This window comes from Mus caroli, unplaced genomic scaffold, assembly GCF_978045245.1.
Source record: "Mus caroli unplaced genomic scaffold, Mus_caroli_1 scaffold_7, whole genome shotgun sequence".
Taxonomy (NCBI): Eukaryota; Metazoa; Chordata; class Mammalia; order Rodentia; family Muridae; genus Mus; species Mus caroli.
In genome coordinates, this window is record NW_028227262.1 from 7100862 (window position 1) to 7169390 (window position 68529).

At 42.7% G+C, this 68529-nt stretch overlaps 2 protein-coding genes across 3 annotated transcripts; one reads left to right on the forward strand and one right to left on the reverse strand.

The window, feature by feature from the left end:
* Positions 1 to 7883: 7883 nt before the first annotated feature.
* On the forward strand, positions 7884 to 51285 carry Gys2 (glycogen synthase 2). 2 transcript variants are annotated; one of them, XM_021164570.3, is made up of 17 exons: positions 7884 to 8297; positions 17822 to 18003; positions 19905 to 20096; positions 21707 to 21889; positions 24880 to 25024; positions 26049 to 26166; positions 27521 to 27641; positions 30538 to 30644; positions 31659 to 31718; positions 32710 to 32788; positions 33712 to 33825; positions 38314 to 38440; positions 43556 to 43651; positions 45449 to 45612; positions 46686 to 46766; positions 50273 to 50512; positions 51076 to 51285. In XM_021164570.3, exons 1-16 carry the CDS (start codon positions 8177 to 8179, stop codon positions 50495 to 50497), a joined length of 2115 nt encoding a protein of 704 aa, XP_021020229.1. In that variant the 5' UTR covers positions 7884 to 8176; the 3' UTR covers positions 50498 to 50512; positions 51076 to 51285. The 2 variants fall into 2 exon arrangements, with proteins under 2 accessions (XP_021020229.1, XP_021020230.1); XM_021164571.3 differs by having other exon boundaries at positions 50273 to 50385.
* A 4071-nt stretch (positions 51286 to 55356) lies between these two features.
* On the reverse strand, positions 55357 to 60469 carry Spx (spexin hormone). The gene is made up of 6 exons (XM_021164203.1): positions 60464 to 60469; positions 60016 to 60096; positions 59849 to 59906; positions 59057 to 59119; positions 57421 to 57510; positions 55357 to 55415 (listed from the first exon to the last, which is right to left on the reverse strand). The coding sequence occupies exons 1-6, from the start codon at positions 60467 to 60469 to the stop codon at positions 55357 to 55359; spliced, it is 357 nt and encodes a 118-aa protein (XP_021019862.1).
* Positions 60470 to 68529: the final 8060 nt, after the last annotated feature.

Sequence of the window (68529 nt, forward strand, 5' to 3'; positions counted from 1 at the left end):
TGAAGCTGCTCCCAAGTGTGTTCTTGGCCTGCACACTCATCACCACACTGCACAAACTTGAAGCTGACCAAGCTTCTCGCCTTCCTGCCCTGCCTGGTGTACAATAGGCTCGCCTTCTTGTCTTGCCTAAATAGCTACTTAAGGTAAATACATTAATTGCTATAATTCGTGACTATGAATGAGATTCCTAATGCCCTGGCATCCCCAAGATGAATTGTGACCTGGAATGTGAATCAAATGAAGCTTTCTCTATTAAGTTGCTTAAAATTTTTCTTTTTACATCTTCCTCTGTGTGTGTATGTGTGCTGTTTCTCTCTCTCTCTCTCTCTCTCTCTCTCTCTCTCTCTCTCTCTCTCTCTCTCTCTCTCTCTCTCTTTTGTGTAGTGTGTGTGTGTGTTTATATTTATGTCTCTGTGTGTCTCTATGTGTCTGTCTCTCTTTCTCTCTGTGGTCTCTCTCTCTTTGTGTGTGTCTGTCTGTCTCTCTCTGTCTCACTCTCTTTCTGTCTGTCTCTCTGTCTGTGTGTATGTGTGTGTGTATGTGTGTGTGTGTGTGTGAGAGAGAGAGAGAGAGAGAGAGAGGAAAGAGAGATACAATGATATGTGGGTGAAGCTCAGAAGACCACTTGTAGGCATTGGTTCTTTCCTTTCACCAGAGGGTAGGTGATAGGATGTAGGATATATGTTATTAGAGCTGGCAGACAGTGCGTTTACATCTCTCTAGCCCTTCAACTGCTTTTTTCACAGGGTCTTTTATTACAGCAACAGGAAAGTTAACTAAAGCACAAAGTGATAAAGACAGGCAGGGTTTGTTGTTGTTGTTGGTGGTGGTGGTGGTGGGTTTTTTTTTTTCTGCTAAAGGACTAACACAGGAGAATTTTAAAATAAAAAGACAAAGAGAAATACAAGGTGTTTCTTTTATTTAAAAAACAAAACAAAACAAAAACAACTTAGCTGGGCAGTGGTGGCTCACACCTTTAATCCCAGCACTTGGGAGGCAGAGGCAGGCGAATTTCTGAGTTCGAGGCCAGCCTGGTCTACAGCGTGATTTCCAGGACAGCCAGGGCTACACAGAGAAACCCTGTCTCGAAAAACAAAACAAACAAACAAACAAGGGTAAAGAGGCAATCAGTTTGGAAGGGTACGGGGGCTACGGGAAGGGTTGGAGGGAGGAAGGGCAAAGGGTGAAGTTATGAATTAAATTTCAATTTAAATAGTCAGTACAATTTAAAAACAAGGGCAGAGGCACTCTTTTCCTCATGGTATTTATACACCAGAAAATCTGTAATTATGAATGCTTTACTTTTTATTTTAATATAATTTTTTTTAATTCTTGGAGAATTTCATACAATATAAAAATAAACACCTTTATTCTTAAAATTTAGACATTGTTTTTAAAAAGCAATAAAATTGACAAAGTAAATATATAAATGAGACCAAAATGGTAACAATACACACCTATGACCCCAGAACTCCAGACAGAGGCAAGAGAATCACAAGTTTGAGGCCACCTTAAACTGGAAGAGGAATGAGGGTAGGGAGGAGGACAGATATTTATGGCAGATAAGAATGTTCTCTTCCTACGATTCTACATACAAACTGGCTGTCCCTCCTTCCATCAAAGGGACAAACGCTTGTTGTCAATAGAGAGTTTCCATAATTTTAAGTAATTAAAATAAAAGTCTCTGTTTCTGTCACATCTCTCGCACGCCAAGGCACACGTCCTGCTATGGAAATAAACAGGCATTTGCAACCATGCTTTCCTGAAGCTCTGACACACTCCTATGTCACCTCTGACTGTAAGCAGGTTGAACTTTGAACTCTGAAGTTATTACACCCTTTTCATCTTTGTATATGACAGTCACTCTACCTAGAATTCTTCTGAGTCCTGTTTTTTTTTTTATCTTCAGCCTCAACTTAAACATGATTTTCTTAGAGAGGTAATTCTCAATATTCTATATTGGCTTCTATTGTTTCACTCCCTCGTGACCCTTGAATTCCACGCACTACCCTCAAAAACTGCTATGGTTTGAATAAAAAAAAAAATGTCCTCCATAGACTCACATACAAGGCATGGTAGTCTGCTGATGTGTTTTGAAGAAGTGATTGGGTCTTGAGGTCTCTGACATAACCAGTGGGTTAAATCCTTGATGGCCTCATGAAATTACGGAAATTGTTGTTTAAGATCCAAGTGCTAACTAATTTGCTTTCATTGCAGTTTTTATAACATGCAGATAATGCTACCCTCAGAAGAGACAATATTTTTTTTTATTTATTTATTATATGTAAGTACACTGTAGCTGTCTTCAGACACTCCAGAAGAGGGAGTCAGATCTCGTTACGGATGGTTGTGAGCCACCATGTGGTTGCTGGGATTTGAACTCTGGACCTTCGAAAGAGCAGTCGGGTGCTCTTACCCACTGAGCCATCTCACCAGCCCCGAGACAATATTTTTTTTTTTTTTTTTTTGGTTTTTTTCGAGACAGGGTTTCTCTGTGTAGCCTTGGCTGTCCTGGAACTCACTCTGTAGACCAGGCTGGCCTCGAACTCAGAAATCCTCCTGCCTCTGCCTCCCGAGTGCTGGGATTAAAGGCGTGTGCCACCACGCCCGGCGACAATATTTTATATACTAGAATTTGTCACTGAAATGTAGGCTTTGCATACTCTGACTCCAGACATCCCTTCATATTCTTATCAACATTACATTTTCTATAGAGCAAACTCTTCAGGAAAGCCTTCCAATGTCATCCTGTTATGACTTGGATAGAGCCCACACTCCCAGCTTCCTTTGATTATTTCTTCGATCTCTCTTCCTTAGGCTCATCTGTTCTTGATCTCCTCTCCCCTTGGCATTCATTATGGCTTGAGTTCCAGGAGTCCTGGTTTTCCTCTGTCACTGTGAGAATGGAAGCCCTTGCCACCACGTCTCTCAGCTCTTTAGTACGCAGCATATTCTTGTTCGGACATAATTTCCTGGCCTCCACGGATCCCTCTTTTCTATCTGGTGTTACTGCTCGCCATTTTATAGATTTCGTCGGGAACATAGTTGTACCTGACCCGCTATGACTTATCTACACTTCCCAAGATTAATGTCTCTATGTCCACATGAAAGCAGAGACTACTGTTGAGTGAAAAGATCCTGGGCCACTGGACATGGTGGCACAGGCAGGTGGATTTCTGAAGTTCAAGGCTAGTCTGGTCTTCATAGTAAGTTCAAAGACAGCCAAGACTAAGAGAGAGATCCTATGTCAAACAACCAAACAAACAAACAGAACCAGAAAGTATCCTGGACCACCAGAATAGTGCACATAATATACATCCTTCATTAAAATGTCCGGAACACCCGGGACATACAGGAGGATCGAGTCAAGCCTCAGAAGCCCTAAAGATGGACAAGAAGATTCCAACAGGTCTCAGCCAATGGTGCTTTCCTAAGTGTGTGTGGTGACCTCTGCTGGCCTGGCTAACACAGAATCAAATACAAGCTTTGTTATGCTCGAATCATCCTCTTGCCTCTTTTCCCAGACTGGCAAAATGCTAACACAGCTGTGAAACTGGGACTCAGCATCCTCCGAGCATCCTTCTTCCTCTGTCTTTGTCAGGACAGGTCTCATGCATCTGCCAGCTCTTTGCTTGGTATTTTTCATGTAAACTTCATAGTTTGTGAAGAAGAGAACTTTGCTTAATGCAATATTCCTTCCTTCCTTCCTTCCTTCCTTCCTTCCTTCCTTCCTTTCTTTCATTTCTTTCTCCCCTTTCTTTCTTGCCTTTCTTTCTTGCCTTCCTTCCTTCCTTCCTTCCTTCCTTCCTTCCTTCTTTCTTTCTTTCTTTCTTTCTTTCTTTCTTTCTTTTCTTTTGCTTTTAGAGACAGGGTTTCTCTGTATAGCCCTGGCTGTCCTGAAACTCACTTTGTAGACCAGGCTGGCCTCGAACTCAGAAATCCGCCTGCCTCTGCCTCCCGAGTGCTGGGATTAAAGACATGCACCACCATGCCCGACCCTTCTTTTTCTTTCATTCCATCCTTCCTTCCTTTCTTTTTCTCTTTCTTTCTTTCTTTCTTTCTTTCTTTCTTTCTTTCTTTCTTTCTTTCCTTCCTTCCTTCCTTCCTTCCTTCCTTCCTTCTCCTTTTTCTCTCCTCTCTCTCTCTCTCTCTCTCTCTCTCTCTCTCTCTCTCTCTCTCTCTCTCTCTCTCTCTCTCTTTTCTCTTTCCTGCTCAGATTACTGCCACTCTGAACATATATATATATATATATATATATATATATATATATATATAAAATGAGACCTCATGTCAATGATATGTATTGGTGAGGATATAATTGGCAGTAATACTTTATATAGTTCCATGGATTTCATGTCTCTTGCTTGACTTAAGTAACAATTTTGAAAATGGTATTCACCACTACAAAAGCAAAGGTTTGGCAAAATGCTCTCCTCACATCAAGAATAAGAGTAAAAAGGGGTTGTCTGTCTGTGCTTCAGAGGGCATCATTAGGAGATGTCCTTGAACATGTCAGAACTTGAGGTGAGAAAGTAAGAGGGGAACCAGGAACTAGAGAGATGGCTCAGCAGTCAAGAATGCTGGCCTCTCCCTGGGTTCCCGACTCCCACATTGGTTCACCACAACCTGTAACTCCAGTTCTAAGGGACCTGAAGCCCTCTTTTCAACTGTGTGGGCCCTCTTGCACACATGTACACACACATCAAGCCGCAAACAAAAATAAAACAAACGTTTTAAAAGTTCAAAATACCAAAGAGTGGAAATGTATAAAATAACCATGAGGTGCTGTGGTTACTCTTTTGAAAGCTATTTTATTTACTTTGTGTACAGTGTGTTTGCAGGCATAATTTGCTGAGCACAAGCTAAAAGGCCATGTATGTTAGGCATAACCACGGACACTTAGAGACAGTCATTGTTAGTTTTAGCACATCGCCTCCTAGCCTGTTGATTTGTCTTCTATTCATATGCGTGCATATGAATGGTTACAGACAAGTCAGTTTCTCTCTTTGCTCTACTTTATATGCTGATTATATTGTGTGATTTCAAATATGTTCATCCTTCTAAGGTCATCTCTTTAAGTATTATGTAATTAAATATTCATAGTACTATATTCAAAATAATTTTTAAAAAGAGAGTTTCCTCTCACTTCACATCACCCTTCAATGGTAAGCACTGCCCTGGGGGCAAGTTTGAGTAGATCTTTATAGACACTTTGTAACCAAGGCTGAGTATTCCATTAAGACTCTTCTACAAACCATCCCCTAACTTCTTTTGAAACCTTATTCCTATGTGGAGCACTTTGACATCTTTGGGAATTATTCTGTATCAGTTGGATAGGTTCGGGAACTTAGAAGACACTGCAGAAGTTCACATAACTGCCAAGTGGCTGATGGGACTGAACCCCACCAGAGACTGATTCACAACTGAGCACTTGGTCTTAGCAGGTAGCCATGTGAATTAACTCTCTGCAGCCCTTTCAGTGCTGGAAGAGCCAGTCTGCAGTTGCTGAGACCGCAGCAAACCTAAGGCCTGCCTCCTCTGACACTCCTAGCCAACACGACCTTCTGTTCAGTTTTACTGGGGTTTGCAGAACCTTCAGGGGTTAAGTCAATACACACAACTTCTTCAAAGAGACAGCCATGAACCTTCAGGGGTTAAGTCAATACTCACAGTTTCTTCAAAGAGACAGCCATGCTGAGCATTCTGCACGTAGGCACACGTTTATACTATCATAGTACTTGATTTTCTCAAAAAGTATTTTGTATTAATATTATTAATTATTATTATTATTGTGTTGTGTGTGCATGTGTGTGTGCGTGTGTGTAGCAGAATGTGGGTGTGCAGGTCACAGCATACATCTGAAGGTCAGAGGACACTTTGTGTGTTCAGTTCTCTCCTCCCTTCCCTTTCATAAATTCTACAGATCAAACTCAAGTCATCTGGCTTGCTGCAAGATCCATCACCCACTAACCAACTCACCAGCCCTTTGACTTGATTTTTTTTTTTTTTTTTTTTTTTTTGGGTTTCTCTGAATAGCCCTGGCTGTCCTGGAACTCACTTTGTAGACCAGGCTGGCCTCGAACTCAGAAATCCGCCTGCCTCTGCCTCCCGAGTGCTGGGATTAAAGGCGTGTGCCACCACGCCCGGCTGACTTGATTTTTAAAGTTCGCCATATAAGCTTTTCTGTCAAACTTCAAACAAGTAAATATACATTATGTAATTATGTACATGTTCATAGGTAAGGACAAGAATTTTTTAATGTTTGGGCTGGTGAGATGGCTCAATGGGTAAGAGTGCCCAACTGTTCTTCCGAATGTCTGGAGTTCAAATCCCAGCAACCACATGGTGGCTCACAACCATCCGAGATCTGATCCCTCTTCTGGAATGTCTAAAGACAGCTACAGTGTACTTACATATAATAAATAAATTAATCTTTAAAAAAAAAGAATTTTTTAATGTCACTGAGCCCTGGAAGACAAACATATTCTACTTCATTTCCATAGGCTTATACTACACGATAAAATATGACTCTACTCACCTTGAGTCATTAAGACAGGCTTAAGTTAATGCTGAATGATGTTGCTTAAAAAATCTAATAAAATTTTCTATACTGTATTAACAATTTAGTTTTGTGAGAATTTTAAAAATTCTATTTTTAAATTTTTCTATTGCATTTCTTTTTTTCTTTTTGTTTTGTTTGTTTGTTTGTTGTTGTTGTTTGTTTGTTTTTTGAGACAGGGTTTCTCTGTGTAGCCCTGGCTGTCCTGGAATTCACCTTGTAGACCAGGCTGGCCTCAAACTCAGAAATCCTCCTGCCACTGCCTCCCGAGTGCTGGGATTAAAGGTGTACACCACCACGCCCAGCTCCTCTATTGCATTTCTTTTGCGGGTGGTATGTGTGTGACTGCTTATGTGTACCACCACACACGTATGAAGGTCAGATGGCGACATGTAGGAGCTGGCTATCTATTTCTGTCATGTGGGTTCCAGGATCAAATCCAGGTCATCGGGCTTGGCTGCAAGCTTTTCACCTGCTGCACCCTCTGGCTGGCCCGAATTCTTAAAATTCAAACAAGAAGAGTATTTGGGACAATTATCAATTTTCTGAAGGAAGAAAAAAGGCCTATTAATGTAGGCATGTTGATAGCAAGCCAAACTTGTAAAGAACATGGTTAAAAATCAAGCATGCTTGTAATTGTCTTTTGGGAATATTAGTGTGTGGAAGGTGGTGTGTGTCTGTTCATATGCATGTGTGTTTGTATGTATGGGCAGACACACAAGCACATACATAGTTGTACACTGACAAATACAGAAAAAGTGGTACATGGCCTTTACTGATGATGTAATCCGGTGAAAGTTCAGAGCCTAACCTCTTCTGCAACTTTCCCCCATATTTTAATTCTTTCCTGAGCACAGAATTATGAAATACTATCAATCCCATAATACTTGACATTTAAAATCCATGAATGGGGCTAAAATTCATTTCTCTTTAGCCATTAAGATAGGGATTGACAATCAATCAATCAACCAAAATGACATTCTTTATGTGCTATGCAGAAAGATGCCGCCGTGGTTTATGCCTTTGTATACCAAAAAAGTACAGCATTTAAGGAGAATCGAGATCTGGCCTCTCACCACAATCCAGTTTGTACATTTAGAATAAAATAAGTGGGAATAAAACTCAAAGTTCTAAATAAGGAGAGGCAGAGGGAAGACCACAGCTAGGCACAGGCTGGGGTAGACTCGAGGCACCACCATGCAGTCTGTGGAAAACTGCTTGTGTCTGAGGGAAACTCCTGCTTGTGCTTCTGCCGATGACAAAATAAGCATCCAGAGAGTGTAGGAGTTTGATCTAAAGGCCAAAGGTCAAAGGACTGGACTCCTGTCATGCTCAGTCTGTCCTCTGGCTACCTGCCCCGCTGTGAATAGTCAGGTTTCAGTTACAATTTTTTGTTTTTTGTTTTTGGGTTTCTGTGTGGATTATAACTGTGAGGCACTGCCCTCTCCTAAAAGGCAGCAAGGAGCTGGGCACGATTCATCCAGCTGTGCTGAGTTCATGTGACCTCAGCTTGCGGGCTCACCCTGTAGAGGCGATCCCAAGGCTGCCGCTGCTTCTCAGTGCTGACTGCAGTCAGCTGAATCAGGTCCCCAACGGCACCACACAGCTGGAAGAAGAATGCTCAGAGGCCGCTCCTTGTCGGTGACATCCCTTGGTGGGCTCCCTGTGTGGGAGGCTGAAAGGCTCCCTGTGGAAGAGTTACTGCTTTTTGAAGTTTCTTGGGAGGTGACCAACAAAGGTTTGTACTACTCGCAACACTGGCCATGGTGGGCCAGAGACATAGGGGACCCCAGGGGTGATGGGGCAGCATTGGCTCTGAAGATGTCTGTAGGTCATAAAACTCTTTCCAACAGGCAATGAAAACATAAACCTATATGTGGGGTGAAGAGGGAGAGAATTCAAAAGGGTAGTGAGTGGCTCAATAGGCTTGTTAATGTTAGAAATGTAAATGAATGTCATGGCCAAGTAGGAATTTGTTTTTTAACTTTTTCCAATTTTGTATTAGGTATTTTCTTCATTTACATTTCAAATGCTATCCCGAAAGTCCCCTATACTCTCCCCCCCACCCTGCTCCCCTACCCACCCACTCCCACTTCTTGGCCCTGGTGTTCCCCTGTACTGGGGCCTATAAAGTTGGCAAGACCAAGGGGCAAGTTATCATTTTGTCTGAGCATTTTTCTTATAAATCAGAAGCAAATTAAGAAGTTCTTTTCTTAGAGGAAAAGCTATACGTGGCCAGGACTAATCAGAAATGTTACCTCTCCATGCTATTAGTGTTTAATGCTTCTAAGAATTCAAGATAAGATTGAAGTTAGAGTTTCATTTAAATTGTGTTCTACTGAGAAAGATTAAAATTAACCTTTTCTCCAATGCTATGCATATATAGAAAATGTGCTTTTAAAAATGAAGGATGAGGCAACCTAAGTGATTTTCCTAATAGAGGTATTTATAAGGCTATGTGAAAATCAACTCTTAGAGATTGATATCTTCCAGCTTTAGGGTGTTGACATATGAACTCACAGTTTAGTTATGGTTGGCCTGGAAAATCACAGATTCAAGTGCTGGGATTAAAAAGTGTGTGCCATTACGCCTGCTTTAAAACTCTCAAGGGAATATTAACAGGTGAATAGATTTCGAAGGCTGAATTCTCCATGATCATACAAAGCCTGTCAGAGAGATGAGGGGAGAAGGCAAATGATACAAGCTTTACAAATTGAAGATGGGAGCTGAGAATGAATGAGGATTCTCTTTCTTCCTTGCACATGTTGAGGGTCAGCATAATGTTAGAGTTGGAATTATAATTGCTGAGTCTGGGAAGATAATTCAGTCAGTAAAATGCTCCTCTGGCAGGCATAAGGACCCGAGTTCCACCCCTGAAACTCAAGTGAAGAAGCTGGGTGTGGCTAGAGATGCCTGTTATCCCAGGGCTGTGGAGGTGGAAGCAGGTGGGCCCCAGAGGCTGACTGGCCAGCCAGCCTAGCAGGATGGGTAAACTCCAAGCAAGTGAGACCCTGTCTCACAAAGCAAAGTCAACAGGACTTTGGTGACCTCTGGCCTATATGTGTGTGTGCACATGCTCTCACACGTGCACCCACGGGAACAAGTACCCGCACGTGTGCCACGTGCATCTTGTGTACGCACGCATACGCAGGATTGTATTTACACTCTGTCCTGGCTTCCTCCTTATGCTGACTGTTCAAAGTTCCCCCAGTACACATTTAGGAAATACATAAAAGGAAAGTCAGCAGAGGGCTCCTCTGTTTAGATGCCCTCAGACGCAGCTCAAAGGATGAACTCTTCATCCTCTGAACTGATGAGAGGAGCAGAGAGGACCGGACCTTAGCACAGAGGAGGGGAGTGTTGTGCACACAGTTCTTTCAAATGTCCCTTTACACTCACCAATTCTGTCTCTACAGTTTCTGAATAAGGCCAGGGTTCTTGCAAATAGGGCTACCACTACTACACACGAGTCCCAGAGTCTCCCTGGAGTGAAAGGTTTTCTCTGCAGAGTACACAGGAACCCCTGGACAGAGGTTTTGGAGGGGAAAGGCTGGGGTGGGGTTAGCACTGGGAGTCAGTCCTAAAGACCCGTGCACAAGCCCTTGACACCGGCATGACCCTTCTTCCTTCTCTTCTCTCCATTGAACAAACATAAATGGGGCATCAGAAGGCATCACTCATGAAAATTGGAGCCTTAGGGGGAAGGGGGTATCTTACGTGTTGGTGACATGTGTGATGACCTCAGCTCTAGAGAAGTCCCTGGCATATAGAACATGCTCATTTGGCTTTCTTATTTTAAAAAACATTTTGCTTTTGTTTGTATATATGAATGTTCTGGTTGCAGTATGTAGGTGCTCCTGTGCAGAAAAGATTAGACGAGGGTGTCCGGCCTCTTGGACCTGGAGTTACAGAGGGTTGGGAGCTGCCCTGTGAGAGCCAGAGTTGAACCCAAGTAGGGCAGCGAATGCTTTTCCCTGATGAGCCATGTCTCATCTCCTGTTGATTGGTTTTAAGAGTGCTCTCTATTCATGCTGACATCTTGAGCACAAACTTAATATTTTCAATGTAAGTTTTATTTAGGTAATGAATCTAGCTATCGTAGCTCCTTTCTAAAATCTAACTTGAGTCTGTAGTCCTGTCAGTTTGTGGGTATGACATGAGGCATCTTAGAGCTTACAAACCAGCCTCCCTTGTCTCATAGCTGAGAGGCCATATGGGGGAACCTGCTGACCCCATACATGGCAAAGATGGGAAGAACATTTAGTCTGGTGAGAATACATATAACAACTACATAACAACTAAATACATATAACAACCAAATAACATCTAAATACATGTAGCAACTAAATAACAACTAAATACATGTAACAACTAAATACTAAAATGTTCACTGTCTAAGAAACTGTTACACAGATGAATAACTTTGACCTATGGAAAAATATCAGAGATTTTTGAAGCTTTCAAGGAAAGCAAAACCAAAAAAATCCATCTATCTAAATATCACATGCTTCATGAGTAAAGAGAATACAGTGTCCTCTGGCCATCCTATGATGATCTGTGGCAAGCAAGGAAGTGTATTCATGTCCAAGAAAACAAACACATTTTAAAAACAGGTTTCATTTTTATTGTTAAACTTTATATGTATGAGTGCTTGCCTGCATGCACATCACTGTACCGTGTGCATGAAGTGTGCATGCAGGCCAGAAGAGGGCATCCGAACCTCTGTAAATGGAGTGACAGGCAGATGTGAGCACGTGGGTGCTGGGGAAGGATTTTGAGTCTTCTGCAAGAGCAAGGAGAGGTTTTAACCCCTGAGCCATCTCTCCAGTCCCACAAAAGACATCTGAGGGAGGCAAAACGATTTTCCAGTGTGAGAATTTTGAGTGAATGACAGAAATATGGCGAACACAACAGGGAAAGGAATAGTGGTTATTAGATATTATTCTTTTTTTAATTTAATGAGAGATGCCTTTTTTATTGGATATTTTCTTCATTTACATTTCAAATGTTTTTCCCTTTCCAGGTCTCCCCTTTGGAAGCCCTCTATCTCATTCTCCCTCCCACTACCTCTATGAGGGTGCTCCTCCACCCACCCACTCACTCCTGTCTTCCCGCCCTGGCATTCATCTACACTGGGGCATCAAACACCCTCAGACTCAAGGGCCTCTTCTCCCACGGATGTCCAACAAGGCCATCCTCTGCCACATATGTGGCCAGAGCCATGGGTCCCTCCACGTGTACTCTTTGGTTGGTGGTCCAGTCTCTGGGAGCTCTGGGGGGTCTGGTGTGTTGACACTGTTGCTCCCTCCATAAGGTTGCAAACCCCCTCAGCTCCTTCTGACCCTTCTCCAACTCCTTCATCAGGGACCCCCACACTCAGTCCAATGGTTGGTTGTGAGCATCTGCCTCTGTAGTTGTCAGGCTCTGGCAAAGCCGCTCAGGAGACAGCCATATAAGACTTTATTCTTAAAACAACCTGGCCTGCCTGTGCACAGCAACCTCAGGTGGGCACCAACCTCAGGTGCACACCAGCCTTAGGTGCACAGCAGCCTCAGGTGGTTGCTTTCTATTCATCCACCCATTTATTATTACAACTCTCCAGCCATTATTTAATAAAGAGCACCAAGTGTTTACTATAATGTCAGGCACTTTGAGGGAAGACAGACTGGAGGGTAGAGAAATGGCTTGAACAGTACAGAATTGATGCCAGTTCTCTGAAATGCACAGATGTGTGGGAAGATAGGTCACTGCCGTGCATTTTATCATGCAGGGTGATGAACATAAAGGCAGAACAAGGTTGTAAACTTACTGTGTGTTGTTGGTTAGGGCAGAATTCCCAGCCCAGTCTGGTGTCAAGGGAAAGCTGTCTAGAGCTTGTGCTGAGACCTATGGGCTGAATCATTGTGAGGCAAAGACAGTGAAGGAGGCAACCAGGCAGAGAGAGTGGTGTGTGCGTGTAACTGCACACCCAAGACTCATGGTGTGTAAACCATGATGCATAGCGTGCCCCACTTATAGACCTGAGGTAGAAAACAGAAATCTGTGCAGAGATCAGAGACCAGCCAGGACCAGATTGTGAAACTCCTGATGAATTATTACCTCTAAGGAGATAAATCTAATATCCACAAATGACAGAAAACACAGTGTTTGCCATGCTGGGTCCTGTTTGTTTTGCTTATGATAATTTCCAGCTGTATCTAACTTCCTGAAGGTTATGTCATTTTGTCCTTCACTTCTTTTTTTTTTTTAAATATTTTTTATTACATATTTTCCTCAATTACATTTTCAATGCTATCCCTGTCCTTCACTTCTAATGTGTGTTTTCTATTAATTAAATTTGTTCTCTGATCTTTCCATACATGTATTTTCTGTTTACTCCCCCCTCCACACACACACACACTCTCTATCTTTCATCTCCCTCTCACCCTATCATCTTACCCCATTCCTCAGGTTCCTTCCCAAACTCCATGCCTCTTTTTGTTTTGTGACCACTGATTTTTAACCAGGACTGCCCATGGGTTGAAATATCACTGGAGACTAGCTTTTCAGTACGTAGCTGGAGTGAGTTGTTTTTGGAGACAGGGGCTCTTTCCAGCTACCTAAGGCTAGACTACCAACCCGTAGAGCCCCAGGTGCCTGCCTGATGGGATCATAAGTCTATGCCAACACTGGGGAGCCTCGTGCTTGCTCCACAAACACCTTATGGCTGTGCCTTCTCCTCAGCCTAAGGTGAGACTGTTTCTGAGAAGAGAACCTGGTATTTTTTTTTTTATCAGATTTCCAGACGGCACTGGAATTGATGTAGGAATAAGGACACATGTGAGACACGTCTATTTAGGTTTGATGCTTACCATATGGTAGTGGTTATTTGCTATTAAACTGGGTTTCTTACATACTCCTGATATTAACTCTTTATGAGACTAATAACTGGCAAATGGTGTCTTGGAAAAGCCTCTGCTTACTCTGTTGACTGTTTCTTTTGGTGTGAGTTCAGTTGTTTCCTGTGCTTTGAGGGTCCTGTCCAGTACATGCTCATCTGTTCCGCTGCTCTGGAGACTGGCCTCTGCATGTCCTTCCTGTGAGCTCATCTCTCCAGTTCAAGCATGGAGTTCATTTGAACTGAGTTTTGGGAAGAGTGCTCAGTCTAGTTCCATTGCTGTGCTTCCAATTTTCCATCCACTTTGCCCCAGAATCACGTCTTTCCCCATTGTGTGTGCTTTATATCTGCTGCAGACCCTCTGGGCCCCTTTGTCTGCATGGAACGGGTCTCTAGTCTCGGGTGGGCAAAGTGTCAGATGGAATGACAGACAGATGTACACAGGAGAGGTTGTGTAGAATCTGAATGTAATTTGTCAAATTGAGCATCAAACTTTTTATACATAAGAAAATAGGAAAGTTGGGTGACACATCGGCAAGGTACAAATGAGGTTACCGGATGCTTAATGACTCTTACCCAAAACAGAGGAATGTAAACACAAAGACTGGCAGGAACTGGGCAATTAAATAACTGAGACAAAGTCAGCCCTATCTAAGGTCAGCAATATTCTTAGAAGCCAGGTGTGAGATCTTTACACTCCTAGGGCAAGGGCTTTCATACCCAAGTCATGGTTCTAATTAGGGAGTTCAGTTCTAGCTAACCATTTCATGAATAATGTAATACTCTAAAACCACAGCCTGATCTACTTCCTAAACCATTGTAAATTCCTGTATATGGGAGCGACTTGGTTTTTATTCTAAGTGATAGTGTAATACCAGAGGCAATTCTGAATGTCACTGAACAGGCAACATTCTTCCTGAATTCCAAGCCCATGGTCAGCTCAAGGACTTTCTAGGACGTTCGAACACTGGTGAAGACTTAGCTATGTCAGAATTCAATCTTAAAAGGCACTTATAATAAGATAATACTAAAAGAGAGCACGTGGATCCATACACCAGACTAATGTAGGAATAGAATATGAGTATATATATATGGGTTAAAGAGAACACCAGACTCCAGGAGTGAGTTTCCGTGAAACTTTCTGTCTCGTGAGTGGCTTTTAGGCCTCTCGACCTGTCAAGCTGTCTCGACCAGAGTGCGTGGCATATATCCTTGTCAGAAGTCAGCTGGCTGAAGACAGATGGCCGCATTTCTAGGTTTGCTATTCTATTCCGTTCACATCCCTGTTTTTATATATACATCATGATGGCTTGACTACTACATTTTTTGCCATATGTTTTAGTGTGGTGTAATGTGGACAGGAGACAGAGCAGATGAACTGTAGCTGGCTGTAGGAAGTCGTGAGAGGGCACACTACAGGAAGCCGCACCGATGAGAGTCAAAATGAATGTTAATTTGAGACCTATAGTTTAATAAATATGGATATTCTAACGCCTATGGGCAGGATATGGCTGCAGGGGATGGAGAGATGGCCAGAGTTAAACCATCTATTGTTCTTGCATAGGACCAAAGTCCTTTCCCAGCACCCACCAGGCCACTCACACTGTAACTCCAGGACCAGGGTCTCCAGTACCCCCTTCTGACCTCTGAAGGCATTGCACACATGATACACATGCAGTAAAGCAAAATTCTCATACAAATACAATACACTTTGTATGATAAATAAACCTTTTTTAAAAAAAAGTTATATGTGCAAATGTGTGTGGATAAGGAATTTGGGGCTTAATAGTATTTCCTTCTGAAGGATGAAGATAGATGAGGGAGCTGGGCCTACAGAAGAGGAGAATCAGTTTGAAATCCTTATATTCTTATGGGCAGGGATTTCTGTTTTGCTTTGTTTGCCAATGGATATATATTATGTTATATTTTGTTAGGATGTGACTTTTAAACTGGGTGTGGAAGTGTGTGCCTTTAATATTAGCTCTTGGGAGGCAGAGACAAGCATATCTCTGTGATTGTGAGGCCAGTCTGGTCTATATAGTGAATCCCAGGACAGCCAGAACTACACAGTGATGCCCTGTTTCAAAAAAAAGAAAGAAAAAAGGAAGAAAGGAAGAAAGAGAAAGAAAGAAAGAAAGAAAGAAAGAAAGAAAGAAAGAAAGAAAGAAAGAAAGAAAGAAAGAAAGAAAGGAAGGAAGGAAGGAAGAAAGGAAGGAAGGAAGAAAGGAAGGAAGGGAAAAGAAAAAAGGAGTCTTTCCTTACTGATGAGGTTCATAAGACGGTTATCTTGTGAAAATTGCTTCAACGGTCTTTATGCTCAGGAGCCTCACCAGCTCTTCTGTGTACAGCAAGGAGTCTTGTTAACATCACAGGCGAGCACCAGGATTTGTCTCTTGGTTTTCTCTTACTCAAAAGACATTTTCCGGGCTGGGGAGATGGCTCAGCAGTTAAGAGCACTGACTGCTCTTTCAGAGGTCCTGAATTCAATTCCCAGAAACCATATGGTGGCTCACAACCATGTGTAACGGCATTCGATGTCCTCTTCTGGTGTGTCTGAAGACAGCAACAATGTATTCATATACATAAAATAAATAAATCTTTTTTAAAAAGGACATTTTCTCCTGAAGTAGAGAGTTCACCCAGACCTAAAGAAAAATTCACAGATGGAAATCACAGTCATTGTCTGTGACTATTAATGAGATTTACTAACATAAACTTAACTGAAATGAAGAAATTAAAGATAAAAACAGTTTTTAAAAACTGTATCTGAGCAAATGGAAAACTCAAGAAATGGCAGTGAGAAACAAACTTTCTCAGTACACAAGTAACAAGGTAGCTCTTTCCATCTGAGGGCTGGGGACAGGTCTTTCTATCGAGGACTTACTGGGTTATTCTGTTACCTACAGAAGCGCAGGGACAAATTACTGAAGAAGCTGTCCTGGCTATTTCCATATTCTGGAAACCCATTACTGAGGACTGGTGCGGGAAGTGTCCTGCCCAGTTCCCTGGAGACCTTCTTTTGTCCTCCACTGTCCCTCACATCTGCTGCCCAGTCTCAAATCAATTCCATCAAGTGACTGCTACCGTGCCCACCTACACTCCACCGACACTTCAGGCTTGCTTTAACCTCAGCACTGTTTGAATGGTTTGGTTCCGCTCCAGGATGCCCTCTTGCCTCTAATTTTACATTGTTTTAATCAACCTTTTACTTGTTTGTTTGTTTTGTTTTGAGAGAGGGTTTCTCTGTGTAGTCCTGGCTGTCCTGGAACTCACTCTAAAGAGTCTGGCCTGAAATTCAAGAGAGCTGCCTCCCTCTGCCTCCTGCGTGCTGGGATTAAAGGTGTATGCCGCCACACCTGGCTTCTAGTCACCCTTTTAAGTGATATTATTCTTATTCAAATATCACCTTTCCCGTTAAGCTGTGTATGTGTGTGTGCACGTGTGTGTGTGTGTGTGTGTGTGTGTGTGTGTGTGTGTGTTGCTGCAAATCAAACTCAGGGTCTTGCATATACCAGGTAAGCTGTGTTCCACTGAGCGAAGTCACCTCCCCAGACTCATTAGCCCTAACCTTCAGTACTTTTTTTCCACTCTGTCATTCTGAGATGAACAGCATTTTATTCTCATTTAGCAGGTTGACACTGAGCCTTAGACTCGTTATGTGACTTACTTAGTTCAGTCTAAGTGGTTTCCAATTCTCCAGCATTATAAGTGACTCTGTGGCTATCTTCATATACGCATCTTTTTCCTGCTTCCTCAAGGACAGCTTTCTAGATGGTGGTGTGCTAGACTCAAGAATGTACATTCTCTCTAGCCTTATGTTTTAATAGTGGTAGCAGCAATGTCAGTGTGGGGGTGCGGTAGGGGGAGTAAACAATAATTCTAGGGATCCAGTGGGCAGGGAGAGTCATCACATATACACCAGACTTGGCATTTACATCTGTGGCTTGATGCCAGAATTGGGCCAATCATCCTCCATCGAGCTTTCCCAGCTCGTTCCCCTGTTCAAAGGCACCTTGTCTATGCTGTAGAAATGGACTGGCTCCTCAGCACTAGGAAATTGCAGAGACTGTTATTTGGATCGACTAGAGCCCCTTAGAGGCCCATGGTAGTAGCAGAGCCTGAACTGTGGATGGCATCTTAAGATATACACTACTTCCCTCCAGGCCTCTCTGAAGAGTTCTTAGAATGGCTGCTTGGCCAGCTTGCCACTTTTACAGGCACCTCGAGTGGCTTTAGAGAAGGTTCAGATTGCACTCCTCAGAGCACATTAGATCCTGCCCTTTTAAAAAGCTAAGTAAAGTGTCACTTTAAGTAGCAGAGTCATAGACAGGCATTCTTCTCTTGGCTTGCCAACTGGATAAGAACAGAGGTTTTCTCCTTCACAGTCGGGGGCATCTGTACTGTGATCCAGACCAAGGCCAAAACGACAGCCGATGAGTGGGGAGAGAATTACTTCCTGATAGGTCCGTACTTTGAGCATAATATGAAGACTCAAGTAGAACAATGTGAGCCCGTCAACGATGCTGTAAGAAAAGCTGTGGATGCGATGAATAAACATGGCTGCCAGGTAAAAGATTCTGACTGCCCTGTTCCTCTCTAACTCTAAACAAACTGTTACCAGAAAGCACCACACACACACCTCCCACCAACTCAGAGGAGACAATCCACCTAGCTGAGGAAGAGATTTACAAGGAAGACAGTGCTTGTTCTTACACAGAGAGCAGCAGTTGAGGCCCCTTGTGAAAGCTAAGATTCTCTAACAGGACGAGGAGATGGAAGCCCCAGGAAGATTCGGGGTTGATGGGGTCTTGAAAAAGCTGTACATAAATTGAGGCCAAAGTCATAAGAGTCGATGGCATTATTCGATAGTGGTTTACTAAAAGCACGCTTTCATCCAAACTCTTTATATGGGCCTGGGGATGTAGTTCAACAGTAGAGTGCTTGGCTAGTGTGCATGAGGCCTTGGGGTCTAAGTTAGATAGAACCTTACTCTTGTACAAAATAAAATAATATATTCTGTTGCTATGATAAAATGCCCTGACCAAAAGGGAGTTAGTGGAGAAAAGTTTGTAATGCCAGTACCAGTGGTTCAAACAGCCTTCTTTTGCTCCCTTGAGAACCAGGCAGATATACAGTATACAGACAAAAATGCAGGCAAAACACTCAGACTTGCCATGTGGTAGCAAATAGCCAGACTGGATTACATAACGAGTGCTTCTCATGCTAGGAAGTTGAACCGAGTACAGCACAGAATCCCAGGAAGGTAACAAGGAACAGAAAAGCAGAAGTCACAGGATCCGGACCCCTGCCTTTGAAATGACCTCACTTAATAAAGAGCAGACTCTGGAGACGGCACCCAGATGGGTGGGCACTCCCTTCAGCTTCAAGTGCAAACATCAGCTGTCATCACAGCTGCGTGCAGCTCAATTGGTCAATCAACGGTGGCAACTACCCGAGAGGCAATTCACAAGAGGAAATTCTCTTTGGCTTCATGGGTTTAGTCTGGGCTTAGCTATCATCATTGCTTTAGGGGTGTGGTAAGATGAAATATCATAGTGGTGGAAATATGGCTTAGAGGGTTGCTCTGCTCATAGTAAACACAAGCAAAGGGCATCCAGGAGGGGCTAGGGACTGATTAAATACCCCTCAAATGTCCCCCATTCTAATAGCTTTTAGTTGTGAATTCATGAATGAATTAATCAGTTAAGTCTATTGAACCTTTATGGTTCAAAAGCTAAATGCTTTCTAAGATGTAAAACAAAGAACTTGTGAAATTTTTATTTTATGTAGCCTAGCACTAGGAATCCCAGCCAGACTAGTAAGACAAGAGAAAGAAAGAAATGGCATTCAAGTTAAAATGAATAAAGCCAAATTGTCACCATTTAAGGTAGTCTGATCTTATATACAGAAAACTCCAGAGATAACACCAACGTCCAAAGGCTTTTGACATTTGAGCATTTGTCTTCAGGGAAACACTTCACATTGACACAGCGACACTTGGTCTGCTGTTGATTTTTGTCTTAGTTTCTTTCTTGGGGTTGTGATAAAATATTCCGACAAAAGTAAGGGAGAACGGTCTTGTTTGACTTGCAATTATAGAGGGATATGTTTCACCAGGGCAGGAAAGATATGGCAGCAGGCAGGACAGTCATGGCAGCAGGAGCAGGAGGCTGGCTGATCACATTGTATCTGCATCCAGGAAGCAGAAAGACTCAGGAAGTGGGGCCTGGCTATAAAAAAAATCAAGGCCTTCCTACAGTGAGGCTCCACCTTCTAAAAATTTCATAACCTTCCCCAGCAGCACCATGAGCTGGGGCCAAGTGACCAAGGAAATACCATTGTAGAGGACATTTCACATGCAAATCGTAACCCTCCTCAAATAATGGCTACACAGACTAAGTCCAAATATACGGCCTTCTCTTACGTTGTACTTAATACGACAGCGGCTATGCTTTCTTTCCATGTCAGGTGCATTTTGGAAGATGGCTCATAGAAGGGAGTCCCTACGTGGTGCTCTTTGACATCAGCTCCTCAGCATGGAACCTGGACAGATGGAAGGGTGACTTCTGGGAAGCTTGTGGCGTTGGCATCCCTCATCATGACCGAGAAGCCAATGACATGCTCATATTTGGGTCTTTAACGGCCTGGTTCTTAAAGGAGGTACAGTTTGCAGTACACTGACAGAACAGAGGGGCAGCCTACTGTGCTGAGGATCCACAGTGACCCAAGCGTTTGGAGCTCATGCTTTTATTGATTGTCATAATGCATTTAAAAAGAATTTCAAGGAAATAAACTATGTGCCAACCTTGGCAACAGAGTAGGAAAACTTATTACTATTTATCTTGTGTATTATTTAAATAGAATCATATATGTAAAACACCCAGCTAGGGCTGCCTTGTCTGGCATCAGTGAGAAAGAAAGCACCTAGCCTACAGGAACTTGCAGTGCCAAGGTGAGGGATAGCCAGAGGGACTTCCACTTGCTCAGAGGAGAAGGATGTAAAGTGAATAAGAAAAAAAATAAATTAAGTTAAAAACAAAGAAAACTATTCAGATATATTGCCTGCTTATGTAGATAAAATCCAAAATATAAGTATAAAAAAGATATACATCATGAAAAGTGCAAATAAATTCTAGACAGCAGGAAAGACTTGGAACATTGTGTTTTGTGTATTATGGATACAGGTGCCCTTACAGTGGCTTCTTAACATTTCCATTATACACTAACAGCTGAATTAGCCTCAGTAGCTGCTACTCAGGAGTCCTTTGCAACAGAATAGCCCAGCAGTGCACAGAGAAAGAGCACTGGAGGCCAGTCTGTTAAATGAGCCCAGCCTCTATTCTCTCAACTCCTCAAAGCACAGTAGTAGGGTTTGTCTGCACGTTTTCATCACTTCTAGATGGCAGCATCTAAGCTGGAAGTCAGATCTGAAGGAATGGGACCCCAGTGAGGAGGGAAGCTAAGGACAGAGTAACATATCTGTCTAATGAAGTCCTATACAATACCTACCAGGGGCTGGCTGGAGAAGGTGGCCATCGGCTTCTTGGTAGTAGTAGAGGGGAAGATGGTTCATACTTTGGGAAAAGCCTGTTGTGGTAACAGATATGCAGTCCTTTGGCACCAGTGAGCACCACCAACTTTTCTCTATAGTCTTTCTGCCTGAGCCATGGCCTCAAGTTGGAAACCAGCCACAAGGGGGGAGAGTGATTTGGTATGAAAGCGTATTTGTGTGTGTGTGTGTGTGTGTGTGCATGTGCGTGTGCGTGTGAGCGCACGCGCGTGAGAGAGAGAGAGAGGGAGAGAGAGAGAGAGAGAGAGAGAGAGAGAGGGAGAGAGAGAGAGAGAGAGAGAGAGAGAGAGAGAGAGACTTTGAAAGAAACTCTCTTGGGTAGACTCAATAGATTCTCTTGATTTCTTCAAAAGCATTGCTTCTGTTATTGAGTCATTTACTCAATGAACATTACTATCAATTGAATGTTTATTCAAATTATTAATAGTATAATGGATATTACTCTTCATAATACTTATATGTATCCTATGGATGCAAAAACAAATATAGCCCATTCCTAAAAGAGAGGATTAAGATATAAATAGATGGACTTGACCAACTTGTCAGTAAATCTTACTTTCTCTTGCTAAGTTTGCATGCTCCAAGTTTATGCCCTTTTAAGAGAGGTAAGACTGCCACGTCTCACATCTGTCCTGCTGTGGGCAATGGTCAAGATCAAGCGTCAACAAAAACTTTTCTAAAGTGTTTTCTTCTGATGCAGGTGACAGACCACGCAGACGGTAAACACGTCATTGCCCAATTCCATGAATGGCAGGCTGGGACTGGGCTGATTCTTTCTCGTGCCAGGAAACTCCCCATTGCCACAATATTTACAACCCATGCCACACTGCTTGGGCGGTATCTCTGTGCAGCAAATATTGACTTCTACAACCAGCTTGACAAGGTAATACACCCACCAGCCCCCTCAGCCCCTTCCTTTCCGTTCACTGAAGCCCAAAGATGAAAGATATTGATTGCTACATTTGAGCTAACAACCACATGGCAGTGATGCCCTTTCAGCTAATCAGGATTCACAGAGCAGCTTCCCCTGGGTGATAGAGGTGGAGGGAGCTTAATTTTGCTCAGAGTGCAGTGAAGTGTGGAGGTCGAGAGACCTGAATTCTGCTCCCTCTCTGGGGAGACGGATCCAGACGGGTGTGACAGAACAGGGATGCTGTGCATAGCCAGACATAGGCTCCTGTTCCTTCCAGAATTTGAGGTCTGATGAAGGCAGTTAGATTACTGGGGTCTGTTAGCTTTATCTCCTCTATCCTCCATGTGAGCTATTTATCGGCGAGCACTGTGGGTAGGTCAGCTTCTTTCTGTATTTCTGCAGTGCACAGGTGACATGCTTCCAAGGCTGCAAGGGCAGCTGGCACTGGAAGTAGAGGTAGGCATCTGATGATGTAGCTGTTCGGTTTACACATTGCTCAGCTCTGTGACCCCCCAATCATTCAGTTTTGAATCTTTCTTCCATTTTCCATTAGTTAGGTTAGCATCATAAGTTTCTTTTATCTTTTAATTTTACTTATGTGTCTGTGTGGGTATATTTGACATGTGCGCAAGTGCCCTTGGAGGCCAAAGGAGGGCATCAAGTCTGGAGCTGGAATTACAAGTTGCTGTGAACTGTTCGCATGTGTCCTGAGAATTGAACTCGGGTCCTCTGCAAGAGCAGCAAGTTTATTTAAAGCACACATTTGACTGCCATACATCTAAAAAGATAAATATTTAATATTCATTTTACTTATCAAGTCAGTTTAGGGCTTAAAAGTTTGGCTTCACTATTAGGGAAATCAAGAAGGTGAAAATTTGAGTTTTTAAAAAATCTTTCCCAGCATTCAAAGTTCTGCGATCCTGTGAATCAGAATGTGTGTGTCCGCAGATGCACATTCATGAATAATAATCAGTAGCCTGGGAAGTTTATGCTGCTGTCTCAAACACATTTGGAATGCTAGAGGAAGCTCCTGAAAGCCTCTCACTGTGCAGACAGTGGAGCTAATGAGAGCTGCCCTACACAAAGGTCAGCCCGTGCTAAGATCTAGGCTTTACATAAAGTCAACAGGGATTTATTTAGAAAGGCAGGAGACTGAGCAGACCTGCAAACCATGCATGGTAACAGCCACCTAATGAGGGCAAAGCAGCTCTCTCTGATGGGCACTGAGCAGTGCAGCATGTCCTGTGAAGGTCAGGCTTGGAGCTTAGCCCGACAATGGGATCCTTCACTCTGCACTGCTGCGTGGTCTTACAGACACGCAGCCAATAATAAAAAAAAAAAAAAAACTAATAATGTGTAATGAGTAGTTTTATTTAGGGACAGACACTTTATAGTACACAGATAGATTAGAACAAGCCCTTTGGTTGAAGGAAATAGCTACATCTTTATGCCTCTAATGATGGTTACATATCTCAAGTATATTCAGATATGTGATATGTAATTCAAGCCCATCATTCTCGTGAACTGTTCAGCCAGCCACTGTGGGTAACAAGTAGCCAAAAATCAGGTTTTGAGTTAAATTCATAAGCATTTTTTACAGCAAGGGATCCTGTGCTCACACCAGACATAGATTTAGGCAATATTTAAATATATCAAATTATGCACCTCAAATAAGACATTTAGTGTAAATGTGGCCTTGGGCAAGTTTCCTGAGGTCTAGAAGGTTCTGTTTCCCCTCCTGTGAAATGAAGACAGAGTGCATGAGCGAGTTTCGTGAGGATGAAACAAAGGGTGAACAGCAGTGCTGAACACTGCTGAAGACATCCCGTGGCTCTGAATACACATGAGTCTTGTTTTCTCTTAGACACTGCCGGTGTCACCGGAAGCCTTGTGAGATGTGACACTGGTTGAGTAAAGTTTAAAGAAGGCTTATTAAGGACTTGATTTCTGGGGGTTTGTTTGTTTGTTGTTTGTTAGATAAAAATATCCAGAGAGCACTATGTAATCTCATAAAAAAATATAGTAAAAGATGATACCAAGCCAAGCAGCGGTGGCACACGCCTTTAAACCCAGCACTAGGGAGGCAGAGGTATTCAATTCCCTCTGAGTTGGGGGCCATCCTGGTCTACGAAGTGAGTTCCAGGACAGCCTACGGTGCTACGGAGAAACCCTGTTTTGAAAAACAGACAAACAAGCAAGCCAAAGCCAAAACCAAACCAAACCAAAAGGACAGGTGAGCCCACGGTGTGACATATTTGTTATTTAGCGTGAGCATACACTTCTTTGAAATTAACCCGGAAGGAGTACGTAACCAAGGAAAAAGAAACACTCAACCTTTTCTCTCTCAGAAGATTAAGTAGGATAATAAATATCCAAACTTTCAGGGTCAAGATTATTGTCAGGTTCGTTTTATTTTTCTTAATGTTTAATTTAATTTTATGTATGGAGGTGTTTTGCCTGCAAGTGCGTCTGTGTGCCACGTGTGTGCCTGGTGGCTTCCGAGGACTTTAGTCTTCTGGAAATGGAGTTACAGATGGTCGTGAGCTGCCATCGGGTGCCAGGAATCAAACCTGTGTGCTCTGCAAGACCAAACAGTGCTCTTAGCTATGGAGCCATTATCCAGCCCCACGTTTGTTTTAAAAACCTTTTAAAATGTTATTTTATGCTTCACTGTTTATGGGAAATGTAGAAAGAAATCCTTGGAAGTTAGAATTATCCTTACATTTCTGAACTGTGGGATAAGAAAACATGTAACAAATATCAATTTTTTATAGGTGATGAAATAGCCGTTTTTCAGACTTGAAGTGAACAGTGCTGTTATAAATACCAATTTTATACTCTAGCCAGTGGCTTAATATCCACCAGTCCTTTAATGGGATCTTTACAACTTCAATCAGCTCTGAGGAAAACCTTGGCATGTGGAGGGGGTCGTGTAAGGAACGTGTGTTTGTCTTCAACAGTTCGACATAGACAAAGAGGCAGGGGAGAGGCAGATATACCACCGCTACTGCATGGAGCGGGCATCCGTGCACTGTGCGCACGTGTTCACCACTGTGTCAGAAATCACAGCCATCGAGGCAGAGCACATGCTGAAGAGGAAGCCTGGTAAAGACAGAGGCTGGGTTTGCCACCCTAACACATGCAGCACCCTTGCTTAATCGCTGTGCTCTCACCTGCGGTGTCCTAGTTGTCAGAGACCACTTGGGTGTCTAGAGGTGGGGTCTTCAAGAAATAAATAAGCTTTGCCGAATAAAGCAAAAACAAGTGGAAAATAAGAGCCCAAGGAGAGAACAGTGGCAGCACAATGGGCTGGGCTGGGTTCTTTTTCTTTCCCAATTTCCCCTAGGATTTGGAGTTGCTGTCACGAACACCAGAACCGAAGCAACTTGGAGAGGAAAGGGTTTGTTTCAGCTCACGCATCCTGACCACTCACAGCCCATCACTCAGGGAAGTCAGGGCAGGAACTCAAAGCAGGAACGGAAGCAGAGGTTATGGAGAAAGGCTGCTTAACTGCCAGCTCCTCCTGGCTCACAACCTGCTTTCTTATACCACCCTGACCGCCCATCGGTGGCCACCCCCACAATGGGCTGGGCCTTCCCACGTCAATCACTGTTCAAGGAACTGCACCTCAGAGTTGCCTACAGACCATCTTACAGAGGGATTTTTCTCAACTGTGATTCTCTCTTCCCAGATATGCTAGTAAACTGACAGAACCCAACCAACGCCGACTCATTCTCACGCTCCCTGGCTGCCAATGACCTCATTTCTCTGTTGATCTGTCTGTCCACAGCGCCCCTCTTTGAGATTGCGCACGGGCTTTGGGCTCTCCCTCTCTCCCTCTCCCCTCCTCCCTCTGTCTCTCTCTCTCTGTCTCTCTGTCTCTCTCTCTCTCTGCCTTAAAAAAGCAAGCCACAGCTGCTACTTCATGTCACCCACAAACTGCCTGTGTTTGCCCTCCCACACTAACTGAAAATTGCCTTTTAAAGAAACTACCAAATTCAGGGTTTTTAAATCTTATTTATTTATGTATTTATTACTTTGTTTATTACCACTCCTGGTAGTAAAGGTGACAGAGGGAGTGCATTCCTACTCAGGAAAGAGTTGCCACGGTTTTATTTTGCTTTTCCAGACGTAGTGACTCCGAACGGTTTGAATGTTAAGAAGTTTTCTGCAGTGCATGAATTTCAAAATCTCCACGCCATGTACAAGGCCAGGATACAGGATTTCGTTCGAGGTCATTTCTATGGGTATGTTTTCCTTTAATCAGAAATAAAAGCACCACGGCTACCGAGGTGGCTCAGGTGTGAAGAACACACGCTCCCCTTGTGAGGTCCCAAGCACCCACATCAGGTGGCTCACAACCACTTGTAAGTCTAGCCTGGGGATAGGGGTGGTTCTGATGAACTCTTCTAACCTCCAAGGGAGTTTACACACAGACACACACACACACATACAGAGACACACACACAGACATACACAGACAAACACACTGACACACACACACAGACACACATACAGAGACACACACAAACACACACAGATAAACACAGACACACATACAGAGACACACACAGACACACACACACATACAGAGACACACACACAGACATACACAGACAAACACACAGACACACACAGACACATACAGAGACATACACACAGACATACACAGACAAACACAGACACACACACACATACAGAGACATACACACAGACATACACAGACAAACACACAGACACACACACACAGGCACACATACAGAGACACACACAAACACACAGACACACATACACAGACACACATACAGAGACACACACAAACACACACACAGACACACATACAGAGACACACACAAACACACACAGATAAACACAGACACACATACAGAGACACACACACACATACAGAGACACACACACAGACATACACAGACAAACACACAGACACACACAGACACATACAGAGACATACACACAGACATACACAGACAAACACAGACACACACACACATACAGAGACATACACACAGACATACACAGACAAACACACAGACACACACACACAGGCACACATACAGAGACACACACAAACACACAGACACACATACACAGACACACATACAGAGACACACACAAACACACACACAGACACACATACAGAGACACACACAAACACACAGACACACATACACAGACACACATACAGAGATACACACAAACACACACACAGACACACATACAGAGACACACACAAACACACACAGATAAACACAGACACACATACAGAGACACACACATAGACACACACACACAAACAGACACACACAGACACACACACAAACACACATACACAGACACACACAGGCACACAGGCAAACAGGCACACACAGACACACACACAAACAGACACACACAGACACACACACAAACACACATGCACAGACACACACAGGCACACAGGCACACACATTTTTCAAGATGGTTCCAAGCATTATCACAGATGTGTCTCTTTCCCCGCCCCCTTCTGCGTAGACAGACTTGCTCCTGCGGATTTTGTTGTTGTTGTTGTGTTTTATCAGAAGTCACTTTGTTTTGTTTCAGTCATCTGGACTTTGATCTTGAGAAGACTTTATTCCTCTTCATTGCTGGGAGATATGAGTTCTCAAACAAAGGAGCAGACATCTTCCTGGAGTCCTTATCCAGGCTTAATTTCCTCCTAAGGGTAAGGAGGCTCTGAGCTGTGGCACAGGGTTCTAGAAGGTCTTTCTGCTGTGAGGCGTGAAGAACTGGCTTCCAAGAGGGCATTTGATTTTGACATCACCTTGGGCAGGTGAAATGGATCAGCCAGTAAAGGTGTCTGCTACCCAGTCTGATTTCCATGGCAAGAACCCACATCATGGAAGAGAAAGCAGACTCCCAGAAGCAGTCATCTTAGCACAGCTCAGATGCGACAAAACATTTAAAACGACATCATCATTCTGGGACTGACTCTGCCACTCAAGTTACATATTGGAGTCGTATGTCACTCGCATGCATCCTTGTCTATGCTTTAAAGTACTTGTCCTAACTTCACACTATGCATGTTATATGTCAGAAAGTTATTTTAATGGTCCTTTCCTTGATGGGAATTTGCTGAAAGGTAGATACAGCAAAGTCAAGCAAACCGTGAGCCATGCATCACTTATTAGAAACCAAATATAAACTGTGGTGGTGCACACCTTGAATCCTAGCACTGGGGAAGCACAGGAAGCTGTGTCTCTGAGTTCAAGGTCAGCCTGGTCTATGGAGTGAGTTCCAGGATGGACAGCCAGGGCTATACAGAGAAGCCCTGTCAGGAAAGAAAGAAAGAAAGAAAGAAAGAAAGAAAGAAAGAAAGAAAGAAAGAAAGAAAGAAAGAAAGAAAGAAAGAAAGAAAGAAGAAAGGAAGGAAGCAGGGAGGGAGGGAAGGGAAGGAGGGAGGGAGGGAGGGAGGGAGGGAGGGAGGGAGGGAGGGAGGTCCTCAAGTTCTGTGATGGGTGATGGTGCAGTGTCCTGTTGGCCACCCTTGTGACTGTCCTTCTTCATGTTAAGCAGCCAAGTGTTTTAGCACGAGTCTTCCATAGAACATGACAGATCTTGCAAGCTCCATTCCTCCCCACTCCCCAGCTATACCCGTTCCCCAAGGTCACAGATCTCTAACTGTTCATCTCTGATGTGGCCTACCACCTGGAAACAGGAAGAAGGTTTTACTCCCAATAGCACACCACTTTTGCTCCGGAAGCTAGCCTTTTTTTTTTTTTTTAAGATTTATTTATTATATGTAAGTACACTGTAGCTGTCTTCAGACACTCCAGAAGAGGGCGCCAGGTCTCGTTGCGGATGGTTGTGAGCCACCATGTGGTTGCTGGGATTTGAACTCTGGACCTTTGGAAGAGCAGTCGGGTGCTCTTACCCACTGAGCCATCTCACCAGCCCGAAGCTAGCCTTAAAAAGAGGTTCCCATTGAATTCAGCCGAGAAACACAGGCCAGGAGGGACTGCTGTAGAAGATGGCTTCGTGCTGTAGCTATCGATTAAAGTGAATAGTTTATACTCCAGTCCTATCACAGGGAAGTATAGAACAAATGACACAAGAGTGTAGCAGTTGAGACCCTTCGAGTCGGGGACACGGCTCAGTGGTTGAGTGCACGTGCGCATTCAGAGCTGGGTTCCCAGCTCCCACGTGGAGGCTTACAGTCTCCTGTCACTCCAGTTCCACGGCATCCAATGCCCTCTTCTGATCTCCTCAAGTTCTGTGCTCATGTGTACACACTTAATTTAAAACAAACAAACAAAACAGATAATGAGACCATCTAGGCTTTCCTGAATTCTGTATTATTGTATCCTTAGTGCTTTTGATATATAGATTTTTTTTCCTCCTTTAGCAAGATGTTATGCCAATTATCCTGAAAGATTTCCTAAAACTGCAATGTAAGAAAGTGATTAGTAATAATCTCATCTGCCAAAAGAGTAAGTGAAAAGGATTATCTTTGTATAATCTTTTCTATATTTCCTGGAAGATATCCATAAAGCATGCTTTTTAAATAGGTTCATAACTGTATCAAACATGTTTCATGTTTGGGGTCATTATTAATAAATCCATTCATATAGTTATTAAATGTTCACTTTACCTGTAGATGTGAAGTAAATAAAACCCATTTTTTATTAAGTTAGAGAGAAAAGATGATTATAATACTCAGAGAAATTAAAATACCCAATATATAGTAATTTCTTTGATGGTGTGAAGGCTGCCACCCGCGGAGAACCTCTCATCTTATAGATGCTTTCACTCCAAAGCTGCTTTGGTCTATGTTGTTGCCCTGTGAGAAATGCTAGGCTCTGGCATCTGTAGGAAAGAACAAGAAAGCAGAGATTTCAGATGTTTAAAAATATACCAGTTTAAATATAATTTTTGTTCCTAACATGTTATGGGCACTCAGATAAAATAGTACACATACCATCAATAATAGTAACATCAATAGAACGAGACAAACCACGTCTATTGTGTATGGTGGTTATAAGGACTGGGGTCAACTGTGTTATTTAAAGTGCCCCAGCACAGTATCTGCTACATCTAAAGCATGTGATTGTCCCTTAACTTAAAGCCTAAAACCCAAAATGCATCACATGGATTATCTAGACATGTAGCAGAAACATGTTTTAAAAACATTTGTACCAGTCGATATGAGTACATTGGAAAGAGTTAGGAAAAGATGAATCAGAAATACATTCTCATTAAATTTTGAATCTGAACTTTTAAAGAAGGTATTTTAACTTTTTAAAAATCAGGTTCCATGTGTGTTTTGTTTTGTTTTGCTTTGTTTATTTAACCACAGGAAAATACAATGATATGAGTAGTCAATATTGTCTATTTTAAATGGCCAACGTGTGGAAATATTCACTGCTGAGAAATCCTTACTGGAAATCAGTTTCAATTATGACTGAAAAGTCTAGAGAAGACATGTGCACTCATTCAGTGGCTCACAGCCAGTTCCCTCTCTCTCACGACACGTGACAACAGTTTTCCAGGTTTAAGATCCACGTGCCAGTGTTTTCTGATCTTTGGTAGGTGACGCTGCCATGTTTTCTCACCCTCCTCAGATGCATAAGAGTAACGTCACCGTGGTAGTGTTTTTCATCATGCCTGCCAAGACAAACAATTTCAACGTGGAAACCCTGAAGGGCCAGGCAGTGCGGAAACAGCTGTGGTAATCTCATATTTGTCAGCCTCCTCAGGCCGCACGTGAAGGGAGTTTTTGCCTAAGCGTGTGACCTCTGAGCTGTGTCCTCAAACTACATTTCTTCCTTGCTGACTATAGCACAAATATGGCGTTGTTCTCCTGGGGCTAGCTGCTGTGTTAGAGTGTGCAATGCCTGTAATGTGGTGGAAAATCACATTACTAGGAAAACGTCCTAACGAACAACCACAGACTGAGGAAGTATCTATATGGGGGCTTTAAGGGTGGGCTGGATATATTTCACAGAGAAAAACTAAAGAGTTTACCAAAGCAAGGAGATGAGTATAATGACTCCCTCTACACGAAGCCCAGATCACACAGCAAACATGTCACTAACTTACTCTGTCTACACCTCCATTCACTGACCTTTCCCACTCTCAACCATCCCCTGTTACCTCAAGGAAAAAAGAATTCCAGATCTCTGGGCTGTCACGTGTTTTGTCCAAGCCTTAGTCCTGGACTTTTTCCAAGCAAGCTAAATTGGCCAGTAGGGAAATACTAGGAGAGACTGTGTTTTAAAAGACTTGTAACTTCAAGGAATGGTAATGAGACAACAGCACCTTTACCACAGATGATGTATTAATTACCTTTCCGTGACTGTGACAAAACACTATGACCAAGGCAACTTATAAAGGAAAAGTTTAACCAAGCATTCACAGTAGCAGAGGGTTGGAATCCATGGACTTTGCTGTGGGGGAGCATGGCAGCAGGCAGGCATGGTGCTGATAGCTTACATCTTGATCCACAAGCATGAGGCACAGAGAAGTTACTAGGGATTGCATGGGCATTTTGACACCTCAGAGCCCACCCCCCAGTGACTCACCTCCTGTAATAAGGCCACACCTCCTAATCCTTTCCAAAAAGTTCCATTAATGGGGGACCAAGCATTCAAAATATGAGCCTATGAGGGCCCTTCTCATTCAAACGCCCACAAATGAATATGAAACATTATGATTCCATCTGAAATCCTTCTGTGTTAAACAGGGACACTGTGCATTGTTTGAAGGAGAAGTTTGGGAAGAAACTCTATGATGGGTTATTAAGGTAAGTGATTAACAGCCATTCTAACCCTGGGGGGGGGGGGCGGGCTCAGACCTTGTCTAAGTTAGGGTTTTACTGCTGTGAACAGATACCATGACCAATGCAAGTTTTACAACGAACATTTAATTGAGGTTGGCTTACAAGTTCAGAGGCTCAGTCCATTATCAAGGTGGGAGCATGACAGCATCCAGGCAGGCATGGTGCAGGTAGAGCTGAGAGTTCTATATCTTCATCTAAAGGCTGCTAGTGGAAGACTAACTTCCAGACAGCTAAAGTGAGGGTCTTAAAGCCCACATCCACAGTGACACACCTACTCTAACATGGCAATACCCTCTAATAGTGCCACTCCTTGGCCATCACAGACCCTTTGGGAGTTGAATGACCTTATCACAGGGGTTGCATATCAGATATAATGAATGTCAGATATTTACATTATGATTCATAACAGTAGCAACATTGCAGTTATGGAATAGTGATGAAAAAATAATTTATGGTTGGGGGAACCACAGCATGAGGAACTATATTAAAGCATTAAGAAGGTTGAGAACCACTGGGTGTAGAACAACGCACACATCAACATTTAGGGCTTCACCATTCACAGGCCACAATTTAGACACTTACACCCATTTTGTTCCAAACATCATGGAATTTGCAGCCTTCAAAGATGTCATGTCAGATGAATACTATCATTGTCTCTTTCATTTGACAGTATCAATAAACAGCTTGTACCTAGGAGCCCATGAGCACACATGCACACAGATTCTTATTCAGGGGCAAACTCATTAGTACATCAGTTTGAAACTAATGGAGTTTTGGAGTTCAAATATATATTGGCCTAATTTGATAAATGCATGAAAAATATTTATATGGTAAATCTATTTTAACACCTTAGTAAATACCATTATTACAGTAAATGAACTATTTATGTCGGACAATTAAAAAGCACTTAATGAGTTCCAGCCATTTTTTATTTTTAATACTGTTTTCATCACAGAGGAGAAATTCCTGACATGAATAGCATTTTGGATCGAGATGACTTAACAATTATGAAAAGAGCCATTTTTTCAACTCAGGTAAGAAAAAACTTGAAGTGCCCACCACCTGCCATGATCGTTCAAATCAACCTAGGCAATATTGTCCTCATTCATGTAAAGAAATGTGCTAAATTAGGAAACTTCAAATCTGAGAGTTGAAAAAGATACTCACTTTTCATTCTGTTTACATTTGTGGTTGTGGAACAGGGCAGGTTGGAACCAGAGGATAATTTGAAGGACTTATATTCTCTCTTTCGCCGTATGGGTCCTAAAGATGGGATTTAAATTATCAGGTTGGCAGCAAGAACCTTTAACCACTGACCATCATTTTACCCATTTAGAAAAAAATCTACTTGAATGATTTTGTATGTGCTTTTATGAGTTGTTTCTAGGGGATTCTTTTAAAAATCTCATAAAGTCTGTTTTTGAACCCACTTACAGAATTTCTTTGAACCAATGTACTCAGTTGAAAAACTGTGTCCTTTATAACAGAGAACCTTGTGACAATCTCCAAAAGTGCAGAATCCACCCCACAGCTGAGAAAACGCCCGTGCTTCTCAGCGGAATAGAATTGTTATTTTATAGTGTAATGTAGCATGCTAGACATGCATGGGAACCTCTGTTAACAGTGTGGTTTGCTAGACAATTCCAATGAATCTCGTCCATCCTGCATGAAGATTCCAAAGTGCCTTCACATTCTAGATAAATCCAGAAGTAACCATGCTGCCTGAGCCTTTCATTCAGTCGCTGCAAGGAAGGAACAACTTTCTGTTCATGGTCTGTGAAAGAAAGTTCTGGAACTCTTTCTCTTCCTCTGAAGCACACAAAGCTCTGTCATGTTAACCAGCATCATCTCAGAGGATGAGTACAGGCAGGGTGCATACCGACGGCCTTTTGCAGAAATGAGTCACGCTTACTAATGCTTTTCACCACGGATGCGTTTCTTCCCTGTGTTCCCTCAGAGACAGTCTTTGCCTCCTGTGACCACTCACAATATGATCGATGATTCCACGGATCCCATCCTCAGCACCATTAGACGAATCGGACTTTTCAACAATCGTGCAGACAGAGTCAAGGTAGAACTAATTGGTTTGCTATGCACTGCTTCCAAGTCGTACAGAATAGGCTCAGTTGGTTAAGAGCTTGCTGTGCAAGCGTGAGAAGTCGAGGCCACCCTCCAGCTCTGTGGGAAAAGCTTGCCCTGGAGGCATGCACTTGTAATCCAGTGCTCAGGGGAATCCAGGACATCCCCAGAGCCTACTAGCAAGCCAGCCCAGGTTAATTGATGAGCTCCACGGGACCCTACCTCAAAAAGTAACGTGAAGAGCTCTTTAGAAACAACACCCAGCCATTTGGCTAGGAATTTCATAAATTCATTCTTTTTAATAGCTGAGTAGTACTCCATTGTGTAAATGTACCATAATTTCTGTATCCATTCCTCTGTTGAGGGACATCTGGGTTCTTTCCAGCTTCTGGCTATTATAAATAGGGCTGCTATGAACATAGTGGAGCATGTGTCCTTTTTACCGGTTGGGACATCTTCTGGATATATGCCCAGGAGAGGTATTGCTGGATCCTCCAGTAGTACTATGTCCAATTTTCTGAGGAACCGCCAGACTGATTTCCAGAGTGGTTGTACAAGCTTGCAATCCCACCAACAATGGAGGAGTGTTCCTCTTTCTCCACATCCTCGCCAGCATCTGCTGTCACCTGAATTTTTGATCTTAGCCATTCTGACTGGTGTGAGGTGGAATCTCAGGGTTGTTTTGATTTGCATTTCCCTGATGATTAAGGATGTTGAACATTTTTTCAGGTGTTTCTCTGCCATTCGGTATTCCTCAGGTGAGAATTCTTTGTTCAGTTCTGAGCCCCATTTTTTAATGGGGTTATTTGACTTTCTGGAGTCCACCTTCTTGAGTTCTTTATATATATTGGATATTAGTCCCTTATCTGATTTAGGATAGGTGAAGATCCTTTCCCAATCTGTTGGTGGTTTTTTTGTCTTATTGATGGTGTCTTTAGCCTTGCAGAAGCTTTGTAGTTTCATGAGGTCCCACTTGTCAATTCATCTTGAGTGAAGTAACACAATCACAAAAGAACTCACACAATATGTATTCACTGATAAGTGGATATTAGCCCAAAACTTAGGATACCCAAGATATAAGATACAATTTGCTAAACGCATGAAACTCAAGAAGAATGAAGACCAAAGTGTGGACACTGTGCACCTTCTTGGAATTGGGAACAAAACACCCAGGGAAGGAGTTACAGAGACAAAGTTCGTAGCTGTGATGAAAGGATGGACCATTTAGAGACTGCCGTATCCAGGGATCCATCCCATAAGCAGCTTCTAAACGCTGACACCATTGCATACACTAGCAAGATTTTGCTGAAAGGACCCAAATATAGCCGTCTCTTGTGAGACGATGCCGGGGCCTAGCAAACACAGGATTGGATGTTCACAGTCAGCTATTGGATGTATCACAGGGCTCCCAATGGAGAAGCTAGAGAAAGTACCCAAGGAGCTAAAGGGATCTGCAACCCTATTGTTGGAACAACATGATGTACTAACCAGAACCCTGGAGCTCTTGTCTCTAGCTGCATATGTATCGAAAGATGGCCTAGTCGGCCATCAATGGAAAGAGAGGCCCATTGGACTTGCAAACTTTATATGCCCCAATATAGAGGAATGTCAGGGCCAAAAGAATGGGAATGGGTGGGTAGGGAAGTGGGGGGCGCTATGGGGGACTTTTGGGATAGCATTGGAAATGTAATTCAGGAAAATATGTAATAAAAATATTAAAAATCAAAAAAAAAAAAAAGAATCAGGGCAATAGACTTTATCTCCTGATGGTAAGAGGGAAGGCTTTGAAGAGCATAGTGAATGAAAAATATTTTGTTGGCTATTTTGGAGAATAGTGCCTTTTGCTTCTTAGAGTAGAGTACATCCAATCACTAAATCACTATTCAGGATGTATTATCTAGGCAAAGTAAAGTAGTATGAACTGTATATTAAGTGGCAGGCTTTTGATCCTGTCTCTAAAAATGTGTTCTCATTTAGGTACCTCACTTCTCTTAAAACTCCCTATGGATTTTTTCATATTCATAAGTGTCCATGAATAAAAATTCCTGAAAGGAAAAAAAAAAAAGCAGTCTGGTACTACTAGATGGCAGTGGAGATTTGTTTTGTACTCCAGTCTTTCTCACTCATTCTGACAAAATAAAGTGGGAAGGCCCTTCAGAAAGTATTTAGCCACCTCTCTCTCTGTTCCTTATGTGACTTCACAGTTAATCACTGAAACTGTTTGGTGGTATTTGCTCATTTAGTTTCTGCTTTGATCTCCTCTAGGATACATTTGTTCTTCTCAGCTTAAATACCTTACAGGCTTCTGATGTCGGCATTCAAGGTGTTTAGCAATCCAGCTCTGTTTATTTTTCTAATTTCATCTGTTAGGACTTCCCTTCCTTCTCTATAAACCCATTGAGAGCATCTCACTGTGCTCCACTTGTGAGTCTATGTCTTTGTTCACACCGACTCCCTGGAACACTTTCACACCACACTCACCAAAAAAAAAAAAAGAAAAAAAAAAAAAAAAAGAAACAACACCCAGGGTTGAGCTCTGCTCTCCACACATGTGTGCCCACAAATGCAGGACATCAACACAGACAGGCACCTACAAGAACACATAGCCCCATGTCCACGTACACACATCCAAACAAAAAAAATAACAGCATGTACTTGGGAGAGAGTTTATTACAAGCTCTTCATCATCTTAACATCTTCCAGAAAAAAGGATAAACAATTGTAAAGAAAATGAATTCTGCTTCTTGGTGTAGGTAATTAGAATACTCTTAGATATTGGGTAACTCTGAGTTTTAATCATAACATTCATTTTAATTGCACAACGTCATCAGTAGACACAAGAAAAATTACCTAAATTTTAGTGATTAAAATAATTCTAAAACTGATATGAGTTAATGCTTTTTTGTTTTCTTTTATGCATTTTATTTTTAAAATTATATGTATTCATTTATTCTGTGTGTGAGGTAGGGGATGAAATGTGCTATGATGCTCATGAAAAGGTCAGAGGACAATTTGTGGGAGCCAGTTCTCTATTGCCACCTTTGGATTCCAGGGATCAAACTCACACTGTCAAGCTTAGTGAAATCATCTGTGCCTGATGAGCCACCGTGCTGCCCCTGTGGTGTGTTTATTATAACAATTCATAGTCACACGGATGATGCTTTATTATTATTTCATGTGCATGGGCGTTTGCCTGCACATATGTGTGGGCACCACATGTATGCCTGGTACCCAAGGAAGCCAGAGGAAGGCACCAGATATCTTGAAACTGGAACTTCAGATGGTTGTGAGCTGCCATGTGGGTGCTGGGACTTGAACCCAGTGCCTCTGGTAGATTAATTAGTGCTCCTGATGCACCTCTCCGTTTGCCCTGCCTGGTTTCTACGTAGGCTCTGCAGGCTTGTGCAGCCAGCACTTTATGCATCCCTCTGTCTTCCAAGCTGTGTGTCCACTTCAGTAAGCTTTAATTCCAGAGCCACTTTTTAATTTCCATCTGCTGGGTGTCCCACCCAGGCACCACCTCCTCTCTGTAACACCCTCACTGGTTCAGTCCATTTGCTGCAACTGATGAGTCTCAGTTGGTACACTGCTATCCCTCCAGATTAATCCTTTGTATTAGGATCATCTGGGCATCATTCTAAGAGTAGACAACTGAACAATGAAGGGTAGTGATCATTTAGAGTCACTTTCCTAAACACACGTTGTGTTCTGCATATTCTCCATTTCAGAATAGTTGGTAACTCCTGATGACTCTTTCTTTTCCAGTCTATCATATAGCTATGATATTCTATATTATAAGTAGATTTTTAGGCTTTGACATACTGGTTCATGAACAGCAGCACACCGCTGCACACAGGCCTTCGTGCACGTGTGGTATTTTTCTTTGAGTCACATGTGACTTTTTGAGCAGAGTCATGAATACCATCTTTACAGGACACTCCAGTTGTTGTGCAGACTAGAAAGCCTTGAGGAATCAAAGCAAAGTGTGGTAGGCGGCAACTGCCTCTAGGTGAGAGGGGATGGCAAGTTTAATCTGGACATGAGTGTTCCAAAATCTTCCTCCCCTGAGCCTCGTTTCCCTCAGCGAACTCATGCATGGGTCACGGGTGACCGATCCCCTCTTTCCTGGTCAAGTTGGGAGCAAACTAACAAATAATACAGAGGTCAGCAGATGGAGAACCAAATATAACGTTCATTGGGGAATAAGGCTGGAGAGGGGTTGGGGTGTAGTCTAATGTGAAAGCAGAAAATGTATGTGTTAACTAAACCCTGTGATCCAAGATGTGAGGGTGAGAGCAATGTTAAGTGTGCAGAGTTTGAGCTACAGAGTGAAGGGACGAAGAAAGCAGAGCCCACATTCTTTACAATTTATCTTTCCCTCTATCCCTGAATGTACAACACAGGACTCTGTAGTACTGATTTAAGCAAAGCGTAGACAAATTTTTTGCTTTATTTTCTTCATCAGAACTTTCTTTTTTAGGTGATTTTACACCCAGAATTCCTGTCCTCCACCAGCCCCCTATTGCCCATGGATTATGAAGAGTTTGTCCGAGGTTGTCACCTTGGGGTGTTTCCATCGTACTATGAACCCTGGGGTTACACACCAGGTATGTGATGAGTGTAGAATGTGGGTGAATTCTGATTTGGTTGCATGCTATTTCAAACGTGTGTATGTGATGTTAAAATTGATCAGAAACTTCTTTGGCGGCTTTGTTCTCAATTTGTTTAAAAATGACTTGGATTGGATCCATTTCGTTGGGTCAATTTAATGCTTTGCAGATTCTAAGCTAAAAATAGGGACACCACCAAGGTGAGTCCAGCACAGAGGGGTTTGCTGCCTTCTAAGTGGGTATCCAGCCCAGTACCTCACTGTGCTCCAAAGAGGAACATAGAGTTTTATGGGGATTGTATACTCTTCGGTTATCTCTACAGATCCCATTAATGTGAAGTAGGAACCAAATATATAGAGCTAGTATAAAAACAGGAAATCTTACCATATGGTTTTCTACAAGCTATTTCAGAAGAACATATTTTTAAACATTTAAATCAATTTTGTAAAACAAAGTCAGCCATGAAAACCCCTCTACATCTTTGTCTTTCAAAAGACAGGTAGTATTAAGAGAGCGTGCGTCTGGTGTTGAGTAAGACATTGTAGCCAATGCCATCCTTCATTCAGAAACTCTGCCAGCTCTATCTTTTTTTTTCCAGATCAATAGTCAATTGTCAAATCTACTCTTTGTCATTTTCTCTTCTGGTCCTTAAGTGGTGTGGTTACTATTAGCAACAAGAGAGATGGATTTGCATTTGTACTGAAGCATCTCATTAAAAGAGAAGCATGGGTTAGATTCACAGCTCAGTGGTAAAACATGTACTGAGACTATACAAGGCCCTCTCTCCAATTCCCAGCACCACGAAATAAACAATAATTTAAAAACATATACCTTTTGCCTGTCTTCCAGAAGGAAAGAACAAGGTAATTAGTTTCTTGTGTTAGATTAGTAGTAGGAGATACTCTTCCTGATTAAGGTACAATTGCATTTATTTCAAAACAAAATGCTAAAAAATATTATTAACTACAGCTCAAGGGACAGCAGAGGCCAGGTAAAGGTAAATTATTATTAAGAGAACTTTCACTCCAAACTTTGTCTCTGTAACTCCTTCTATGGGTATTTTGTTCCCTATTCTAAGGAGGATTGAAGTATCCACACGTTGGTCTTCCTTCTTGATTTTCTTGTATTTTGGAAGTTGTATCTTGGGTATTCTAGGTTTCTGAGCTAATATCCACTTATCAGTAAGTGCGTATCAAGTGACTTCTTTTGTGATTGGGTTACCTCACTCAGGATAATATCCTCCAGATACATCCATTTGCCCAAGAATTTCATAAATTCATTGTTTTTAATAGCTGAGTAGTACTCCATTGTGTAAATGTACCACATTTTCTGTATCCATTCCTCTGTTGAGGGACATCTGGATTCTTTCCAGCTTCTGGCTATTATAAATAGGGCAAGTGTTCTAATGGTAGGATAAAGCATCTTTTGGGTTTATGCCTGAGAGTGGTATATCTGGGTCTTGAGAAAGATCGATATCCAATTTTCTGAGGAACAGCCATAATAATGATCTCTATAGTGCCTGTGCCAATTGTCACTCCTATCTGAGATGGAGGAGTGTTCTTCTTGCTCCACATCCTTGCCAGCAGGAGCTGTCACTTGGGATTTTGATCTTAGCTATTCTGACAGGTGTAAGATGGAATCTCAAAGCAATTTTGATTTTCACTTTCCTGATGACTACGGATGTTGAACACTTCTTTAAGTGTTTCTCACGAATTTGAGATTCCTCTGTTGAGAATTCTCTGTTTAGATCTGTACCCTATTTTTAATTGGATTATTTGGCTTGTTGATGTCTACTTTCTTGAGTTCTTTGTATATTTTGGATACTAGCCATGTATCAGATATGGAAAGGTGAAAAAATCTTTCCCTATTTTGTCCTACTGACAATATCCTTTGCCTTATAGAAGACTTTTCAGTTTTATGAGTTCCCATTTATTAATTGTTGATGTTAGTTCCTGTGCTGTCGATGTTCTGTTCAGAAAGTCATCTCGGGTAAGAATGTGTTTGAGACTACTCATACTTTCTTTTCTATCAGGTTCAATGTGTCTGGTTTTATGTTGAAGTCTTTGATCCACCTGGAACTGAGTTTTATGCAGAGTGATAAGTATAAATCTGTTTACATTCTTCTACATCCTGATATTCAGTGAGACCAGAACCATTTGTTGAAGATGGTTTTTTTTTTCATTGGGTATTTATGACTTCTTTATCAAAATTCAGGTGTCCATAGATGTGTGGATTTACATCTGGGACTTCAATTCGATTCCACTGATCAATGTGTTTGTTTTTATGCCAATATTATGTGGTTTCTATTAGTACGGCTCTGTAGGACAGCTTGAAATCAGGAATGGTAATACTTCTGGAAGTTCTTTTATTGTTCAAGGTTCTTTTTAACTACTATTTATTTTTTGTTATTTAAAATAATTATTTATCTATTGTATGTATATGAGTACACTGTAACTGTCTTTAGACACATCAGGAGGGCATCAGATCCCATTACAGATGATTGTGAGCCACCATGTGGTTGCTGAAAATTGAACTTAGGATCTCTGGAAGAGCAGTCAATGCTCTTAACTGCTGAGCCAACCCTCCAGCCTCTGTCATCTTCATAAAGTTGGTTTTAAGTTTTTTTTTTTTTCTCTTGTGTTTCCTTTGGGTTTTCTGAAGTAATACAGCTGGGCTCTGTTGGTAACGTAGTGTACCAGCTGTTTTTGATTATGCACATCTAAATTTGGGGTGATTATATGTCTAGGCTTCAATTTTAGGGTTTGTCTTTGTTGGAAGGGTATTTTTTCCCTGATCTCTGTTTCCTCTCTTGTCTTCTGGCCTGAGGTTGATCAGAGGTCTCCACCCTAGTTGGGGGCTGGATTCCTGGTGGCTACTGTGATCTCTTGTCAAGCCAGGAGTGTCTGCTCCAGTTGAGGACTAGAGTTGTGGTGACCTGCATGGCCTCTGATTCAGTAGGTAGGCAGTCTCTAGTTGAATTGGAATCTGAAGTTGTCATGGCTGGTGTCACCTCTGCTCCACCAAGGAGTCTCTGTTAAAGTTGGGTCCTGGTCTCTGGCATTCATTTAGGTGGGGGTATCTGCTGGAATTGGGGGCTGAAGCGTAGCAATGATTGGGGGTGGGGGAGCATTGGTTCTGATAGAAGCAAGAAAGATGGTTAGATACCTTCTAACAATTCTAAGCTGACACTTGAAGGAAAACAATCTTTCCAGGTGGTATAATTTAGCCTTCTCATATTCCATAATCTCTAGTTTATTTTTTATAATAATATTAAATAGTGCTGTTCTAATTGTAGAAAGCAGTCATTAAAGCCAACTCTGCCGGTTATTTTATTTTATTTTTTTTTTGTCAACTTGACACAAGCTAGTTATTTGGAAAAAGGGAACATTGTTTGAGAGAATACCTCTATCAGATTGGACGGTAAGACAAGTCTGTAGGGAATTTTCTTGATTAATGACTCATATGGGAGGATCCAGCCCGGTGTGGGTGGTGCCATTCCTGAGCAGGTAGGCCTGCGATGTATATGAAAGCAGCCATGGGTAGCAAACCAGTAAGCAGTATTCTTCTGTGGACTTTGCTTCAGTTCCTGCATTCAGGCGCCTGCTGAGCCTTTGCCCTGATTCCCTTCAGGATGCACTGTGAGATACAAGGCGAGATAAACCCTTTCCTCTCCAAGTTGCTTACGGCCATGTTGCTTAGCACAGTGATATATATTATAGCAAGCTAAGACACCAGCGCTGTGCTTTGAGAAAGCCCAAGGAAACACTTTATTAAATTCATTCAAGGGACATTCTTGGTTTCCTGGCTTTTACAACAAAATTTATTAGTAAATTATTTAATGTGAAAAAAAAACGTTTTTTTAAAATCTCATGGCGTTTTAGGCAAAGATGAATTTATGAGTGTATGAATTATTCCCAGGAGTTCCAAAATTTTCAGTAGATTTCAAAGAAGCTGGTAATCCTTATGCACTTCTTCCGGCTCCTTCCCTAAAGGTAAAAAATGCTGCTGTGTAGCTAAGGAACTGACCCAGGAGGAAAGACTCACAGTCAGAGAAGAAAAAACCATGATCGAAGCTGCACAGCACAATACACGTCAGGCACAACTTTTACACCCATCACCTCCCAAGAACCAAAACTTTCCATCATGAAGGAAATGGAGGGAACATAGATTACTTGTTTAAAATGTAGATGTTGGGCAGGGAGACAGCTCCTGAGTTAGAAGGTTTGCCATGCATGCCTGAGGACCAGCATCCAGATCCCCAGAACACACCAAATGCCCAAGAGAGTGGCAAGCCTGTAACTCCAACCTCTGCGCAAGTAGACAGGGATTCTACAGAATAAGCTGGCCAGTTATGCAAGCTGGATCAGCAAGCTCTGGGTTTGATGGAGAGACCTTCCCTAAATGGATGAGGTTGAAGAACACTTGAAATTTTCTTAATATCAGGTGTGGGCATCGACAAGAATGTGCACACACAGGTTCACACTCGTACGCACAAATGGACAAAGAAAACGTAGCTATCTTTGAAAGAATGTTATTTTTGGAGACAGCTGCACAGCTATTTTGCAGGAGACAGGTTTTGATCAAAAGGGAAGGGAAGACTTGGACTATGAATTCCCTGCACCCTCAAGAGAGTAGCAGGTTGTATGTGGAGGAGATTAAGGTAGCAGAGAACCTGTCTGTATCTAAACACATACTCATCCTGATAAAGTTGCAAAGCAGGGTCACAGGCTCAGAACAGAACAAAAACAAACCAGAAAGTAGCCATCTGGGCTCAGACAGCAGAGAGCAGCAGGTCCTAGCAGAAGCTCTCAGACTGGATGTCTAGCTCCAAATCCCAGCTTCCCTGTGCAATGTCCCCGATTCTGGGAGTGGCCAAGTTGCAACCACCCCCCATGTTTTAATGTCCTCACTTGTCAGAGAGGGATGATGTCAGACACACTTCACAGGGTGGTTTTGAATATTATCTATGCCATGAGTGTAGATGAAGCCCTACTGCCATGCCTGGCAAGGAGTAAAGATGGCTCCAGCCAGGCAGCCAGGACCTTTCTCTTCCACATGCATGTGAGAACTGGGAGCAGGTCTGATGCTCATTCTTTGTCCATTCTCTGGCAGCTGAATGCACAGTGATGGGCATCCCCAGTGTGACTACAAACCTCTCCGGTTTCGGGTGTTTCGTGCAGGAGCATGTGGCTGACCCTACTGCATACGGTGAGATTTTCCTTTCCATTGTGAGGGTCTTCACGGGGCATACCGCTAAAGCTGTCCTGAAAGGAAACTAAAGCTTATATTTCTTGTTTAATTAAAAATAGATTTAAAGCCGGGCGTGGTGGCGCACGCCTTTAATCCCAGCACTCGGGAGGCAGAGGCAGGCAGATTTCTGAGTTCAAGGCCAGCCTGGTCTACAGATTGAGTTCCAGGACAGCCAAGGCTACACAGAGAAACCCTGTCTCAAAAAACCAAAAGAAAAAAAAATAGATTTAAGTAGAGATCCATAGAAAAAAAAGTGTTCCTAATATTGAATATTCTGCCCACTAGAAGAAGAATTACACAAGGGCAGATGTTGAGCAAACTTTACCTTTAACTTATTTCTTGACGGTAGTGATAGGGTTTTTTAAATTCCTAGGAGCACTAATACAGTATTGGAGTATGCATATTGGTTCATCTATAGCAGCAGCTCTCAACCTGTGCATCCAAGAACCTTCACAGAGGTTGAATATCAGATATCTTGAGTATCAGATATTTATATTATGAATCATAACAGTAGCAAAATTGGGTTGGAGAGATGGTTCAGCGGTTAAGAGCACTGACTGCTCCAAACGTCCTGAGTTCAAATCACAGCAACTACATGGTGGCTCACAGCCATCCATAATGAGATCTGATGCCCTCTTCTGGAGTGTCTGAAGACAGCGTGAGTGGAGCCATAATGAGCAGGGCCAGACAGAGAGCTGGAGAATTGGCTCAGTTAAGAGCACTGACTGTTCTTCTGGAGGTCCTGAGTTTAAATCTCAGCAACCACACAGTGGCTCACAACCATCTGTAATGAGATCTGATGCCCTCTTCTGGTGTGTCTGAAAATAGCTACAGTGTACTTATAACAAATAAGTAAATCTTTTTTTTTAAAGTAGCAAAATTATCGTTATGAGGTAGCAAAAAAAAAAAAAATTGTATGGTTGGAGATCCCCACAGCATGAGGAACTGTATTAAAGGGTCACAACATGAGGAAGGTTAAGAACCACTGTATACAAAACACTTTTATTCTTTTAAAGATCCATGTATTGAGGTAGGAAAAAAAAATCACTTATTTAAGATTGTAGGAGAATTCTTGTTTCATTGTATATCTGTCCATGTTGCCTAGCAACAAGAAATTTAGGCCAGGATTAGTTCTCTGTCTGTGCCTTGGCTGTTGAGTCCACAGTGGGCAGCTCTCTACTAGGTCAGAGGTTGTAAGTGGGAACACAGAGTTGGGGAGGGGGATCTGGTAGTAGGTTCCATCTGGTGTTTCTGGTTAATAACAATTAATAGAGAATTACTGACCCAGAGGTCTTGATATTTTTTTAAAGGTAAGGTCTGCTATGTTGGCAGACATTTGCTGGTGGGTTTTAATAATTACATCATAGTAAATGGACAGGAGAAATGGCTCATTGGTTAAGAGTACTGGCTGCTCTTCCAGAGGCCCTGATTTCAATTTCTGGCATCCACACGGCAGCTCACTACTGTCTGTAACTCTAGTTCCAGGGAATGTGACACCTTTATACAGACATAAAGGCAGGCAAAGCACCAATGCACGTGATATAAAAATAAATAATTTAATAAATAGCATAGAAAATTAGACAAGAAAAAGGTAAAGTGAAGGTCTTTGCAGCTGAGGCAGGAGACTGATGGCAGGCTAGTCATGGCCTTTGGCAGAACCTGAGGTAATAAAGAAGAGAGAGGAGCAATGTTCCTTAGCTCCAGGTTGGAAGCTGTGCTTTGATTTGTGTGTGTGTGTGTGTGTGTGTCCTTCAGGTATTTACATCGTGGACAGACGCTTCCGCTCTCCAGACGATTCTTGCAACCAGCTGACTCAGTTTCTCTACGGGTTTTGTAAACAGTCACGCCGCCAAAGGATCATTCAGAGGAACCGCACGGAGAGGCTCTCAGATCTCCTGGACTGGAGATACCTGGGCAGAGTAAGCAAGTTCCTCAGGACGTTGGAGGAGCATGTCGAGACTATCCTGCACGATGACAATCTTGCCTCTGGTCACAATATGTAAAGTCAACTCAGTATCCTAAGCTGGAATCTCAGGGCCATATCCCTGTACTTTTTAAACTGAATGTGACTTCTCAAAACTTCTGAAGCCCATGTCTTCCTGGGTTTAGAAATGTGTGATATCAAGTCTATCAGGATGTAGCATGAACCTGGCCTGTGCTTAGCTTGATACATAACCAGTATTCAAAAATATGGAGTTAAAAAGAAAGGTCAAGAGCAAATACCTTGCTTATTTTTCCCAGATAATACAAGCATATTCTTCAACAATGCCCAGTGGGAAGGACATAGTTGGTGAATGCAAGTATAAACAATCTCTTTTTACACCGGTGAAATGGGTGTGCAAACACCCAGATGTCCACCTATCTTAAAACTGAGTGATTTAATACTAAGCAAAGTACCTTAGCTTTCCGATGGTATGCTTTTCACATAGTATTGGGTTCTCCTGGTCAAGAAATAGGTGCAGCCACCTGCTGAGTATCTACACCCAATAACACTGCTGTTTGCCATGAGCTAAGTGGTTAACCTCACTAGCTCATTTGATCAGAGAACAGGAGGGCCAGGGTCTCAAATGTTGTCTTTACCTAAGTCTGGGCAGAGTTAGTGTCCAGTGTCTAGATATTTAAAATTGAGGGCAATATTCAGTCATGTTTGTATTCACTCCGGAGCTCAGCTTGGCCAACACAGCTGATCTCCCTCAATGCTTTGCAGTATTTCTGGGCATGTATATTGACAGCTAATAAAATTATAGATGGTCATTTCTTCATTTATTTTCCAACTTAGGACACGTAGATACCCCAACTCACATATACAGATAGCTGTTGGTCTATGAAATGTCTGACAGGGTAAAATATTAGATGATAACCCACAAGTTTTATATATTAGTTAATATTGAGATAGGTATTTCAGGCTTGGGAACATAGAACCTTATATCATAACTTGATTACTGACATATCTAATGTGGTTTTGATGTGTAAATTGGCGTTCTCTTGACAGTATTACCAGCATGCCAGACACCTGACACTGAGCAGGGCTTTTCCAGACAAATTCCACCTAGAGCCCACATCACCGCCAACGGTAAATACTTCCTATGTTGTTGCCTTTTTCAAAAATGACATTTCCTATTTGGCAGTTCTGTCAATAAGTTTGAATCTGAGCATAGCAAAATATTCCAATAGAATGCCTTTTTAAGCATTGAGTCAAAGCAGAGAATGGAGGCACAAATGTCTAGATGGCTAATTTACACCATCAGAGAAGTATCTCTTTATTACAACTCTACCTTGCTGCTCGGAGGCTCTGTTACTCTCCCATTCGCCTGAGAGTTATCGACAACAGAGTGGGTTGATCTAACAGGAGGCAGCTCTCTATCTAGGGAAGTGTTTCAATTTAGAAACTTGCCACTTGGCAAGAATAAAACAGAGAAAATTCAAGCTCAGAGGAGGAATTGGACTCTGTCTTAGTCAGGGTATCTATTCCTGCACAAACATCATGACCAAGAAGCAAATTGGGGAGGAAAGGGTTTATTCAGCTTACACTTCCCACATTGCTGTTCATCAACAAAGGAAGTCAGGACTGGAACTCAAGCAGGTCAGGAAGCAGGAACTAATGCAGAGGCCATGGAGGGATGTTCCTTACTGGCTTGCTTCCCCTGCTCAGCTTGCTTTCTTATAGAACCCAAGATTACCAGCCCAGAGATGGCACCACCCACAAGGGGTCCTTCTCCACTTGATCATTAATTGAGAAAATGCCTTCTTACAGCTTAATCTCATGGAGGCATTTCCTCACCTGAAGCTCCTTTCTCTGTGATAACTCCAGCCTGTGTCAACTTGACACACAAAACCAGCCAGTATAGACCCTATGAGTGTTTATGTTCTGTTCAGCACAGCCCATAGAGGTCTTCTAACGTCCAGCTAGACATCTCTATCAGTGAAACTACCCTATTTCACACATGAGCTCTTCTAAAGATAGAAGACAGGACACGCCCTGAAGCGATGTCTAGGCTTTCCTCTTCAGTGTGATTAGTCCCATGGAGTCTGCACATTGATCCAAGGACTACACTTTTTAGCCTTGCATCCAATGGGGGACAGCCTCAGAGTGAGAAGATGAGGTATTTTAAGTGTGCCTACCCTTTGGTATTGCAATACTGTGTTGTCATTTACACTTGAGAACTGTGCAATCAAGATGACATTAAAAAAAAACTCAAAAAGGAAGTCTTACATTAAAGAAAAAAGTTTACAGTGTTGTATTGAGCCACATGCATAGCCATGCTTGGCTTCATGTAGCCATAGGTAGACCATGGATGGCAGATTGGACATTTAAGTCAACATTGTATATAAGATGGCCTTAGGGACATATACATATAGTCCCAGTTATTCAGAAAGCCAAGTCATAAGGATTATTTAGATTGTGAGTTTAAAACAAATATGAGCGACAAGGAATGAGTCTGCCTTAAACAAACAAGAATACATACAAATATACAAACATACCAAGAAACAAACAGAAAAGACCCACTTTGTTCAGGACCTCTGTGTCCTGAAGGAGCCTCTTCTGAGCATATATCCACAAATGGGCTTTTAATAATTTTCACAACAAATATGCTCAGCTTCAAGGGTCATCAGTTTCATCAACCCCCAAACCATCCATCCACATCACAGGCTCACGAATACCTCAAGTCCAGCTGTGCTCTGATCAGAAATCTCAAGCCAGGCATCATTTGTACTAAAACAATTTTATTGGATAACCCAACACCTAACCCACTTAGCTTTGATTTCTGGATGATATAGAGAGGGTTAGTCCCAGGGGAGGCAAAATGATCCCCTCCTCCCCCTCTGCATACTCCAACTTCTGCATTTACCATGTGAGCACTGGGAGGTGTGGGTGCCTCATTTATCTAAAGATACACTTCACTTGCTGACGAGGCTACATTCATCCGTTTATATTTTATTCAATAATGAGTATTTAGCTCTTACTCCTAAGTGCAGTTCAGCTCTTTAAAAAAAATTCCTTGATAATTTCACACATGAATACAATGTATTAGATCACACACACACACACACACACACACACACACACACACACACACACCAACTTCATGGTTTCCCTTCTTCTTTCTCTGTTTTCCTTTTCCTTCCTTCTCCTCCCTCTGACCCACTGAGTCCAGTTGGTGCCACATGAGTGCAGGGAATTAATTTGTATGTTACCATAGAAAGATGGGAGTCATTCAGTCCACCCCTCGCTGAGGAGACTGTCATGAGCTGATTCAGGTCATTGCCGTGGTGGGTTATTCATGCTCTACTTCCTTTTCTGCTTTCGGGAAAAGTACCAGGACCTTGAAAGGACTGTGTGTGTTTGTGTGTGTGTGTGTGTGTGTGTGTGTGTGTGTCTCATAATAATAACGCATACACATGACTGAGAGAGAAGTTGAACAGGGTCTTCCAAGCACACACACTCTATGAGGCAGGGACGCTGTCACCAAGCTATGTCTTTGGTGGTATTGTGATTCATAACACACATTTTCAGCACAGGTTTGTCAAGTGAGCTTTCTCTATGACTCTGAGATAGCTGGGCAGTGTCACCGAAACCAGGTGGTGTCTTCTCATGAAGTAAAAGAATGTAATTGGTACAATCTCAGAAATCAGTGAGGACACCCAGCCATCCAGATTCTCTCGTGGTGGCTGTTGGTGGCCTATGTCCAGGAACTTTCCCAAAACATTTGAAAGATGATAGAGGGATACTAGTGAGACAAAAGAAAGACCCTGGGGTTGTCACAGATCAGGAACTGAGTTTCATGGTGCCACGTACATGCTGTGGCCTCTAGCAAGTCATTTACCTTTTCTGCCTGTCTGTCTGTCATCTATCTGTTTTCTATCTGTCTCTCTTTTTCTCTCTTTCTCTCAGAGGAGAAGCAGAAAGACCAAATTTATGAGAATAGTGCTAAAATATTAAATTATACAGTTTACAATTATATACAATTGGTGCACTTTAGGCTCAATCAAAGATAACTGCGTGTTTAATGAATTGGTCTTAATGGTGATAATACCAGCATCAATGTTCACGAGCATCTGATGGGTTACAACTGAATTAGCATTAGTACTGTCTGCATCATTGAAAACCAAGAAGTCAGAGGTGGCTCATCAATTAAGAGTGCTTGCTGCTTTTTCAGAGGCCCTGAGTTCAGTTGCCGGCTCTCCTCCATGAGTGATTGCCTGTTACTTCAGCCCCGGGCAATGGTATCTGTAATCTCCTGCTCTCTCTCTCTCTCTCTCTCTCTCTCTCTCTCTCTCTCTCTCTCTCTGTGTGTGTGTGTGTGTGTGTGTGTTACACAATGTACTTAAAAAAGTTTAAAGACCACTACATTAAGAAAGATACAACCAGCCAGGGGTGTAGGCAAAGGCAGGTGGAGTTCTGTGAGTATTGTGAATTCCAGGACAGTCAGGGCTATAGAAAGAGACCATGATACAACAACAACAATAACAACAGCAGCATCAGCAGCAACAGCAAGAGCAACAGCAACAACAACACAAACAAAAAAGAGAAAACCAAGAAGTCCTTTTTAACATGTGTGCCTCATTTGTCTTTGGCAGACGGATGGCTTTAAGTATCCCAGGCCCTCCTCAGTACCACCTTCTCCGTCAGGATCCCAGGCCTCCAGTCCTCAGAGCAGTGATGCAGAAGACGGAGAAGATGAGGATGAGAGGTATGATGAGGAAGAGGAGGCTGAGAGGGATCGGCTAAATATCAAGTCGCCGTTTTCTCTGAACCACTTTCCAAAGGGGAAGAAAAAGCTTCATGGAGAATATAAGAACTGACTGAGCTCAAACGAAGTAAGATGTTCCTCTGTGTGTGAAGTTCCTCTAAGAATCACAGTGGAATCTGCTCTCTGCCCGTAAAGAATGGAGGACATTTAGTGAATGACAGTTCTGTAATTTGGAATAAAAAACTAACATTTTTATCTTTGGGTCTTTTGTCCCCAAATTTTGTAAAAATTTAGAAATGAGGGGGATTTTTTAAATGGGCAGTGCTGGAGGCATTTTAAAGATGGTTAATTTAGCTGGAGATGGTAACTCACACTTGTAACCCTAGCACTCAGAAGCCTGGGGCAGGAGGACTGCCATAATTGGAATACCAGACTGGGCTATAAAGTAGGGCCCTACATCAAAAAATCATGGCTAATGTTAAAGATCAGAAAAGTGTAGCTACTGGTGTTTACAGCATTCTCATTATAATCCTTTGATTAATATTTATGAAGCTTTTCTACACCAAACAAATCTCTTCCAGCAGAGATAGAATCATGACTATGATGATATGACGCACGTGTTTTAGATAATTGAGACTTTGTTATGCTTTTTTGTGCACTAAAGCCATGAATTCTCATTTTGCTCTGCAGATGATTCAGAATCCACAAGAAAATGAGCTGCCCCAAGTCCACACACCCTGATGCAGACCAACAGATATTTCCATCCTGACATCTGAAATCTAGAATTTGTATCCAGATCATTGATAGGAACTTGTAGGCACCAATTACTGTAACGGTACTTTTGTTGTCTAATTGGAAATTTCAATCTGTTAGAGATAATAAATTGCCAAATTCAAATGAGTCAATGTGTCACTGTTTGTAGATCTTATTTTTCTTTGATAATATCTGGCTTAAAATGTTTCAGAAATCAGAATACCACAGGAGGAGGAGCACTTGTTGTAGGTACCACTTAGCATCACTGAAACTGATCTTTAAAAAAAAGTGGAAAATGAAGAAATTCTCTCAGATGTAGGAACAATTTCTCTACCATGTCCTGTGGTATATTTAAGGTGATAGTTTAATGATCGCACATAAGCAGATGTGTGTCAAATCTAATCATATCTAAATCGACACAATGCTAACAACAGAGCCCAGATTCACCCATTTCTTTTTCTTGTAACTGACTAGCCAGTCGCTGTGTCCTACCTACTGCACAGTGCTCACTTTGATTGCCATATCAATTAACCTTGCTCTGAAAATGTTCTGTAAAGAGTTGACCTTCCTAGAGCCAAGTTGTTGAAGGTAACAGTGGAAGAGGCACAATGTCACATGGTTGAAGACCAAGGGAAGGCTGCCATCCAACACCTGTTTCCTCATAGAGAAAGTGGAAACATGGACACAAGCAATCAATCAAACCACCAGAGGAAGGGACATGAGTTATGTAAAGCTCAATCCTGCTTAAAAAAAAAAATCCCCCAGTATGGTAACATTGGAAGCATGACCTTTGTAAGGTGTTTAGGTCATGAGGGCATAGTCTTTCGGAATGATGTTAGTGGCCTTAGAAAAGCGGCTTCCCTGCTGAGGTTGTAGCTCAGAGATAGGCTGCTTGTTCAGTTGCATGGGACTCTAGGTTCAGTACCCAGTGCCAAAATAAGAAAGGACAAAGAAGAAAGAAAGAAGGGAGAGAGCAAGGGAGGGCGAGAGAAAGAGAGGAAGGAACGAAGGGAGAAGGGAGAGGAGAAGGAAAAAGATGAGGGGGCATACATTGAAAGAGGAGGCAGAGAAGGAGGAAGAGGATGAGGAAGAGGAGGAGGAGGAGGAAGAAGAGGAGGAGGAAGAGGAGGAGGAGGAGGAAGAGGAGGAGGAAGAAGAGGAGGAGGAAGAGGAGGAGGAGGAGGAGGAGGAGGAGGAGGAGGAAGAGGAGAGGAAGTCTCCTTACTTTTCTATCACGGCAAAGAGCCACCTATGGGGGAAGTAGTCCACAGCAGACATCCATTCTGTCACCATGTTAACCTTACACTTCCACAATGGTAAGAGGCAAATTTGTTTTAAACTGCCAGTTCAGGGTGGTTTGTTTTAGCAGTCTGAGCTATCTGAACCCACCACTCTCCTTCTACGGCAAAGTTATGGCGAACAGAGCTGGCTTAACCTATGCAGCTATGAATTCTAGGTCTTACAAATGTTACGCTGATGGCTTCTCAAGGCATCAGGACTTTACTCAAGGAAATCCTAAGAGTCCTCATTGGAGGGGCCCAAGTTTCTATGAGGTAACATGATGCCTGGGGTGCACCTCCACACCATGGTTTTTAAGAATTAAATAAAGTGAGAATTGAGCTCTTCCTAGAAGAATTGGCCACTGGAAAGAGTAAACTGAATAGAGTTGTCACACCACCAACTGCTCTTTCACTTGAGGCCAGGATAAAACAACCAGACTCAAGGCTGCTGGTATACATTCATGCTTTTAACCCAGTACAGAAGAGGTGTGGACTGGATGCTGGTCTGAACAAGGCAGAGCCCCTTTGCCCTCATGTCTCCTCTTTCCGGATTACAATGGTGTTGGGGTTTGGAGAGACATCGATCAGAAACACAGAGAGACAGACAATCAAGAATCAAGGCTAAGGTAAAGCAACGAGAGGGAAGGCACCCTGAATCCTGCTGAGAGTGGTTGGACATCCTGCAGAGATGGGGCAGTCCGTGAGTATGCGTCAATGTCAGCGTTTTTCCAACTGAAAATACAAGTCTTAAACAGAAGCAATTTTCGACCCACGACGTTACTCATTTCATTTTGTACAAAGGTAGAAGCAAAGAGAATTGGGAGCCCATGCTCTTCTGACTAGAAAGTAGTTTTTCCATCTGTTCATGTTGGAATCTGCTTACTATCGTTAGAGTGTGGGGCTTCTAAGATGCTATTAGAAGGCCTGGGTGTGAAACCCAGTAACATATAGTGAGCATGCACAAAGCTTGGATTAAATTCCTACTATCAACAAAAATTTAAGAAGTTACTAGGTCATTAGAAGTGATTAATGCAATACTTTGAGAGCTTGGGGACTGGGCCATTACACCAGAATGTGTTCTTACAAAACGTTTGCTCTCCTCCTGTCCTGCCTCTTTTCAATGGATTCTCTTATCTTCTACTTTTCTCTCAGGTTGTGAACAGCATTAGGTTCTTCAAAACACTAGAAAGATGCCAGAAACATGTTCTTGGATCTCACAGCCTTCCAAACCCTGAGTCAAAATAGACCTTTTTTTTTTTTTCATGACAAATTCCCAAGTCTCAGGTAGCTTGCTATAGCAAGGAAAACCTAACAAAGGCACATCCTAGGAGGGTTGAGAAGTTTTATCAAACTAGAGAGAGGGAGCCATCTAATTAACCAGCACACCTATACTGCAGAACATTTAAGGGAGGCGATGAAGAGGAGGGTGTTACTTGAACAGCTACTCTTATTTAGATAGATTTTAAAAAGCTACATTACAGCATGAAACACTGGAGACTATGTGGGGCAGCTATGAGAAAAACTACTTTGTGAGCTAGGTGTTCAAAACAGCCTTGGAATAAAGAAACTTTTAAAATGAGCAATATATGCCAGTGTGTCCCCATCAGTTACTCCATACACTGGATATGGGATTCTCTTGTAAATCCACTTCAATGTCAAGTCTTGACAAGTGACAGGCACCTATTTAGAGCTTGAATATTTTTTGATGGAAGCCAATGGTACATTAACTTGAATATAGTTTTATTATTTATTTATGAACTGAGAAGCAGGCAAAACATATGCACAAGGTTTTGATTTAGCACAGTTGAGTTAAAATATCAGATTACAGCGGTATTTACATAAAGATACTGTATAGTTCAAGGTAATAACTGTAAGCTGGGGACAATAAGTATCACTACTTTGTCACTTGAGCACTTATGGTTAACGACTCTGAATTGAATATTTTTTTAAACACACACACACACACAGTGACCAAGATGTAATTCCAAATAAGTTAGTCTCCTTGCTATAGGGATTTCACTCCCAAATTCCTTCACTGTGTGCGTGTGCATGTGCCTGTGCATGTGTGTGCATGGAAAAGGGTAAATCATGCATGTGGCACTCACTTGTGTCATGGGAATACCTTAATGCAAAGTCACAGAAAATGGACTACCTCTGAACCCGAACAACTGGTTTGTACCTTTGTGTGCCGGTGTGCTCCAGCAAACTCTTACATCACCATCTGTTTGTGTGCCGTGTGCAAACTCTTACATCACCATCTGTTTGTGTGTCCGTAACCTTAAGGTCTAAGTTTCTATATGGAATTCAGTTAGGTCCTAGGAGCACAACGAGGCTCCCAGTCCTCAGTCTTCACAGACCTTCCAGCAGTTTCAGCATCATGGATGGTGCCCTGTTTCAGCAGCGAGAGAGATGTGTTTTCATGGGAGCTTTATCAGGCATCTTCCCCTTGCCTCCCTCCTTATTTGACCTCTCGTAGATGAGTTACTATCTAGGAGATCCTATCCATTCCCTTCCTGGTGTACCCTCTCTCTTACTGGGGCTGGGAAGAGGAGGAACAGCGATATTTGCTTCTGAGTGGCACCAAAGGCAAGGGAATTATGGGATAAGAAAACAAACGGCCAAAATCAAAGCAGGGCATGACTGCAGGGAGAAGAAAGAACATTTCTGAGTTCTCAGCCTTGACACGTGAAAGGCCCTGAATAATCCAAGCCTACGTAAGACATGGGTGATGTTAAGCCAAAGCAGTAGAACATGGTGATTGGTGATGTTTCAGCCAATGGTGATGCTCCAGCCAATGGTGATGCTCCAGCCAGGATTTCCATGGGACTAAACCTAGAGGTGCAGGTTTCTCGGGTGGAAGGAAGGGTGCACGGGCCCCTCGTGTGGTTCCGGTTTCCATCATAACCAGGACTACACTTGAAGGTGTTCTGGTGTGTTTTCACCAGTTCAAGAGTCTGTCTTCCAAGAGTTCGCTTTTATCAAAATTCCCTCCTTCATCTGTAAGTAAAAAAGAAAACAACTTAAAATGAACACACAGTCTTGGCTTTAGAGGGAGAAACAGAACCTCAGGAAACAGACATTTTAGTTCTCAATCATGGTCAATGCTACCAACAACTATTTTACAAATGTGGACTTGATTTGTTTGGCTTTAAAATTTGCCCTCTCACACTGGGATATGGCTGGCAATTCACAGTTTTTTATCCACGATGTATGTAGCTGAGGATGAACTTGAACTTCTGCTCTTCCTGCCTCCACTTCCCAGCTCCTGGTCACAGACATTCACTACCATGCTTCTTTACATAGTACTAGGGATTGAGCCCCAAGGCCTTGTGCTTGCTGGGCAAACACTCTACCAACTGATCTACATTCTAGCTCCCAACATCCAAATCTCTACGATAAATTAAGTGTGATGTGGCAAGTTTGGCAGAAGTATAAAGAGACTGTCTTGCTCTGATTAACATGCCTCTAGTCTAAGCACCTGACATCATAACCATTCATTTGCATCAAAATGATGTGCCCCGTGATTCCTGATGATATAGCTCCCTCATGGGAAAGATGACATGGGGACACACGAAGACATTCCTTCATCAGGTGATTTCTTCTGGGTAGCCACTGAGACCAAAGGCAAACACACTTGTTAGCTGGATACAAATACAAAAATGTCAGGCCTAGTGCATCTCATAAAGATTTGATAGTAACAAGATCACAGGACCCTAAATATAAAGTACAAGAGATGAAACCTGAGTGGGGTAGAGAACAGTGGCTGACACAGCATACATGCCCTAGATTTTAATTTTCCAATGACTGCCTTCTAGATAAAGCAACGTTCTCTCAGTTACTCACAATATAATTTGAATCCTGACCTACCCCAATTGCTCACATCTTTTGAAAAATAGTAATTAGAAAATGTGCTTCTCTCTAGAGGGAAAGAAAATGTGGGCACACGGATGGAAACACAGACACATACATGCCTAAGGGGTAGAGGTGGGACAGAAAAACATCCCAGTACAAACTCCATTAGAATTTAAGTTTATGATGTAAGGGACATCCATATGAAACCTAGAGATTCTGCAATGAAAATATTAGAGATAATGATTGACATATGATATGGGAACCCACAACTCTGTTCATTTAAGTTAATAAAACATTGCTTCTTTGGTGCATCTCCAGAGACAAGCTACCCAGAACATGCCAACCATTAGAGCCAGTGAGAGGGCACAGCAGGGTAGGGCACCTGCTCTCAAGCCTAACAACCCGACTTCAGTCCCTGGAACCATCATGGTGGAAGGAGAAAACAGACTCAAAAGTTATCCCTGGACAGCCTCACTCCGTGTGGCATGGGTTTATACTGAGGTCTATGAAGTTCCAAAGACCCAGCTGATCCATTGCCAAGATGCCTTGATTGTCTTGGTGCTTCTAAATCACGGGGATAGAACGGCTGTTTGAAGATTACATCCACTCCTGGCTTAGAAGCTGGGCAGAAAGGTGAAAAAAAACCAGGCCTGTAGTCAAAGCTGCCCCTGTCTGTTAGGGGGAACCATATCTACTGCTGTGTGGGAAAGGGGAAAAGGATTGGCAATAAGAACTTTCATTTGGTTTAGTTTTGAATGGTGAGCAATTGGATTTTGATTATTTCATATTTTTGGCTTTGCTGTTTTTAGATATAAAACAATGAAGCCAATTGGAGCTTTTTCAGTTTTAAAAGTCCTATTTGGTGGAGGCAGGGCAATAAGATGTTCAAGGCCAGCCTTTGCTACATAAGGAATTTGAAGCCAGCTTGGAATACATAGGCATTATATTCAAAACAAACAAACAAACAAACATCACTAACAATAGGTTACGGTTCATTCCCCACTCTCATCAAGGTAGTGCTTTAGTATTCTTGGGACTCGTTTTACTGGGAAGTAACTGGCCTTTATTGAATAAACATTTCTGTGGGTTTGGGGAGGGAGAAGTCAGGACACAAAGGTCCTCAGCCCAGAATACAGAGAAGCCACCACACCTGCACCTTTTTGTGATTTTTCCAAGGAAGCCAGAAACAGGGCTGCAGCCTCTGGGAGAGTCAGCAGTTCAAGATCTGGGTTTCGTCTTTCTGGAGAAACAGAAATGAGCTCAGCCTTGATATTCATATAAAGAAAGAAGCATTCACACATTCCTGCCCATTAACATTGTAAACAGATTAGCATTCAAATATTTGTGTCAGCTAAACACTCGTGTACATGAATCTTACTCTGCCATACGAGACTAGAAAAAACTCTGTATACTATGTGGTGGTTTTTAAAAAAAAGTTTATTAAACATTTATATTGCATTTTATTTAGTGCATTCGTGTGTGTGTGTGTGTGACTCTCCTTCCATATGTGGGTCCTATGGATTGAACTTAGCTAGTAAGGTTTGGTGGACGGTGCCTTTGCCTGATGATCAATCTTGCTGGCACCACAGTGACCTTCCACTTGTTTACATCCGAGGATGGATGCTAGGGAGTATGGAGTATGTAGCAAAAGGAAGATGAGTAGGAGGCCACACAGCTTTCTCTCGTCAGGGTTTAGAAGGGGGTGCATTTTCCTTCTCACAGCTTAAAGAAGGTTGTTTTGGCCAAAATATCTTGTTGGAGCCGGATGTCCCTGCTTTCCCCCTCCCAAGTCAATTTGAGATAAACGATTACAATCGTGGTCACATAGGAGGTAATTGGCTATTTGAATGAAGAGACCCTGGCTAAATAGTCAGAGTTATTTCACTTGTATTGAAATACAAATTTTATTACATGTTTACTGGATCACAGGGATATGCTGCTGCAGTCTATTTCATATTTAAGTTGACAGACGACATGGTCCTGATCTAGTACAGGCTGGGAGTTTTAATCGGAAGTAGCAGGAAGAGAAGAAACATATTTTACCCTAAAAAATAAGACCAGTCACACTGCAAACTCAGGAACTGAAACAAAAGCTGAAAGCTTCTGCTATCGGTATGCTAAGCAGTGCTGAATATCTCTCCAAGTAAGTATAGCTTTTATTCTTGGTACTTCTATACAAAATTTTACCACGATTACTTTTTCTTCTTTTTAAACTGCAATAAGTTCATCAAGAAAAAAAAATGTTCCTGAACCTATTTCTTAATTAATTTGTTTTTTTGAGAATTTCATACATGATGAGTACTGTTTGCATAGTTTCCACCCTCTCTCTGTCCCCCAACTCGTCTTATGCATCCTCTGTAATTCATGACCCCCCCACCCCCACCCCTCCGTGTTTCCTACAACTATTTAGGGCTGACGACTTGAGATTGGATAGCTTATCTAGAGTTTGTCCCGGAAGAAAACTGATCCTCCCCTCAGTCATTCATACCTGGCTCAATCACTCCTTCATAGCTTTTAACTTTATTGCGTTTAGTTAAAAACCTTTGGTGGCTGTTTCTAACAATTTAGGAGGAAGATACACTTGAAATGTCTAAGCAATTATTTAGTAGTAATAGTTATTTAGGAAGAGAAAGATCAAGGCTCTTTCCAGAAATACCCGGAGAGGGGGCTTCTCTCTGCCCTGTGTCTGTGCCACAGACCCTGCCAGTTTGGGGACCCGGGCTCACTAGCCGCCAGCTAGGGGACAGAGCAGGTGGAACCCCGCCATAGGCGCAGCACTCGCTCACCTGGAGGCGGCCGGTCTGCAAGCTCCTTCCTAAGGCTCTGGTCGGAGAGGAAGCGGCGGCCCTCTGCGGAGAGAGAGGGCGTGGGTGGGGGTGGGGGGAGACGAGGACTGAGGCAGACAGCTAGACCCCAGGATCAGGGAGACCACGGGTTCCCGCCAGGGATGCGACCTCGATTCGGAGAGCAGCCCCAGTGGGATTCGCGCGTGCCTCTCTCTTTCCTTCCACCCATTCCCTTCCTCTCTCCCTTCCTAACTTCTATTGCCATTCTATGCTCCTCCACCAGGCACCTTATTTGTTCAATCATTAGTTCTCTAAATTCAATCAGCCAGCTTTCCTTCATTCCCTCCCCTTCTCCCTCCTCTCCTTCCTTCTTATCCCCCACTTTTCCCTCCCCGCTTCCTTTCTTCCGCCTTTCTTGAACCCTTCTCCAGCTCTTTCTTCTTCCCTCCCTCCTCCTTTTTCCTTCTTTCCCTGACAGGATCTTAGTTTGACCTGGAGCCCACTATGTAGCCCAAGCTAGCCTTCCTCTCACAGCAGTTCTCCTGCCTCAGCTTTGAGAGTGCCAGGTTACAGTAGTGACCCCGAACACCTCTTTGGTGGAGGGTTTCTGGCCATCAGAGTATCTTTGTCCCACCTGCCCTCTCCTATGGTTTCTGGATTGTCTGAAATCCTAATTATTTACTGGAGCCAGTTGTGACCCTGTCTCCCCAGGCTCTTGGCTCTGTGGCCTTTAGGAGTCCCTGGATGTCTCCCATCACCCTCGGTGAAGAGAATAAGGAGTATGGAACTCACGTGCACCCTTCAGATAGAGCATAGCTTGGGGAGTCCAGTTCCTCTTCTCAGAAAGTCTCTGCAGTGCAGGGAGGAGAGAAGAATAGTTATTACAGAGCAGCGAGTAGAAAAAGAAAAAAAACAGAGGCTGCATAGTCCGAACCCGGGGTTTGTGTTCTCTGCATTACCTGTGGAGCACCGCTGGAGTTTTCCAGCACAGACAGCACCAGGAGAAGGGCCAAGGCTGTCACTGCCAGGATGCTGGGCCCCTACAAGACACATCCAAACACAGCCTCATCAGAGTGTGGCTGCATTTGTTTTTTTGTTTGTTTGTTTTTGTTTGCTTCCTTTTCAGAGAGGACAGTAGGCCCCTTACTTCACTCAGTATATGATCCCACCTTCTAGTTAATCCATAAAGAGTAACTTTAAAAATTAGAAAGATATGATTTTCATAACTTCACCCAAATAAAGAATTGGTGGATAAGTTCTATTCAGCAAAATCAGGTTGCACTATTTAAAGGCACTATTCTTCAAATGTCCAGTCACTACAATGCTCAGTACATATAACCTAGATAGAAAGGTAGACAATTTATAGAACAGCTGGAAAGACATCAGGTGCACACATCTGCTGCTTACCTTCATGTTCCGACCCTGTCCAGAGCCCCACAATCTCTCACCCTACCTTCCAGTCTTCTAAACTTGTTACAACCCCCGGGCTTTAAAAACTCCTAGTGTTGGAGTCTGCACAGGGGAGAGGAGACCACGAGGGTAGCTTGTCAATCTTCAGAACTGAGTGGACCTGATGACTCCTCTGGGGAGGTCTAATTGGCAGAAATAGAACAATGATTGATGAGCGGATATCATTTGTTTGGGAACTGACCACACCAGCCAGGAGACATTCTGACTGTATCAGCGCCGTCACCTTTGTTTTTCCTGTTAGCTGCCCAATGCATTTCACCATTATGAATGAAACAAATGTAACTGTGGGCGGAGATGAATCACCCCTGTGAACACCAAAAGGTTAGGGAGCCTCAGAGGAACTTGACACCAGTCATTCATCTACTCAAGTGTCCATCTAGTCAGTGATTTAACAAATATGTGTTGAATGGCTACCTCCTACCTCTTGGTCTCAAGCTGATCTTTTAGTTAGGGGAGGACTCTCTCTAAGCTACTGGCACCATGCTTAGGTTAGTAAGTAAAGGCAGCCAAGATGACATGACAGGGCAGTGCTGGGTTATTTTAGAGGGAGAGTTGAAAACGAAGATTCCAGGGAATTTGAAATTAGTATACCAGTTACAAGTTACAGACAGGCAGACAGACAAACACCACACACACACACACACACACACACACAGAGCAGAAACAGCAAATAGCTTGGTTTATTTGAAGCAGAGGAAGGCAGTAATACTGTGTGGAGTGGGGGTGGTGGCATCACAAGGAAGGGCACTTGGAACTGGCTAGCACATATTCAAATGTGTGTTGGTGTTGTGTGTGTGCCCATACAAGATGTGAGGTATGTTGCTGTCCGAAGTTAAGAGGCCAGATTGGAGTGGGCTAAATATCAAATAAAATATGAGGAAGTCAAAACAAGCATCGACAGCCGCCGGCTAAAAGTCACGTTTTGAGGCGAGGCAATGATGAATCTGGGTAGTGTGAGCTGTGATTTGTGGAATTACGATGTTATTGGGTAGTGGAGTTTCCTTCTTTTGTGCAGATGACACAGGTTTTCCTACCTTGTAGATTGTTGCACCTCCCAGGCTTCCTTAGCATGTTTTGTGCTTGATGGAGTCTTCAGGTAGAGCCCCTGGTACAGCCTGGCTGAAGACAGATCTAGCTTCTAGAGCAATGCTGGCAATGTTAGTGGTAGGATCAGTGCTGGGTTGTGATGACCTCTCAGTGAGGCTTTTTGATTAGATCAGTTCTATTTGTCATTGTCTGCTGATAACTGCCAGAGGCTAGCCAAGGATCCAGTTCCCTGAGGAAGGCAGCAAAGGGGAGTATGGCGTTGGCAATGGTAACCGGGGCCAAAAGCTGCTTACTTTTGGCAGTTTCACTCTTTAACTCTTTGTTAAACTCTTTGCTGGTGAGATGGCTCAGTGGGTAAGAGCACCCGACTGCTCTTCCAAAGGTCCAGAGTTCAAATCCCAGCAACCACATGGTGGCTCACAACCATCCGTAATGAGATCTGGCGCCCTCTTCTGGAGTGTCTGAGGACAGCTACAGTGTACTTACATATAATAAATAAATAAATCTTTAAAAAAAAAAAAAAGCTTAGTTACTTGCGCTCTTTTCTCTCTGGCTCCAGAGCCCCTTCCCTCACCAGGCAAGATCCATCAACTCTTTGAGAGCCAGAGAGAAAGAAAAGGATGAAAGAAGAAAGTCAGTCATCCCTCCTGCCCTCCGCCCCGCCCCCCCGCCCCCATACATACTCTGGTTGGGCCTGATCAACCCGTTTCAAACATTTCACAAGTGCACATGCCATCTTAGCACTGGGAGCAGATTTTCAAGACAGATAGTAAGTGAGAAATGCTGGGACAAAGCAAGTGGACTGGCCCCCACACATCATAGAGCATTTCTCCTTGCTCTCTGGAGTATATACATATAGACAGACACATCTACATATGTACATTACATATGTACGTATATACATTTGGTGGATGGAGCAGAGGCCCAAAAGCCACACTTTATTTTTTTTCTCTCAGCCTTTTTATACCTCCTCAGACACAAGATCTTCATAAAATTACCTCATAGGTAAAATGTTACACCAAAGGGGAGCTACAGAAGGATGCTGATAGTAAGGTCAAAGCAATGTTTTGTTCTATAAGCTCATTATAAGTTCAAAGCAACAGTTCCACATGGCCTTGCTTTATCATGGTGCACACCAGTGGCTTCATCCTTGGACCTGACCTAGAATGAATGCTTTTCCTTGATCACAAAAATGTACCATGCCCATTTCTCTTCTCAGTGTAATTATTGTGAGCTTTTTGTTCCCCTGGTAAGATCACGCTCAGGGCAACCGGAATCTTCTGCAGCACAAGCTTTATTGCTTACCCCATCAGGAGCCAGTGGAGAAGAGAGCCAGAGAGAGAGCCAGAGAGAGAGAGATGGCGGAGCCCTCTCCCTTTTATGGAGGACTGTCCTCCGCCTCGGACGTGTGGCTCCCTGATTGGCTGCAGCCCATCGGCCAGAGTTGTCGTCACGGGAAAGGCAGAGCACATGGCGTGGAAAGCTACCCCGGCACATGCGCAGCTTGCTTGTTTACTACTTAGAACACGGGTGTCAGTGCTATCAGCGCCATCTTGTAATGGCGAATGTGAGGACGGCTCCTTACATGTAATTGTGAAAGCTCACAGTATTCCTTACCATTTGGCCTTTGTCTACTTCTCTATGAAGAAGGGACACATTGTATTTTATATTCTAAGTTTATTACTTCTTTCTGACAAAACAACTAAAACCATCTCCTTAAATTTTCTTCCTAAAAATATTTGAATCAAATTAGGGATTCAACAAAGTCACTAATTCATCTAAATAGCATTAATTCATGAAAGTGCATTTTTATGTTGCTCTTTAGGCAATTTGCCCAGTAGGGTAGGCTTATGCCCAGGAATCATTAGACTATGTAATAGTAACAGTAACATATCAGCAGTGAGACGCAATCCTGGGATGAAGCCTCTGGGGCCATGTCTCTCCAGAGTTCATCCATTGAGACCATGCAAAACAGCGAAACATCTATAGGAAACTCACTTACTTGCCACAGCCTTTTCTAGATGGCTTTTTTTCCCCAGATAACAATCATTTGTAAGACATATTCCATTGAAGATAATAAAAGCAATTTATAATGGAAAATAAATATAAATAAAAAACTAAAGGAATGGACAGAGAGACGGCTCAGGGGTTAAGAGCACATACTGTTCTCTCAGAAGACCTAGATCCAGTTCCCAGTATCCACACTGGGCAGTGCACAACAAACAGCATCTTGAGTCCCAGGTGACCCAATGCTCTCTTCTGGCTTCCATGGGCACCTGTACAGATGTATTGCATATACAGACATGCAGGCTTACACACATACACAAATAAAAATAAGTACACATCTTTAAAAATTTGTTACAAAGAGAAGACACTGCTACAAGAGAGGCAGGATGTCAGCTGTACTGGTATCCAGGTGCAACAGCTCTGCATATAGGCAGACATTGGATAAAGACCTTATCACCATCCCATATGCACAGAGACACAAAAGAAAAGTTCATGGAGTCTGAATAACAGTATAGTGCACTGTTGTCCTAGTTTGGATTTCAAATGTACCCCAAAGACCCATCAATTGAAAGTTTGCTCCACAGAATGGAATTTAAAGATGGCAGATCCTATTGGGCCCAGAGGTGTGTCTTCAGGTCTTTTACTGGGCACCCTTGAAATGAATAGTGAGAACCCCAACCTCTTCCTCTTTTCATTTTCTTCCCAGCCATGTAGTGAAAAATTCTGTTCTGGTATAACATACTGACATGGGCCTGAAGACTCTGTGTTCATGAGACTATGGAATGGAACCTTCAAAATAGATGGGCCAAAATCAAACCATTTCACTCCATAAGCTGTATCATCTTAGTCATGTGTTACAGTATCAGAGATGACTACCATAAATATGTATCCTGTAGGTTGCAGAAATCTGTTACCCAGCTCTATATGGAAAGTCAGCATGGTTAGACTCTTGTGAGGACCTTTTCTGCTATGTCCTCATATGCTGGGAGAGGAAAACAAATTCCCGTGACACTTTTATAAGGACATTTATCCCACTGATCCCATTTTGTATGTCTGTCTGTTTGTCTGTCTGTATGCATGCATGTATGAATGTATGTATATAGCATGTATGTATACAGTGTATGTATGTATGTATGTATGTATGTATGTATGTATGTATGTATATGTGTGTTTTGCCTGCATGTATGTATGAATTTGGAGGTTGACTTTAAAGAATAAATATTATTTGGCAATTCTTGGAAATGAGATTGAAATTCAAATGCTAGACATTCTGGTTTGATCATTGTGTAAGGATAGGACAATTGAAGTTTGGCTCATTGTGTAAGGATAGGACAATTGAAGTTTGGCTAGGGTCATAGTTACTTTTCTTGCTGTTGGGATGCCCCAAGAAAACAATTAAAAAGAGAAAGTGTTTATTTTGGCTCACAGTTCAAACCTGAAGTACATAATGGTGGGGATGTCAAGGTAGCAGGAGCTGGAAGCAGCTGATTACTCTGTATCCACAGAGCTGGCAGCAGCTGGTTACACTGTATCCACAGAGCTGGCAGCAGCTGGTTACTCTGTATCCACCGAGCTGGCAGCAGCTGGTTGCACTGTATCCACAGGGCTGGCAGCAGCTGGTTACACTGTATCCACAGGGCTGGCAGCAGCTGGTTACACAGAGAAACAGAGAGCAATAAATGCTTCTGCTCAGGTCACTTTCTCCTTTACACATAGTTGAGGATCTGAGCACAAGGAATGGTGCCTCCCACAGGAGATGGGGCTTCCCAACTCAACATAATCAAGATAGTTATCCAGCCTGGCCCCAGTAGATAAATCTACATCACAACTCCTGCATCTATGACCAAGGAACATCTGTGAAGAGGGATAAGAAAGATGGAGAGGGCCAGAATAGCATAAAACTCTGCTGTGAAACAGTCTCTCCGAGTACTGCTGTACATACAAGACTGGAACAATAGCAATGCCCATGGACCTGTTAACATGCAAGGGGAAAATTTACAAGGTCCCACCTATAGACAAAGAACTACAGGTAACCAGTGACTGCTGGGAGAGGTAGTCTTTCCCAGGGATGAACCTCTTCATGGGTTGTCTGAGTGGTCAGCCTGGAAACTGTTTATACAAAACAAGAAAAATAGATTCAGTGAGGCTTACACACACACACACACACACATATGTATATAACAAATATAATAAAAAAGAGAGGCTATCAACTTTGAGAGTTGAAGACTTTGAGGCAGCTTGGAAGGGTTGGAAAGGTTGGAAAGGAAAGGGGTGGGGGAAGTAACACAATTCTATTTCAATTAAAAACACCCCTTAAAAAACAAACAGGAATAACAAAAAAGTAACCTCCCACACAGGTATGCCCAAAGGATCATCTAGATTCATCAAGTTGACAGTTGATTATCCACCACAGCTATTGAATGACAATGGAAAATCATTCATATGACTCATAGGAATTCATATTTAGGGATTTGCAGACTTTTCCTTATAGTGAACCAGCAAAGCAGCCAGAGCTGCTGATGAAATGGCTTGCTCCTACTGTTTTAGGAGACCGATTAAAACCAGGCACATTGGGCTGGGGAGCCGGCTTCATGAGTAGAGCCCTGCTGTGCAAGCCTGAGGGCTGGAGTTTGAGCCCCTCCACATGTATGCTGTGGAAGCTGCTCTCTCTCTCTCTCTCTCTCTCTCTCTCTCTCTCTCTCTCTCTCTCTCTCACACACACACACACACAAATTATTTAAAAAAAACTATAAATTTTTTGGGCAGAGGAACAGGAAAATGAATCACCAAGAGAACCTTTTGGTCTTAAGGAAGAATAAAAATGCCCCGTTAGTTATCTGGTGAATCCATAAGTAGGCGTTTTACGTCAAAACTGCCATTTTCCATTTTCTGGAGCAGATGACTAGAAGGGCTCTGACATGTGATCAATATCTCAGGCTCACCATAGGCAGCATCCAGACACTGCTCTGAAAGGCCTGGCAGAGGGCACCACCTCCAGGAAGCCGCTCCTGTTAAACCACAAGGCATTAGAGACAGCTGCGATTCTGAACTGTGAGAGGGAGCCCAGATGTTTGGTTCAAAATATGATAGGTCAAAGTATTGAATTTTCTTCTGTTGACAGTATGAACAAGCACGTTGTCAATCAAATAGCCTCCTATGCCTTTCTTTAAGGTATGTTCATTAGAGACCATTTTGACATCATCACTAAGATAACTTGGATTTTGAAATTTGGCTCTAGGATGCCCAGGTTTCATTTGATGAATAATCACTTGTCGCTGTTTAAAGTGACACCCCCTCAAGTTGTATATATTTGAACTGCCAACCCAGCCCGTTGGGGTTGCCACAGCTGGGCTTTAGCATTAAAACTCCAGTCACAGGATCACAACAGAAGGCTCAAGGCTCAAGGCTCAAGGCTTTGACTGCTATCATTATACGTAGTTTCACATGCCAGAGATTGAAGCATGCTGATATTTTCAGATATAGTCACTTAGGGAGCAAATTTCCTTTATTACTTTCCCCTTAGGCGAGTTCTTTATAATACCAGCTATAATTACAATATAATTATTGTAATTAGACACATCGCTGAAAGGGACCAGATAAGGCCCTGGCCCCTTTATTTTACAATGGAAAAGAGGGTGACCCAAGAATCAATGATTCACACTGCTGGCTCCTTGCCGAGAGCAGAGGGGCCCCAGTCACATGGGGGTCTCTCTGGAGCTGAGTATCAATAGCCTAAAAGAAATACAGGACCTCAACTTTACAGCATCAGCCTCTCGCTTATATGTCTGGAACATAGGGAGGGGGATTTTTGGTGGGACAAGATGACGTAGGAGGAAGGGAAGGGTGATGGAGGGTATGGAGTGACTGACAGGGCCAATGACATAGCTCGACCTCAGCAAAGGTGGGGCAGAGGCAGAGACAGGGCCAAACAGGTCTTGCCAAGTCACCTTGATATGGAAGTGACATACAGGCTTGGGTTTGTCCTCAAGGCCCAAACCAGGGCCAAAATGGGGCCCAACACACACCATCTTGTAGATGTGAAGAGAGACCTCCATTGATCTAGCATCTGGCTTTCCCAGGGAAGAAAGACTGCCCTTGGTCATTTCTTCTCTCCAGCAACAAGCCACCTATGGAAAGGTAGGGTGTGACATAGACTTCTACCAGGTTCACCTCTTTCACATTGTGGCTGACAGAGACCTCTGTTCCCACAAAACTGACTTCAACACACTAGAGGGTAGAAGAGCTGGGTGACTCCACTTGCATTCCTTCAACGTTTATTTGCAGCTATAAAATGCCAGGGGTGGATATACACCTTACGAGGCAGGAACCTTAATCATTTGCTACCGAATCAGTGTAAAACTAGTATAAAGTTCTGTGGAAAGGACCCAGAAGACCCAGCTGTCTTGGTTCAGCACGTAAGGAGGTATCAGATGTTCTGGTGGCACTGAGCATCACAACTGAGAGCTGTCACAGGAAAGGACTGTAGCCAGCCAGTGGCTTTCACACCCTACTCCAGTGAACATCTGGCCCCTGGAAAAGGTATGGGAGATATGCTAGATCATCAGTCCACTGTCTGTCCATCCATCCATCCACCCATTCATCATTTATCTATCATCTATCACCAATGAATCATTAGTCAAGCTAACATTTCATTTATTAGGTCAAGCTGGCCATGAACTCTTGGCAGTCTTCCTGCTTCAGCCTCCCAAGCGATGAGATACCTAATAGTTCCTACTGACAACTGATTGGAATCAAGTTTTAATACAGGATTCAGTAAACCCAGGTTAGTGGTGCACAGGGCTGTGGCTCATTTATTTATGTGCTTTTAATAGATTTTACAGTGAAAACACCATAGATGACAACTTCTTCCAGGTCACAAGAATTCAAGTATGATAAATTTCATTTTCAAAAACCAAGTATTACAAGTCCTTTGAACTTAGAAATTCATC

Coding starts and splice junctions, on each gene's coding strand:
- Gys2 (XM_021164570.3), top strand. CDS start 8,177: ATGCTCAGAGGCCGCTCCTTGTCGGTGACATCCCTTGGTGGGCTCCCT. Junction 18,004..19,904: donor TGAATAAACATGGCTGCCAG/GTAAAAGATTCT, acceptor TTTCCATGTCAG/GTGCATTTTGGAAGATGGCT. Junction 46,767..50,272: donor AGCCCACATCACCGCCAACG/GTAAATACTTCC, acceptor TGTCTTTGGCAG/ACGGATGGCTTTAAGTATCC.
- Spx (XM_021164203.1), bottom strand. Junction 59,907..60,015: donor ACTCCAGCGGTGCTCCACAG/GTAATGCAGAGA, acceptor CCTGCACTGCAG/AGACTTTCTGAGAAGAGGAA. Junction 55,416..57,420: donor AAAATCACAAAAAGGTGCAG/GTGTGGTGGCTT, acceptor TTTTACTTACAG/ATGAAGGAGGGAATTTTGAT.